Source organism: Schistocerca gregaria, chromosome 8 (genome assembly GCF_023897955.1).
Source record: "Schistocerca gregaria isolate iqSchGreg1 chromosome 8, iqSchGreg1.2, whole genome shotgun sequence".
NCBI classification, from domain to species: Eukaryota; Metazoa; Arthropoda; class Insecta; order Orthoptera; family Acrididae; genus Schistocerca; species Schistocerca gregaria.
In genome coordinates, this window is record NC_064927.1 from 235076668 (window position 1) to 235148756 (window position 72089).

Here is a 72089-nt window from a genome sequence, read left to right on the forward strand (position 1 = left end):
CACCTGTGCGATGCAATGCAGATTCTGTCTTGTAATATATTTGCCGTTGACAAGAAGATACCACGTCACGGTGGTGATGGTGGTGTTGTATGGTTGGTGGATAGTTTTCCAAACTGTAGGCCATGAACCTGGGGATGACGTGCTTCGACGGGATTTTGTGGTGTGTACATTCAGAGAAGGTGGTCATCTTCCTGGTACTGGGGAGCTCGGTGCATATGTAGCTGTATTCCAAAAAGAAACAGCCAATCTGCGAAATCGGAGGTGGGATGTGTGCCAAAGATATCGGTGGGCGTCTCTGAACAGGTGTGAGCTCAGTGGTCAACATTCCAGTAAACCTACCATTTTCGATTTTCCATGACCGGAGGATATTAGTGTTATAAAGTGCAGTGGTCCTGGATCTCACATTAACCAGATCGAGACCACCATCCCGCTTCAGTAAGGTGAGGGCATCATATGGACTTTAAAGCTGTGTCCAGAACATATAGAATACCCAAAAGCCGCCTGTAGTCTGGCTGCCATTGTTGCAGTGATGGGCAGAATTTGTGATGTGGGGTATCAGGGCTGCCAGGTGGGTACAGATGAAGGTGACTCTCTGGCAAATATTCAATGGGCGTAGTAGGTGATTTTGTATGTTTGCCTGGATGCGTTGCAGTAGCACCCGAAAATTGATCGCCGAGGTGTGGCAGATGTGTGTACACCAGTCTGAGAGAGCGAAGTGTGTCCACCAGTTGAAAGGTGACTACTCTGTCTGTGGGAAGGCTGCGGCTGACTTCATGGCGCATGGTTTTGCGACGTTCATAGCGCTCCCTGGCCCTGCACTGCAACAGGTAATCCACTGCAATGCAGCTTGTATGTCGGCCGCTGAACAAGACCAAGTCGTCTGCTTAGGCTCGGCATAATCTCGGAGTGGATGGCCGGTTTGGCGCACAGTAACCACCATTGCAGGGTGGTTTCGTAACGCATGATGCATTTAATGCAAGCGTCCCATGTGTTGGTCACCTGTTGTCAGCATTCATGGTCCTGCAGTAGTATGACGTAAAGTTTCCAAGGTCCTGCCACGTGCTATGTAGGTTGCCTATGTAGGTTCATTGTATAGGTGTAGATGTCATGATCCGAAAAGGCAGACAGCCAACGTTCCGTGTCGAGGAGAATGGGTTTGAGAGCGTCTGAAATCTACATTCTATCGAGCTGTCTGACGGAGTGGCTCATGATGTGTGTATGCCCTGGACGGTCGCTATGTACCACTCTCCAAGTATTGATGAAACAAAGGCAGTGGAATTTCTGGACATGTGGTGAAATGAGGGTATTGGTCTGTATACTCGAGAAAACAGTTGAAATCTCTACCTACAATGAGATGATTGTATCTGTCGAAGAACAGAGGCGTGATATGTTCTGCGTAGAACTGAGAGCGATCCCTCCATTTATCAGTACTCAATGGGGCATAGAGATTTATTATTTTGATTCCTTCAACTTTTATGGCCACCCCTCGCGCTGTTGGGAGATATGCAACATCGGAAACTGCAATCCCTTCTTGGAGGAAAATGGCTGCGCCCGTGTGTCCCATAGCCACTGGGGCGGCGTATGTCTCGTATCCATAACACCCGGACCAAGTTGCTGTCCTCAGTTCTTGTAGCAGGGCAGTGCCGATGTCCACTGCTCTTATGGTGCCGCAGAGCAGTTGAAGTTTAATGTGGGAGTCAATATTATTGAAGCTGATGGTAGCTGTTCGGTATGCCTGGCGGGGGATTCATGCTGTCGATGGGTCAGTGGCTGATGAAGATTGTCATGGTGGATTTTGCAAGTCCATGGTTGTTGCAGGAGTCGTCGTAGAAACATCCCCCAGTTTAGTGTTGATCTATTGGAGGAACGGATCTCATTTTCACGTCAGATGGAGGTGGTAAATCCGCATCATCCGCCCATGAAAAATGTCCGTCAGTTTCAACAGTGGTGAGAGGTGCCTGCGTTGGCCGAGTCGGCTCAGTTGCATCAGTGACAATGGGCGTGCTACTTCCATACCTTCTGGGCGCGGGGCTTGCTCAAGATCTTTGTTGGACAGCTCACTGTCTTGTGGATGACGCGACTCCGTGGCAGAGGAAAAAGAGTTATCATGTACTCCATCAGATATAAGCTCCATCTCTTCGTGCTGTGGACAGGGCTCAGTGGTCGATTCTGACGTCTTGCGGCGTTTTTTTCGTCGTTTGGGCGACTTTTGCTTCCGACAATGTGTTTCGGTGTCTGAGGAAGGAAGAGATTCGCGTCGTTCCAGTACAAAAGCCACAGGTGCTATGATGCGGTCTTCAGTCTCCATAAAACTTTCGCTGGTAACCTTGTGATCTACTTCAGGTGTGTCTGGCTGTAAGTCATGTTCGCGGGCGACACTGCTGGTGGCAAGGTGCTGTGATGCCTCTGAGTGTATCGGTCCAGAGAGACACATGAACTGCGTCTTGTGAGGGCTGGATGTGTAGTATCGCCGCATAGGTGATTGGGAGAGCAGTTGTGGTTCGGTTGGTGTTCATATCGTCATGCTGTAGTTGTGTGGTGTGGCCTCGCAGGCATTAAGGGCATACCCTTCTTTGCTTCAGCTGGAACCTGTTTGAGGTTGACCGTCGTAAATGACTACTGCATGGCAGCCGCTGACAGAAATGTATGATGGGACGTGACGTTTGAGAACTAGTCGGACTTGTCTCACACCATTAACCACCGGATACGTCGTAAACTGTACCCAAGTCTCGGCTACATGACTCTGGACTTTTCCGTATGGGCTTAGCGCTGTGATAACCTCATCTTCATTTACCTCGAAAGACAGTTCGGATACACGGATTGTTCGAACGTCAGGTCCTGCATGGTCGACGTCCACAGGCCCGATGTTGCCGTCAGAGTGTCTGAAGTTTAGTCCATGTCGCTTCCGTTGAATAATCTCGTTGCAGTTAACATAAACGACGGTGCTAATGATCGACAGATATCGCTGATGAAATCGTCATGGGGGATATTCACATCTTCGCGTAGGAAGTGCCCAATGGCCAGTGCTTTGGGTCATGCATATTCATTTGAAAAGGTGAACTTGAGAGTGTTCTTCCTGTAAGAGTTGGCCATTATAGCATGTTCGACTGAGAAGCACGGTGATGGAGAAGAAAACAAGCACTCCGCGCATGCAGCAGTGTGGATGGCCAAGTGCGATCCACACTGCTGCCTTGCCAAAGGCAGACTGTATCATCTGATCTACCCAAGTACGACTCACGACCTACCCTCACAGCCACTATTCTGCCAGTACCTCGTCTACTACCTTAAAAACTTCACAGAAGCTCTTCTGGAAACCTTGCAGAACTAGCACTCCTGAAGCAAAGAATATTGCACAGACATGGCCTAGCCATAGCCTGGGGGATTTTTCCATAGTAGAGCATTTGCCTGCGAGAGGCAAATGTTCTGAGTTCGAGTCTCGGTCTGACACATAGTTTTAATCTGCCAGGAAGTTTCATATCAGCACACACTGCGCTGCAGAGTGAAAATCTCATTCTGTAAACACCCCCCACGCTGTGGCTAAGCCAGGTCGCTGCAATATCCTTTCTTTCAGGAGTACTAGTTCTGTAAGGTTTGCAGAAGAGCTTCTGTGAAGTTTGGACGGTAGGAGACAAGTTACTGGCAGAACTGAAGCTCTGAGGGCGGGTCATGGGCAGTACTTAGGTAGCTCAGATGGTGGAGCACTTGCCCACGAAAGGCAAAGGTCCCGAGTTCGAGACTCTGTGCGGCAGACAGTTTTAATCTGCCAGAAAGTTTCATATCAGTGCAGAGTGAAAATCTCATTCTGGAGCTTGCAGATGTGCAGAACAGGTTTTTGTTGTCAACATACGTTGCCATCATGGTCATTTACCCTAGAAACATACGTTTGTCCATAATTCTCCCTTTTAATTCTGTATGTCTCGTTACATCGCTAGTAGAGGCAGATTCCCTTCTTACATGCTGTGGATTTCGTGTTATCGTTTAGTAGAAGCGATAAAAAAATTGCATTTGATAACTTGTATAATATGGTCTCTTAGCTTTGAAGAGGAACGTGAAGGGGAAATTCGCTTCCTTGCGACAAGTGTCGCAGTTCATATGTATCTGTTGTTTTGTTTTAGGACAGTCACAGCTATCTTTTGGTTTTATAAGCACTTTATCGTATTATAGAGTCTGTTCTAACGTAGATTTTTCCAACAATGAAGCTGATTTTGTACTAAAGTATTTACAGTGAGTTTGTGTGTCTGAGTTTTGTTGCTGTTCTTTCTATTTTTTCTTAATTATGACACACATTCAGCCTGTTGATTTCCTACTGACTTATCTGAAAAGCAGAATTTACAATCTAGGTTTGTGGATGTCTGTGTTACAACAAGAATAAACAAATGAAATGATATGTACCAGGATACTGCAGAAAATGCATTTCAGATAAATACTGAAATTCTGTCCAATACATTTCACATTTTCTATCTTACATTTACATCATAGACCTTTATTTCACATTACTATTAGCACACACTTAACTTATAATTTACTTTTAAATGTGCTGTAAAGAACACACACAGACACACACACACACACACACACACACACACACACACACACACACACACACACACACACACATATATATATATATATATATATATATATATATATATATATATATATATATATATATAAACTGGTACAGCTGCCTAATACCGTAATCGTATAGGACCCCCGCAAGCACACATAAGTGCCACAACACGATGTGGAATGGACTTTACAAAGGTCTGAAATAGTGCTGCAGGGTTGGTTGGTTGGTTTTGGGAAGAAGACCGGACAGCGTGATCATCGGTCTCATCGGATTAGGGAAGGATGGGGAAGGAAGTCGGCCATGCCCTTTCAGAGAAACCACCCCGACATTTGCAGTGCTGGAGGGAATTGACACCACGAATCCCAAGGGCTGTCCATAAATACGTAAGAGGGGGTAAAGATCTCTTCTGAACAGCACGTTGCAACACATGTATGGGGAGTCTGGTGGCCAGCGGAAGTGTTTAAATTCAGAAGAATGTTCCTGGAGCCACTCTGTAACAATTCTGGACTTGTGGGGTATCGCATTGTCCTGCTGGAATTGCACAAGTCCGCCGGATTTCACAATGGACATGAATGGATGCAGGTGATCAGACAGGATGCTTATGTAAGTGTCAACTGGCAGAGTAGTTTCTAGATGTATCAGGAGTCCCATATCACTCCGACTGCACATGTCCCACACCATTACAGAACCTCTACCAGCTTCAACTGTCCCCTGCTGACATGCAGGGTTCCTCAATAAGATTTGAAACGACAACATGACCAGACAACATGTTTCCATTAACAGTCCAACGTCGGTGTTGATGGGCACAGGCGAGGCATAAAGCTTTGTGTTGAGCAGTCATCAAGGGTACACAAGTTGGCCTTTGGCTCCAAAAGCCCATATCGATTATGTTTTGTTGAATGATTCGTACACTGACATTTGTTGTTGGCTCGGCATTGAAGTCTGCAGCAATTTGCAGAAGGGTTGCATTTCTGTTGCATTGAACGATTCTCTTCAGTCGTGATTGGTCCTGTTCTTGCAGGATTTTTTTTTCCCGGCCACAATGATTTCGGAGATTTACTGTTTTACCAGATTCCTGGTATTCGTGGTACACTCATGAAATGGTCGTATGGGAAAATTCCCACTGGAATGCTACCTCAGAGATGCTGTGTCCCATCGCTTGTGCACCGACTCTAACACCACGTTCAAACTCACTTAAATCTCGATAACCTGCCACTGTAGTGGCAGTAACCAATCTAGCAACAGTGTCACACACTTTTTGTCTTACATAAGCCTTGCCGACCACCCTACTGTATTCTGCCTGTTTACATATCGCTGTATTTGAATATCATGCCTACACCAGTTCCAGGTATTCATATATATTTGTGTGTGTGTGTGTAAATGCTATTTTTCTCCTATATTGTACAAAACATCATATCAGATAAGTGTGAAACACTTCACAAACACTTTGCTTTTGAATAAAACGCAGAACTCTTTCTTCATGTTGCAGAATACCATATGGTATTAGTATTCCAGTTTCAGATATACAAACTGACCATTCATCATGCAGGTCTGTTATCAGAAATGTATCGAGAGAAATAAACTCTAACTGCTGCAGGTCCTTTTGAGATTCATTACTATCACTAAAAATCGACATTTGCCAAACTGTGGATTTCAGTTATGCTATATGTGTTTGAATTCGGTATTAGAAATGACTGCAACAGATGGCCAAAGACTTTGCTCAGCAATCCAATACATTTTGCACACATGTTTACAGAATGAAAACGTTTATTCATAATGAAACCAAAACAGCATGGTACTTTAGTGATCCTACAAATCAGACTTTTCTCCTTTCATGTATTTCTCTCTGGGCCTGTAGTAACAGCAGCAGTTCGCCATTGCTATTACGAATAAACAAGTGGTAAGAAGGCAATAAGAGCAAGTCCTGAGGTCACATTACAGTGCTATTTTAACACTAATATCAAGCACAGAATGCACTGCTCAGTCCAGAGATATGTCTGCTGTATGGTGGCAGGCGACAAGTGTCCAACTGCTCCTATATCCATACGCTAGGGTATCCACAGAGCCACCAATTGGCTCACTTCTGGCAGACATGAGTAATGGTAAGTTTCGATATGTAGGAACTGTACTAACATCTGTACCTTTATGTCCTGCATATTTTTTATTCAGTCTTTTTGCACAAAAGAGTGCAGATGAAAATAACAAATTAATTCATAATACCTGGACAAAGAATAATGTTAATAGTATAAATAAGAACACGAATTGATAAAATAATTTTTATTAAATACTGTAATCTATTCCAATAGTGAAAAGGTCATCTCTAATGAAGAAGAGAAAACACTAATTTTTTACATTATTTTGTAGCATGATTATAAAGAAAATACTCAGCAGATAATTTGTTCCTTAATCTTTATTTATTTTAATTCAGCTTTGACAATACATACAATGGAATATATAAATTTGATATATAGCAAGTATATCAAATTTCCTGAACTGACATTGACTTTTTTGATCTTCGTTATGTTGCTTACATAATTATATAGAGTGCCCCTATACCAGCAGTCCATAAGAAATTTGAGACTGGAACAGTCCAACATATATCTTCCTTAAATATTCTAAAGTGACTTAATTTCTCACTCTCCACATTAGGTATGTTACCCTTGATATTCTTTTGCAGTTATGACTGATGTGTTTCTTTCCAGATGAATTTGGAGTCATTTTGAAATTCTAAATGTTTAACCATTCTGCTCTCTATATTGTTACTTAGAATTAATAGAAGATGATAGGTCTTGTTAGGGTTACATAGAAATTTGTTAGGGTCAGCATCTAGTGATTCCAGTGAAATTGTAGTAATGCTGATGTGTCTTGATTAGTTACAATTATTGTTGTGCCATCTGCGTATCACATCTCAGATTGGGGAACATGTTGTGGGAAATCGTTAACTGCAGTTATATGAAAAGAATGCTCAAAGAACTGATCTCTGTGGAAGGGGAACTCTTTTTATTCTCTTCTACACATCACATAATGTGTTTATACGTATGTATTTTCTTTGTCATATGAATATGAATATCAATGTTTCGAAATGTTTGGATGACACTTCTCCTCTTGTTTCAGAAATTTACCATGCAAATATTGTCAACAACACCATTTATGGATTTTGATATGGCCATAAATAACTTCTATCAACAGTAGTTCACTGAATGAGGTGGCACATTGGTTGGTTCGGGAGGATGACGGTTGAGTCACGTGTCCGGCCAACCTTTGTTGCTCTGCTTCTTATGACCGCCAATTTGCGGTTTTTTCCACATTCCACAGCACTATGCACTGAACGCTTAATGTGTAAGAAATTGTCCACGCAACCTGCAACTGATGATGCCTTGCAGAAAATAAAGGCGAAACGCGTATGACACTAAAATTGTGTTTTATTCAGTTGCTGTCTGACGGTCCATAAGTAAAAATTATCAATATACCGTAATAATTAAATCTGTATGGAACTCTCAGTGCGCGAATCCTACTTGCATTTATCCAGATTTCTGAAAATATTTTCTCCATACCTGCTGCTCTGTTCACGTCCAGAGTGTATCGACATGTTTTTAAACTGTATGAAAAGTTGCTAGATATCGATATTTTTATTGTGATTGCAGTTAGTTTTACCTTTGTGCAGGAACAGCTTTGGGAACAAGAAGTAAACAAAGTGATGAAGTGTTTGTGTTTACATTATGTGGCTGTGTACCATGTAGTATGAACATTGGATTTACGGCTCCTGTAAGATGTCACAGTCAACTAGCTTTCAGAAAAAAGGGAAGCCGAAGGTGCCCCCAATCCAGGGAACTAAACCATCTATACACAACGCACAGTTGCTAATATCCACTGGTGTTCCCTCTTTGGACCATGTGTTAGGTAGGGTGATGCATATGTATCGTCTTACAGGGTGACACAATGTTGAAGCTATAATTTTGGATGATTTATGCGAATTCGTTAGAAGTAGTGTAATTGAATTTATTACTAATATTATTTAATTTTTTTCTCTCATACGTCTGACAGAGAGTGCTAAACGTGAAAACTACTGTATTGCCTGTGTTTGAGATTTATATAATTGAATGGTTAATCTGGTTCAAGGGTCGGAGGCAATCAAAGCCATATATCCGTCAGCAGGACCATGGCTAATAAAGCACTGCGTTACTTGGTCTTTCAGTGCTCAAAGCAGACTTACGTTGTTCCCATTGATTGAAATTAGAAACCATGCCATGAAACCGTACATCAATGATCGACGTAATTTGGGACGTAGATTTACAGTTGTCTCAATGACAGGCATAAAATATTATGGCTCAGAATTAGTCTTTCGTAAACCAGACGTCTGTTGGATAAGTAGTTTACTTTTATTCAGAAAGAGCGCGAATCACAAATATACCTTTGCGTGTCAGAGATTCGAAGGATACCATTTTGTGCAGCTCATATGAAATGACAAAAGTTACAGTGTTACAAATAATACTGTCAGCCAGCAGTAATGATTACTTTTGTGTTTATTTTTAAATAGGATACAGTATCACTTAGCAAGAGAAATTTTAGATTTTGTTGTAATCATAGCAAATAAACTGCCTGTTCTTGCAGTCTTTTTGCAAATCCATAAGAAGTCATCAATAGTGATATCATAAATGTTACAATATGATGAGCTTAGGAAAACCTTTGTGAAGTGTCCAGTCCTCTGTGTATTGTATGGCCTGTAAATAAATATTGATTGTGCTAGGTAAGGTAATAATATGTATTTAAGAAATTGGCCTTAAATTTCATATTCAGTTATCTGCCAGGCCGTCAACATTTGCCCTTTCTTACGACTCAGGCAAATGCTGGGGTTGTACCTTTGAGGTTTCAGTTGAATCCTTCTCTTTCAGTGTCAGGTGAAGTAATTCTTTAGGGTGATAGGGGAGGGAGTGCTAGAGATGAAAAGTAAGAGTGTGATAGTGGCCTTCCAATCTCCTACAGTCTTGGCTGTAATGTGGACTTAGGTCTAAGTTAGGTTGGAAAGTGACATTTTCATTGAGAGTTGATGAAGTCAGTGGATATAGAGGTGAAATAAAAGTTGTGGTAACAGATTGCTACATCTTGTAGCATGATATGTATGTTCATGTCATATTTATAGCCCTTTTTGTTATAGTAACTAAAACGGTGAAGTACATTTAGAAAACCTGTATTTGATAATGACAAGTCTCCAGTGAGTTTGTTAATGCATGTTATGTACATACATAGTAGTATGTAAATAACAAAAAATGCATAATGGCTGGAGAGGGGAATAAAAAGTGGTAAATGTATACCTCTTGTAAAGATGATGATGCATTAGATTTGATTATCTTGAATAGCTGTACTGTTTTTAGTGAGTAAAGAGTATAACTCTGGTTGCATTAATGTTAATTAGTAAATTTAATGTTGCATTCTAAGAAGACATTTTTTTCATTTATAGGTGGAGGTATACCTGTTGGCACAGTGATGTTGGTTGGTAAGTGCTTTAATATTGTCAGGATCGTATGTTGTCCATCACTCATAGTGCTTAAATTGTATTTCTTTAGTTCTTGAGTTATTGAGGAGATTGTAAGCTACATCCCATCTTTTCTAATAACTTGATGAAAAGTTTTCCTTTGCTCAGTTCAGTTTTATTTTTCATGACTCTTTCAGAAGAGGACAAATATGGGACATTTTCAAAATTCATTATGAAGTACTTCTTAGCTGAAGGAGTTGTGTGTGGCCACTCTGTTGTTGCAGCTTCACAAGACGTTGATCCAGAAGCAGTGGTTAGTATTGATTACAACAGTACATAATTTTTCTACTGTCATTTTCCATATAATTATCTACCTCATGTTGTGCAATAAAACTTGGCCATTTTCTATGCGTACAATAACCAGATGACTACCTGGTACAGAATGTTTTCTTCTAACAACAATTTTATCTACTAAACAATACAATATGCCACAGCATTATAGAAATACTGCATAACCACTGTTGAGTCTAGTGTGCTCCCTGCCCTGCAAGGAAGAGATGGGCTTGTTCCTACCCCCCACCCCCCTCCTGTTCACTCTGCAACAACTTTATACATATTCTCCCAGCATCTGCAAAAGGACCAAGTTACATTGTTCATATAGTATAGAAATTGGTTTTTTATTACTTCAAGCTCAGAAAAGGAAAGGCCTGTTATTCACCAGTTATTCTGTCTTTGTGTACGAGGCATTCAAATTAAAGTAAAATAACTGAAAGAATTATTAAGCTTTTGGAAGGGAGGTGCCCCTACTGCATTTAACTGTGAGAATTATCACACGCTGCATGGGATTAGCTGAGTGGTCTAGGGTGCTCAGTCATGGACTGTGCGCCTAGTCCTGGCGGAGGTTTGAGTCCTCCCTCGGGCATGGGTGTGTGTATTTGTCCATAGGATAATTTAGGTTAAGTAGTGTGTAAGCTTAGGGACTGATGACCTTAGCAGTTAAGTCCCATAAGATTTTACAGACACAGTTATCACACATTCATAGTTACAGCTTTATTATTTACTCTGTGCATATGGAATAGGGAGATGAATGGGAGAAAAAAAAAAGAATGGGAAACTGTACATTAATTTACCCATTTTACTGGTTGCTGAGCTCTATGCCTATGGACCATATAATTTTGAGAAATTGTTTCTCGAAATACTGTAATTGGATTTGATTATTGTCTGTATTTGTCACTTATGGTAGCTATGCAATTAATGTTTGCCACAAAAGAAATTCTCTTTGGGAAAGAATCTCTAAGTTTATTAATCATTGACAGGTCAGACGTACGGCAAACGATGGTACCCCTTAAGAAAATATCAGCAAGGGACAGGAAAGGACACAGGGAGTGCTCAATGTGTATGCCTGGGGGCCTCATTCAACTTGTTGAAGAATCTATTACAGCAGCCATTGAGGGAACAGTGTGCAACCAGCTGCAGCTTGTGACACATGTTGGAACAAATTATGCCTGTTGTCCTGCCTCCAAGGTCAAGCTTTGGTCATTCCACTGACTGGCAGAGAAGATGAGAAGACAGCCTTGTGCATTGAGTTTCAACGAGCTCACAATTTGCAGCATTATCCCCATAACCGATCATGGCCTTTGGTTTTGAGTAGAGTGGAAGGACTGAATCAGAGACTTTAAACATTTTGTGATAACCTGGGCTACGACTTCCTGGACTTTTGTAATAGGATTGAGAACTGTAGGTCCCTTTGAATGGGTCAGGTGTGCATTCCATGTCAGAGGCTGCTACTCAGATAGCTAAATCTGTGTGGGGTGCACACAAGTTTTTTTTTTTTTTTTTTTTTTTTATAGATTAGGCCACTCTCCATCCAATCTACAAAATGATAATGGCAGAAAACTCAGAAGTGTAAGAGTAAGATTGAAAGAAGTGCCTCTGACATGTGACCATATTAAAATTCTAATTGTTAACTGCTGAAGCATTTGCAACAAAATGCCAGATTCTGAAGTGCTTCTGAAAAGCAGTGAAACTCTCATAACACTAGATACTGAAAAATGGTTGAACAATAGTAACTGTAAACTTTTTGTGGCTTATGCAGTTATCTACACACACCAAAAAACGTTTTGCATCACCCCAGTTCGCAGAACCCCTGAAGATAGACTTTCACTGTGGATATTGTATCACAGAAACAGTCCCTTTGATTGTTCAGAGATGTCATTAAACCCGCCCAAAGGTGTAAACAACCATGCATGAGCAGCACCTATTAGACGGAGGGGGTCCAACAGCCTATCAGTTACAGTCATTCTGCCAGTAAGTAGGTACATGGCTCTTGTTGTCTGTAGTTCAACCATGCCTATGCGGTCAATAAAATGGTTTGATTGCGTCCGCATTGTTACTTTGCCCCAGGAAGGGCTCTCGACATGGGCATCTTGGAGTGAACCAAAGCATTGTTTGGATATGGAGATGATACAGAGAGAGACAGGAACTGTCGATGACATGCCTCGCTCAGGCCGCCCAAGGGCTACTGCTGCAGTGGATTATGGCTCGGAGGAACTCTGATGTCAATGCCACCAGGTTGAATAATGCTTTTCGTGCAGTTACAGGACATTGTGCTATGACTCAATCTGTGTGCAATAGGCTGCATGACGTGCAACTTCACTCCCGACTTCCTTACAGGTGGGCCCAACAACATGCCGAATGGGCCGCTCAGGATTGGCATCACATTCTTTTCACCGAAGAGTGTTGCATCCGCCTTCAACCAGACTCGGAGACCTGTTTGGATGCAACCCGGTCAGGCTGAACACCTTACATACGCTGTCCAGCGAGTGCAGCAAGGTGGAGGTTCCCTGCTGTTTTGGGATTGCATTATGTGGGGCCAATGTACACCGCTGGTGATCATGGAAGTCTCCATAACAGCTGTACAATACGTGAATGCCATCCTCCGACCGATAGTGCAAGCATATTGACGAGGCACTTGTCTTCATGGACGACAATTCACACTCCTATCGTGCACACCTCCTTCAGGTTAAAAACATCACTCCACTAGAGTGGCCAGCAGTTCTCCAGACACAAACCCTATTGAAGATGCCTGGCATAGATTGAAAAGGGCTGTTTATGGAAGACGTGACCCACCAGCCATTGAGGAGTGGCACAATCAGGACCAACAGTGGCTTGATGAACTTGTAGATAGTAGTCCACGAAGATTATGGCCATGGATCAGTGCAAGGTTACGTGCTGCTGGGTATTAGAGGTACCGATGTGTACAGCAGTCTGGACCGCCACCTCTGAAGGTCTCGCGGTATGGTGGTACAACATGCAATGTGTGGTTTTCATGAGCAATAGAAAGGGTGGAGATGATGTTTATGTTGATCTTTCTTCCAATTTTCTGTGCAGGTTCCGGAACCGAGGTGATGCAAAAATTTTTTTGATATGTGTGTAATGGGAGAAGCTGCATAAATATTCATTCAGAGCTTGATAAAGTTTCAAAGTGTACAAAAATGGGCAACTTGTTTTATATGTTCAGAAATGTAAAACTGTGCAGTTCACAGAATGAAAGAAACATAGTATCCTTTGACTATGATATCAATAAGTCACCATTGGAAATGGCCAAGTCAGAGAAATACTTGGGTGTAACACTTTGTAGGAATATGACATATAGTGATCACATAGGCTCAGTCATGGGTAAAGTAGATGGTCGGTTTCAGTTTGTTGGTAGAATACTGGGGAAGTGTAATCAGTCTACAAAGGAGATTCCTTACAAATCACTCATGTGATTGGTTTTAGAACATAACTCAAGTGTATGGGACTCATACCAATAAGCCTAACGGGGGATATTGGACATACACAGAAAAGGGCAGCACAAATGTTCACAATGATATTGAAGAAACGGAACTGGTATACCCCTGAAAATAGACATAAAACTGAAGAAACTGAACTGGTATAGTCTTGAAAACAGACATAAACTATCCCAAGAAATGACTCTAGGAATACACTACAACCCCTACATATCAATCATATAGGGGCCACGAGGATAGGACAGAATAATTACAGCACACACAGAGGCATATGTGAGTGTAACGGGAAGACGCCCTATTAAGTGGTACAATGAGACGTGCTCTCTGGCATGCACTTCATGGTGGTTTGCAGAGTATATATGTAGATGTAGATTTGAAATCAAACATCCAAAAAATACTGTTTAGTGTGTCTAATACTTTACAAGGTACATGCAGCATAAAGCTTATAAATTATGACTTAATACTGTAAATATAAAGTTCTCAGAATTTTCACAAGAAATCCAATAGCTGAAAGTATTGTAGCCTATTACATAAATGGGTTAGCAGTCCACACATATTCATTGTTGGTGACAGCAGTACAGGAATCTTTCTTACGGATAAACCATGTGAATACAATAAAATGAGAGTCCTCGATGGAATAAAAGCCATCCCACAAACTATTCTGAATTTAATTAGAAGATCCACTATCAATCCACCTCTTTTCTTTGCCAAACAAACTGCTACCTGTAATGTTTTTGTTTTGTGTTATTTCTTGCTGACATAGAGACTCTTGTAGAGCATTACTATTTCATTTGGACTTTTATGTCATGAAAAAAGTCAGAATTTTGCTACAGTAATTATCCCTAATTCATGTGAAGTTATTTAGGATCCCATGAAAAAAAAAATGAATTTAAATGATAATACCTGGATTCAGATTGCACAATCTCATGTGTCATTGTAATTCTGAACCTTTCAATTCTATTCTCGCTTCATATTACAAACAGTTTGAATTAAGTGAGAAATCGTATTTTCTAACAACTTTGACTAATATAATGCTAAGATTTCATTGTGAAGCTGAACCAGTGACCTTTCGAAACAGCAGGTATCAGTGAAATTAACCAATGGGAAGGAAGTTGGCTTTGCATCATTTCAATGTCAGTAATGTTAGAGACACAGCATTTTTGTATTGGGCAAAGATAAGTTATAACCTGGTTTAAGGGAGTAACCTGATATTTGCCTCAATTGTGTTTGGTGAAACCACAAACTATCTAAATAAGGAAGACTGAATGGGTACATATCAGAGAAATGAATGATTCAATATTCGGTCAAGTATTCATTGTGTAAAATGCAGGCCCACTGCAAATGGTAAGTTGTGGGACATTCTCATTTTGTTCAGAAGTGTTATGATTACTCCAGTACTGCTGGGTCATTCCATCTCAAATCAACTAACAGTCTGAACCTTATATCTCAGATTTGGATGAATTTTTTTTTTTCAGGTAATGTACCCACCAACACTAGTTCAAATTTGAAATTTCAAATTTTTCTGACCTTTGGTTTTTGAGTTTCAAGGGTTTAAAAATGCTGCAGCTCAAAAACTATACAATGTAGAGAGCTCAAACTTGCACCATTGTTTTCCTCTATAAATTCCCTTCAATTTGATATGTAACATGACTATGCTACCTAAATCTGAAAATTTTAAACTATTCCAAACAATTTTTGAAATTTCCAAAATACGTACGCTTGGATTTCTTTATAAAAATTGTATGTGTTGTCCAGTCTAACTGACTACATGCATGCAAAATTTCAAGATGGAATCTCAATGGTTTCTTGTATAAAATAATATTTTACTACTGCAATACACACTAGTGAGGTGACAAGCAGACTATTTCTAGGCTATGAATACTAAGGTATGCCTATGTAATTCTAACAGACTTAAATTATTATGTTATCCTTTTTATGCAACATTACCCTCTTATTGTTTGTTAATTCATTAAATGATATTTTAATGTGAGAATAAAATATATAAAAATATAATAACTTAAGAATCTTACGATTTTGTATGACATTCACTTTTTATTATAAAACAATGTGAGATTTTCATATAGGGCCAAGGCCCTAGTTTTGGCCACTACCTCACTTATGGCCACCTTGATGTAACGGGGAAGCTACACTGCATCCTTTCATCATATATTATAAATGGGAGGGAAAACTAAAACATCTACAGTATGTCTTTATAACAGATTGCCTGAAACAATGCAGTCGCTTTCTATGTATTCCAGAAAAACTGCTAGAAATCATAAAGCAAAACTTGCCTTTTGCACTTAAAACGATTACTTACTTTCTGATGGCAGCGCTGCACAATATAAAAATAAGAAAAACTTCCTTATTTTGTGTTTGCATGAAACTGATTTTGAAGTGGAGGCAGAGTGGGAGTTCTTTGCAACATCCCATGGCAAGAGCGCATGCGATGGCCTTGGCGGTACTGTTAAGCAGCTAGCTGCTAAAGCAAGCTTACAAAGGCCATATAACCAACAAATCTTAACACCCAAATCACTTTATGTATTTGCCATGGAAAACAAAAAGACATTGACTTTGAATATTGCACAACAGAGGACTATGAACTGACCAAAAGATACTTACTTCCTCGGTTTAGTGGCTCAAAAGTGATTGTGGGAACACAAAAGTTTCACTGGTTTTGTGACAGTAGCATATGATGACTCTTGGTGGCTAGGATGCATTGAAGTAAAATACAATGACATGTACTGAATAAATTTTTTACACCCAAAGCATCCAGCCCAGTCTTTTTACAATCCACAGCCAAGTGATATATTAGATGTACCAGGAAATACTCTTTTACAAACAGTGAATCCAACAACAGCTACGGAAAGAACCTACACTTTAAGTGCTAAAGAAATGAAGTTATCTTCTCTTGCTTTGGAAAAATATCAAAAAAGGTCATAAAGGAAGCACGTTTGAATTATGTTACACCTACCCTCACTAAACACTAAGTTATATAAATACCATGTGTATTAACTTTGTAAATACCAATTGGTATTAGAAATACAGTTCTATCCAAGCAGATATCAACAAGTTAATCTTTTTCCCAAGTGAAATTACTTATATGCCAATTTCTGACATGAGGAACGTGTTGTAAATTATTACAGATAACACTGAAAAACCAGGAAAAAGATAATATCTGCCAGATTAGATTAGATTAATACTTGTTCCATAGATCATGAATACGACACTTCGTAATGATGTGGAACGTGTCAGGTTAATGAAAGATGTCTGTACACGATATTACGTTACACAGAATATTGCATGACTCTAACTTAAACATTAGTGTCATGCAATATTTTGTGTAATGTAATATCGTGTACAGACATCTTTCATTAACGTGACACGTTCCACATCATTACGAAGTGTCGTATTCATGATCTAAGGAACAAGTATTAATCTAATCTGATCTGGCAGATATTATCTTTTTCTTGGTTTTTCAGTGTTAGTTTACAAGTAAGGATGAAGGTGAGTGGCTTTATTCAAAATTTTAACTTGTAGCATGTATATTACCAATTAAAATTTGTTCACTTCCTTATGATGCATAGTTAAAAGAATCATGAACATTAAATTAAAACAACACAATATCATTTAATGAATTAACAAACAATAAGAGGGTAATGTTGCATAAAAAGGCAAACATAATAATTTAAGTCTGTTAGAATTACATAGGCGTACCTTAGTATTCATAGCCTAGAAATAGTCTGCTTTTCATCTCACTAGTGTGTATTGCGGTAGTAAAATATTATTTTATGCAAGAACCCATTGAGATCCCATCTTGAAATTTTGCATGCATGTAGTCAGTTAGACTGGACAACATATACAATTTTTATAAAGAAATACAAGGGTACGTACTTTGGAAATTTCAAAAAAAGTTTTTTTGGAAAAGTTTAAATTTTCAAATTTAGGTGGCATAGTCATGTTACATATCAAACTGAAGGGAATTTTTAGAGGAGAACAATGGTGCAAGTTTGAGCTCTCTAAGTTGTATAGTTTTTGAGCTATAGCATTTTAAAACAATCATTGATTGATCAAAAACAGAGGTTTTTTATTTTTAAACCCTTGAAACTCAAAAACCAAGAATCAGAAAAATTGGTAATCTCTAATTTAAACTAGTGTTAGTGGGTACATTACCTGAAAAAAAAAATCATCCAAATCTGAGAGGTCGTGGTTCAAATCATGAAGTACAATTGGTTGATTTGACATGGAATGACCCTGCTTTCAGAAGACCCTATCATGCTGAAATATGATCTGAACACTTAGTGTAATCAGTGCCATCAGTAATGTGTGTCATACATCAGGCTTTGTGATATGCAGCATTGCTAACATATACCACCAATTTGCCCTTCCTCCTATTACAGTTTCAGTAAACCTTTTTCTCCAAATATCCTTGTTTGAACCCCCTTCTCTCTCCCTCTCTCGTAAATATTCTGTGTGTTCTTCCAGCTTTTTACATGCCTCAGCAATACCGTATATGTAACAGTTCCATTTTCTGTTTTTCATACACTTTTGTAGCCAATGTTTTGCTCTGTGCAGCCAGTGGAAGGAACTTAGATACTCACCGTGTAGTTGAAGTGCATATGTGTGTGTTGTCATTAATCTTTTAGCTCTGAATTGCCTGAAAGCATAGCTATGAGTTGTTTACATACCTCTTTTTTTCTTTATTGCTTGATTTTTCATTTTTATACATCTTTGCCCCCTTCCCCAGTTGAGAAAAGTGGCAAATAGTTTAAACAATAGATTGTACATGGTGGGAACCAGCTCAGTTGTTCTGTCCTCATTGGTATACCTTTTGTTTGATTCTGTCAATGATGCAGATGCACATTGTTGTGGGTTTGCAACAATGTCACAGATTTTTTTCTTCTACTAACTACACAATAAATGATATCATTCCTTATCTCAGGATAAACAAAGCTTTTAAAAGTGATTAGTCAGAAATATTGAAGATCTCTGTTGTATTTTGGCTCTTAAACTCTATATTTATCCTCAAGTATTTCGTATAAACTATGATGCTAAGGTTTGATTTCTGCAGTTTCTGTTCATGTTTGATTACCCTACCAAGTAATTTTGTTTTGGATTTAAAAATTTGCTACAGAAAGTTAAATATAAAATACTAAAGATGTAACTGTTAGACTCTGTAAAAAGCATTCTTGCTGACTGATTCAGGTACACATCTCCTTTGTGTTTTGAACTTTTCCTCTGAGTTTGTTTGTTTTTCAGGTAGCCGAATTACCAGCAACAGTACAGGAAGATGACAGCGAACCTCCAAATTGTTCCACTGCAGATGAGAAAATGAAAATTGCATGGCGTTATCAGAACATAAAACCGGGTGTACCATCACAGTCAAGAACAAGTTTTGGTCACTATTACGACTTGACCCGAACAATGGATTTGGAAACAATTAAAATGGCTAATATTTTTTATTGGCATGGGAGTCAATGTCCGCCTACAGAATCCAGTGGTGAGTTTTTCACAGTGGAATAAAATTTTTCAGTTTTATTTGTAGCTAGAACAGAGAAAAGGTAACTTTTCTTGTATGCTTGTTGGATGATTGGTACAGTAATTTTATTGTATTATGGCTGAACTTAGTTAACAGATTGGAACACAGATGCACTCTTATCAAATGCGGTTAGTATTAAGGTAAACAAACTATTTCAATCTCTAAAATGTTAATGGAAAGTTGTGGAATGAGTATACACTATGATATGCAAAAACACAGTTCAGCTCATTGATAAAGTTCTGAGGGGTTCAACATCACTTGCAAACACACGTGCATGCGTGAACATGTGTTTTCCTGTTATGTTAGTTTAGAATTGAGTTAAGTCTGTGATAATTTAATCGTGGAAGTGCTTGCATGTCTGTGTACTGGATTTACAACATTTTGATATGTTTCACGTGTGAATTACTGTACATGTGATCCATAAAACAAGCAGGAAAGTAAAATACTACAAGTACAGATGTTATCCATTACTCTGCATGTGTCACTTTTCACATTTCTTTCAGTGATTCATTCAAACTGTTCTCATCTTTTATTAATACTGTACTTTCAGATTTTTATCAAACATCAGAATTCATTTTGCTTATTTGTATCACTGAATGAATTTTTTATTTTATATTATTTGATGATCATCCTATACTTTCCTTTTAGCTTGATGTATTGTGTTTTGGAATATGAAACTCCTGATCTACAGGTCACTTTGCTGAAGCTGGCTATGGGCAACTGCTTGAATTCATCCGTGGCCATGTTGAAGGAGGAGGGTTTTCTGTACATGTAAATCCTGAACATCGAAATATTTTAAGGGTGGGTGTGACTAGCATAGGTTCTCCGCTGTGGGGGCCTGTGGAAGATATCAAAGACTTGTGCCACTTTCTGTATTGCCTTCGTTCACTTATCCGTTCTGCATTTGGTGTCTGCTTATTGACACTGCCGTGGCATCTGTTTGAGGTACGTTCTACTCACTGGATTTTAGAAAGAAAGTTAGAATATGTTAGAAGACTTTCTGTTTTAGTTTGTGGATGTAGTATCATAAGCAGCCTAACTAATATTTATTATAGTCATAGAATTGTCCTTTTACAACCAAATAAAATTATTTCAGCAGATCTGTTGAATATCTCCGCTATATGTGAAATGGAAAGCAGAAAGGAGCACTTTGTCCACAATATTGGTTTTTGAGCTGTTATAATTTTTACATCCAGCATTAAATTCTGAACAGTTTATAAAAGAAGTAGGTCTCTATCTCTATAATTGAGTGAGTTATAACAGGTTGAGTATTGGTGATAGAAAATAGGTGCTTTGAGGTAAAGCATTTTAAAGTTTCACTTTATTACCATTATTTAATTTGGCATATTTAAGACACAAATTCTGCATATATATTACCCTTAAAAAGTCCTTCGTGAAATGTTACAAACTTTTTCAAGTCAACATTACACATCAAGTGGTTAATGTCTTCACACCAATATCACATTGTAGTGCGCAAGAATTAAAAACCAAATAAACTGGCCCCAAAATGAGAAAAATTAGCATACCCTGCACAGCCTCCCCCCCCCCCCCCTGCTCCCTTCTTCTTCTTCTTCTTCTTTTTTTTTTTTCCTCCCCCCTCAAAAGATTGCTAATTTTACACTTTGCTAAGGTATCTTCTAAGTGAGATTTCAATTTTGAACCCATTAATGGGCCTGAAATTTTGAATTCAAACAGCCCTCAAAAATAGATGATTGAGATCCAATATTTTATAGTGGCCAAAAAATTTGATTTTGTGCTTCTAAAATAAGTGTATCCAAAGGAATACAAGATTGTTCATAAACAGCTGTTTCAACTCTTCTTCTTTGTTTCTGGAATATTTGGCTATTAAGGGGGTTCTTCAGGATCGTCGTTATCACTGACTTGAGGTTCTGGTTCATGTTCTAGTCCTACTTGAAGACACAGAACGTCTTTTCGTTCCTTTTCGCAGTTGGTCCTCATATTTGGAAATTGTAGTCTGTTTGTTGTTTTGTCATCCATGCTGAATCTGTTTTCTGTGGGAAAGATGTGGTGCGCATATTTATTTCCATCAATGTCTCATTTTGCAACGTACACCAACTTTGCAGTTAACGTTGAGCTCAAGGTGGGTATTGTTAGTTATGTGGTACTTTATTAGCAGTACTATTCTTCAATACATTTATTCAGTCATATGTACTGACAGAAACTTCATCTTTTTCATTTATAGAGTTAACATGTGTTTACTGTTTTATCCATCTTCAACGACCGTAGTTTTATACATTGAAATAATCAGCAACCAGTTGCATGGAAGAAAAAATAAATAAATAAATATAAAATAGAAAGAAACTTCCATATGGGAAAAATATATTAAAAACAAAGATTTCAAGACTTACCAAGCGGGAAAGCGCCGGCAGACAGGCACAATGAACAAAACACACACAGAATTACTAGCTTTCGCAACCGATGGTTGCTTCTTCAGGAAGGAGAGGGAAAGACGAAAGGAAGTGGGTTTTAAGAGAGAGGGTAAGGAGTCAAGGAGTCATTCCAATCCCGGGAGCAGAAAGACTTCCCTTGGGGGGGAAAAAAGGACAGGTGTACACTCGTACACACACACACACACACACACACACACATATATCCATCCGCACATACACAAACACAAGCAGACATATTTAAAGGCCAAATAAATAAATTATTTCGTTAACTGGTTTCAGGCACATAGTGCCCTTCTTCAGGTAGGCTTTTATTGCTGCAGTAACGCCAGATGTCAACTGGCAATTTAGGGCTGCCAACTGTAAATTGGTAACATCTGTAGCAATTTATAGCTCTCATAGAAAAAAGAGATGTCTTGTCTTATTCTGCATTATTGTATTCACAAAATTCTCCTCTGTCATACAAAGCTTATGAGCTCCTTAAAATGTGTATAAAATTTAGGAGGTACTATGCATCTTGAGCGAGATAATCACCATAAGGTGTTTAGCATACAGGCAGGATCCTGACACAGCTGCTGTCCACAACTGATCCTGTTCCATGCTAACTGCTTAGCAGTCCACTTCATCGAGCATTTTCATTCTTTTTCTTCCTATTTCCTTCTGTCCTTCAACTCTTATGTTTGATAGCTGTTCGATTTCCTTTTTCTTGTGAGTATGTGTCCCACTCAGCTTGATTTTCATTTCTTAAGGGTTTAAGAGGATTCTGTGTTCCTTTACCCTTTCTGTTTCTTCACTGTTCTCCACCCATTTTTATTTCTCCATTCTCCTCCAAATAAACATGTCAAATGCTACAATTTTTTACTCTTTCTCTCTTCTTCAATTTCGAGCTTTCATAGTCATAGCAAAAAACACTCCACATGAAGTGTTTACTATTCTTTTCCGTAACTCCAACCACATTTTTCTGCATAATAAGTGTTCCTCTTTCTGGAAACCTTGCTTTGCCATTAAAATTGATTTCTTATATCATTTTTCAGGGTGTATACGGCCCGGGAGATCCGGGAAAAACCCGGGAATGTTTTCATCCGGGACAGATCCAGGAAAAACTCGGGAATTTTTTAGAATTCCGGGATTTTTCACTCTTTTAGATTTCAGTTACATTTTTGTAGGTTTGACGTGTAAGATCTGGTACGCTGACAAAGAACTTTAGCCCACTGCTGCTGAATAATACTGCAGCAATGAAACATTAATCAGAGAATAACACCAAAATAAAAGTTTAGTTGCGTAGAAAATGAGTAATTTACACAATGCACAGAGTAGTTTGCCGACACCGAAAAGTGTCAAAAGGCTTTAGGTCAAAGATTATGAAGTACGTCCGTAACAACTAATGTGCATTCGATGTGCTTGCGTCGCAATTGTTTACATTTCTAACAGATCACTGGAAAATGTTACGAATAGTGACTTGAGAAGCGTTACTTTCAAAGTAAATTTCCACGCAAGATGATGTGTATTACGTGTGAGAATGTGCAGTGAATTTCTTAAATCACAGGGCTTTATAACTCTCATTCAAAATGTACCAGTAACACTTGATCAGCCATTTGAAAAATTTCGGGCCCAGAAGATAAGTCATTTATGCCACTATTTAAAATTTTACCGCACATTTGTATTTGATATGACTTAACGTGTAACACACATTAAAAAAAGACCGAGCTTCAAGTTAGTTTTCATATTTAATGTTATTCTTTCATAGATAAAAAATTATGCAATCGATGCCAAAAAGTATAACTGACCTTCAAAAAAAAGTGAATAACGTGTTACTGAGCAATGTCACAAGTCTCTTCATGCCAGAGCACTTCGACTTTTCTGTAGTATAGAAAAGACGAAGTGTTCAGGCATGCAGAGCAATACCAGTTCGCTTCTTTTCTACTGTTTTGCCGGTGAATTGGATCTTCGTCTCCGAACACCTCTAACGTTCACTACTACTTCTTTCTAACTTATCCTATAAATGGACAACAGAAGGCAGCACCAGTCACGCGACAGGTAGCGCGACTTCTGTATCTTGCTCTCGTACGAAATTAGTCAAGTTTTAGAGCAAAAACCTGTGACAAGTGCAGCTACTATATTCCCGCTCTAAAATTTGCTGTCAGTAAGGACAAGTATGTCTTTTACCTCTTCCATACCTCATTTTTTCAGATTTTATTATTTTTTATTTAAATACAAAAGCTTGCGGTTTAATCGTTGTTAAAGACCTTTAATTACTGTCTTTCGTTGTAGAATGATAAGAGATTTTTCCGTAAAATATTTTTTTGCATTTTTACAGTCCTTTCTTTTCGGTTTTTCGTGTTGCTAAATTTTAATACTTAATTTCTTAAATTAGGTTTATTTTTCAAATATTTTTTAATCACGATAGTTATTGTTTGAAATGTATATTTAAACATCTGTGGGAGTTAGCAGTTTAAAATAAATAACGCTATCATATTCATTTGTTTTAAAAAGCATTTTATTAAAGACACATTTTAATTACTATTAGACAATGCAACAAATAAAACAAATAATTTAGAAGGAAGTACCATGTTTAATAACAAATACTGTAATTTAGGAATTGATCTCGGAGAATAACTCACTTGGAGCTGTGTGCGAGAGCATTGATTCGTTCTGTAATAGATTCTCCCTCTATCTGAGCGTTTTGAATGGTCCCCTCAAGTTTTGCCTTGTTCTCTTTAAGCTGTCTTATTTCTGCGTCAACAATCTTCCTTTTAGTCAGATGATCCTTTTTCCTGGATGACTCGTCATTTCGATTTTTGAGGTCTTCAGCATATCGATCTCGTGAGTTTCTTGCAGACTGCATAAGGGACTCTGTTATAGGCATTCCTTGAACTCCACTTGTGTCTTGACGGCGTCGTACACCAGTGTTCTGCTCACTACAGATTGTTCCCTCATATTCTCGAAGAGGCACCTTTTGTTCACCAAGAATCCTCGCTCCGCAGCTGCTTGACCGTGCAACAAAGTGAGCGCGATTTCCATTGCCTTCTGCAGCTCGTGGCACGTTGCATTCTGGTTCTTGAGACATTTCATCCAGAACTCATCCAGCCGTTGCTCCATTTTGTTGAATGTTTCCAATTTTGTTTTGCAATTCTTCTTTACAACAGAAGCGTATTGCGTTTCTGCTTTATCGGCACATACACCGTTCATCCCATTGCTCTCCACCAAAATCTGTATAAAGGAATGAAATCTTTTGGGACCAGCCTCCCTGCACGCTATTGTGGGATCAAAACAGCTTACAGCTTTTGTCAACCTAAAGTGTAAGGGAGATTTCTCCATCAATTTTGACACAAGCTTGATCATTCCGCTTCTGCATTCTCTCCGGAACTTAGCGATTTCAAGGGCTGTGAGAGACCTGCACTTTCTGAAGTCATTCACGACGGTGAACCCAATCTCTACGTGGTTCACACCCAAAAGATTGGATTCTTTGTCCAAATTAACTGACGGCGAGATCTTCGTCGGCTGGACAAATCGTGTCATCGTTGTCTCCATTATCTCTGTCAAAGCAGAGTGGAGGAATGGTGCTAGTGGCCAATCGGATTGGAAATCCTTTAGGAAAGGTGTCAAGTCTCCAGCAAGAGTCTTGAAAAAGGCAATTTTCGTACCAAGTAGCTTGTCCTTGAGGTGATCCTCCACTACTATGTAGCTTGCACTTTTTTTTTTTTCCTTCCAGTTTTCCAACAAATATTCGCAGAAACAGAAGCATTACTAGAGCTCGCTCAGCAAGTTACAAATTCTCCAGCCATCGGATCGCGCAAAACATTAAGGGAAATAGTTCCGATTCCGTTGTCGAAATATACAGAGTTCTTCTGGCAGGGACATCCTTAAAAAGATTGTACAAGGCACGTGAAAACTGAATTATCATCCACTGTGTTTCTTGAATTGCGGACTTGAAGGCGCCGTGAACAACGTGAAGCCCACACGTTCCAATTTCCAGTAAAACGGTGTCTACTCCTTCAATTTCTTTCAAAAAATTTTTAAGTTCCCTTAAGAACGTTAGGGCCATCCATCGATACTTGTAAAAGTTTTTTCATTGCTTCGCCGGAAATTTTTTTCTTGAAGGACTCGAGTAGCTTAGCTGCCATCGAACTGCCTAGAAAAGCCAATGCGTAGTAACAGGTGCACACTAAATTTTTTTTAATGTCCCAATAACGCACTAAAATGTCCATCTGGATTCTTTTGCATACCTTGTTTAAGGATTCGTCAAAACAAACAAGAATCCTTGATGCGTTTACGAGGTCAGATTTAATTTCAGACCCAAAGAAGGGAGCTAGTCCATATTGCACGATATAATCGATTTTGTCCTTTTGTAAACGCATGCTCTTGGCCACTTCACTGTCGGGGAGAAAAGCAACACGTCGTTCGCAGAACTACGCAGTGACTTGTGTGAAACGATGCACTCCAAACACCACAGTATTTACGCCTTTGTTACTTCGTCCTTTATTGTCATCCGATCAATTCCTCTCAGTTTATCGACAGGTTTTGACATTGCAGTGACATCCTTCTGCAGAGACGCAACAATTCCAGCGGCCAGCGCCACTGTTGTTGACTCAGCTGAATCCGCAGATGTGGTAGTGGAAGTAAAATCTGTCTGCTGGGTTGAAGTGGTCGTCGCCAGTCGGGTGTAGACATACAAACTTGCTGTGCTGCTCATGGCAGCTGCTTTCGCGACGTGCTTCTTGGATTTTGCCATGTGACTTGTAAGAGCCGATATTCCCATAGTACGGATGTTAATGAGGGTCCCTGGACATAATCCACATTTAGCACTATAAAGGTCTGTAGGTACTTTCACCAACCAGTCCTCGAATGCTGGATCTGAAAGCCAGCTATTTTGAAACCCAATCGACATGGCGCAGTCGCAGTGGTTGTTGGTGGGCAACCTTTATTGGAGAAAGAAGAACAATGGGTGTAAATAAGGCTGCACCTCGTTATTAAGCATAATGAAATATGACACAATGAGTGTTACCTACCTTGTCAGTTTATAAAATTTTGGCCCGCAAGTGCCTTGGACTGAATTCAACAGGTGAGCCAAGCACACTGATTACTGACAGACTATGTGATTTGAAAATCTAACGAGGCACGTTTGACAACAGTGCCTCTACCAAGCAACAATCGGCGTTAATTACGATATTATTAGTAGCACTGCGTATGTTGACCCTTTAAGAAACTATGAATGACAAGACATATCAACAAGTCTTACTCCAGTAACCTGTTGCAAGTTTCTAGCTAATTTTACATGTACAGTACAGCACCTCAATTATAAAGATATTAAGGTCACCGCGCTCATCGACCAAAGTTCTGAAGGCTTCGCCACCTTTTCGTTCTAGCTCAGTCCTTACCATGAGGCTCCTCCTCCTCCTCCTCCTCCTCTTCCTCTCCTCTCCTCTCCTCTCCTCTCCTCTCCTCTCCTCTCCTCTCTCTCTCTCTCTCTCTCTCTCTCTCTCTCTCTCTCTCTCTCTCTCTTTCTCTTTCTATCAGCTGCTATTGGTTGCTTACTCTCGTATCCCATCCACGATTACTAAGTTATGAAGTCTGCCGGTTATGAATGACTTGGCCTCCCAGTTACTTTACAGCTGAGGCGCTCTACTGTGTGTAAAATTTCCGAAGTGCTTTAGGACTTGGTAGACCTTCTGTTGTACATATACCGATTTTAATTTAAAGTCTAGATTTTGTAGCAGCGTACATGTTGATTTACTTGTAGGGGAATGGTTTACCCACTTAATTTTAAAATATGGTTTTACTTGACATCCAGTACATTGATAATATCGCTTTTCATGTATCCCTCCGTACCTAGAAACGTAATAAACCCTGTTCAGCTGTTATTGTTTTCTTCACGTTATGTTTTCTTGCTGTTCTTTGACATACTTGCAAGCCCCCTCTACTTATTTTTCTGCTAATCAAGTCCGCAGTAAAGGAAACACTCTGGATGATAATTCAGTTTGTACATGCCATGTAAAACGTATTTAAGGATTTCCATTCCAGACTAGCTCTGTATATTTGGACTGAATCGGAACGTTTGCCCTTGAAGATTTACGTGATCCGATGGCTGGAGAACTTTGATGTTGCGGAGTGCGCTCTAGTAACTGCTTCTGTATTTGCTGATGTTTGTTGCAAAGATAGAGCACAAAAAACCCGAAACGTGCTAGCTACACGGTAGTCTATGATCATCTGAAGAACATGCTACTCGGCTCAATAAACTCGTATTTCAAGACTCTTTCTCCAGACTTTTCTTCTTTAATTATTGACCAACGTACGTAATGTTTTCTTTACCACTTATTTGCCAGATAGTGTTTTCCTGTAATACTGTCTCGACGTTTTTTCTCTCTTTACATATACCAAGTTATAGTTTTTAGCATTGAATGTATAAACAGCAATTGTTTTATTTGTATATAATCATGGTAACAGCGGCTGTATTATTACGGCGTTTCTCGGTATTGGGATTTTGAACAGGCATGTAACGATGTTAGCTGTTGAAAGCGATGGCTCGTCTTTCGTGTGATAGATTGCTGGCTTGGTCATCTCACCTCGCCTCCTCAGCTCGCAGCGATGTCTCTTCCCACTTCATCCAGTCACTGGTTCGCTTTGCATTGACCAGCTGACGCCATGGTGACTCCTATTCTGTCCCATCCTTCATTGCCACTCCAATCCCAGTCAGGCAGAACGCAGAATGCTCTCAAAGATCCCTAGACCTTGTTGTGAGTGCTCGCAGCCATACGTCAGCCGGTGTTTAAATGTTGTACAGTATATTCAGAGTTTCGAATAAAAACAATGTAAAAGTTGATGCACCACTCGTCGAGAAAACATGACACCGACTACAACTAAGTATAAACCTAACTTTTTAATGGTTCTCCTAAATCGGTACAGCTATGATCACGAAATAAAAACTAAATAGTGTTATTGGAAAACGGCTTATGGAAAGTTTAGGGGTTCTATACTTCCGAGCACTTTAGGAAACGAAATCCAGCAAAAAACAACGCATTTTGGAAAGATCTTTGATTCGCATCGGCATTTGGACTGCATGTTTGAGTAATACGGAAGTATATGTATGAAATACATCAAATACAGCAGTTTAGTTTCCGAAGCATTCTTAGGTTCCTGCCTAACCACGCCCTTCGAGAAACAGCAGCAAAACATTGTTAATGCCCAATATTATATGTGAAAGTTCAGCTTTTCGTGAAGATATAGTGTACTTACATTACTTTAACCCATTAACCTTTCGTCTTTGTATGGTCGTGCTACTTAACAATGATGTTGGTAGTGGTTGAGTACATAACATGTATTATGCACTGATCGAGCCCCCGAGAAAGACAGGTCGCGGCGCGTACGTCACGAAGAACGGCCTCAGCTCGCTCGTTCCCGTAACTCAGTGAGCAAAATGCGTATTTAAATCTGTTAACTCGCAACCGGGTGCGTGCATACTAATGAGAATTTCATCTTGTACTGGAATCCGTCATTAGCAAGTCTTACTGATTACTGTTCGTACAGTAAAATTTAAAATCAATTCTCGATAGAAATGGTATAACCGCTCGTTTACAGCATTTAGTCTCTTCTTCGTAACAGTTCTCCTTTCATAGAAGATGTGGTGCCTTACACAACTGATAGTCATTTTGGTATGATTTTAATTGCCAAATTAGAGTCTGTTAGTAGGTTTACGGACTTCCTATCATTGTAGGACTAATAATAGTGGATTCCAATAGTCGATGCAATTCTCGTTCGTACATACACATTTAGTTATGTTAACCGGTGTAGAAACAAACTTTGCTGAGTTAAGCGATTTCGGCCCACGTTCGTAACGTACGCGCCGTGGCCTGTCTTTCTCGCAGGCCTCGTGCTCTGAATAACTGCCATCATTCGCTAGCGATCTCTATTTTAAGGCTTCGGAAGCTACCATGCTGTAACTTATGGAATTTGTGTATATACTTTCCTAATACGAAAATAAAATCTGTCTATATTGTCTCGCACCAAACATCTTTCCAAAAGCATTGTTTTTCCTGTTTCCTTAAGTGCTGGGACATCCTCAGCCGGTATAAGACCTTCACTATTCAAAGGACTGGTAGGTTTTACAGCCCGAGGGAAAGTATACTGTTGCTTAACACGGATGTATTTTCACCCACTTTATATGTAATTTCATCTGGGAGAAATTGTGTTTTTAACCGGGAAATCCAGGAAAAATCCAGGAATTTTTTTTTCTTGTCCACGTAGACACCCTGTTTTTTCAACACATTGTTGAATTTATCAAAGCTAATGTATCATAGCTTTTCAAGTTAAATTACTGCTTGCTGAGTGAAATACCTATATCGCCAACTTTATAGTTTATTATTTCATTATTCTTTATCCGCATTTTTTCCTGTCTGCCTTTGCTTTGTGTGTCCCTTACTGGAGTTTGAGTCTTTCTCAACTGTACTTGAGATGCAAAAAATTCCCTTTCCTTCTCCGTTCTGAAGAATGTGTGCTTCTGAACCCCCAAGAGTGTGTCAGTGCGTCAAATGAGAAAGCTGTGTGCAACATTTTTCAATTAATTTTATGTACATAAAAACAATTACACTTGTTGCTGGTTTCTGGGCAGACTAGCTTGTATTTTGGGATTAGATTACATTAACCTTTGTTCTCTGTGCTGCAAGATTTTATTTAAATGTGATAAAGTAAATAATTAATTAAATCGATGTGCTGCAGATATAATTTTGGTTGTGTACATAAACCAGCAGTGCCTCTTTACAGGTCGGAGGTAGAGAAATAGTGGTCTAGAAATGCCCTGCTCCCATTTCTTACTCCTTGCTTGGTCTGTGGCACTTTTGTGACAAATAGTGCATTTTTTTACTTGCATGGTGATGTCTTCAACATTATTTAACAAATACTCTGTTTATTTACAACTGAAACAGAGTACAGTAAGTAAAGTAAATCGTAACCTGTCTTTGCTGAATCAAAGTCCACTGGAGCCAAAACAGAACATCGTAGTTTAACTAGAAAGTCATTCTTCTAAGTCATTGTACACAATTAACAAAGGCTTCCAAAGCAGCAGTCTGGTAGAAGCCAACTTCAATAGGAGGTCTTTGTGAGGTGAAGTAATAGTGCTGCTAGATGATGTGAAGTGGAATGGCTGATGTGGCCCCCTAAGTATGGGGCACATCGTATAATTACACACTCTTGTGTATATGTTGTGAGTGGCTTCTACCACATGCCGCGTAGTCTTGTGAGAACTGCCTAGTGCTCACCTCACCTTAGGCCGCCAATTGTGGGATCATCTCATCGGAGTTGGAGGACCCTGGGTGACCATTAGGCAAGGACACAAAACATGATGTGTGTCTCTTTGCGTGATGCATGATGCTCAGACTGGAATCTAGAAGTAAGCTGTGTAGTATGTTTTGCAAACTTATACAGAATAATGAAAGCGGTAGCTTCAATAATGTAGAAGTGACCACCTAAAATCTTAACTCTTTTTGGCACGTAGCACATTTCATATTTGTGTTGTGCTGTCTGAGTAGAAATTTATGAACTGTAGTATTAAGAATTAAGTTACTTATGTCACTTGATCCCTCCTATCCCACCCCATCTTTTTCCCAAACCCAAATTTAACATTTAACACTGTTAATAAGCAATCATAGTAGGATCACTTTATTGTCTTATGGGGAAGTTTCTTCAAGTTTATCAGAAAAAAAATCTGCAGTGAAAGACAAATAAGGGTAGACCGCCATCTAACATAATAAATTACAGCTGAATTACTTGCAGTTAAATTATCAGTACTTTAGGATTAAACAAGAAATAGGGAAAATAATCAGTTTTGGAATATATAATATAAGTAGATACATAAAAAATGTACTCACTAAATGGCGTCAGGGGAAAACACAAACATTGACATGGGGGGGAAAAAAAATCACAGGACCGAGGAGGAGTTGTGCAACATAAACGAAAATTGGTAGGCATGTTTCTACAACCAAAATATGATATCTGTCCAAATTTTACTGGCATTAGTTGTACGACTATGAGGATGCAAATCAGGTTTATTTTAAATACAAGCTGTAATACCTGTGAACTTAAGTTACCTTTGAGATTGGATAGGGTGATCTGATTTTAGTCATGGATGTCATTATGAACCCTTTATCAATACTTCATTGAATTTGTATTAGGTCATGTCATAGGGCTACAAGAAGCTGGATGTTCCATCTGCAAGACTGCTGAAAGAGTTAGCAGGAATTTAGCCACTATACAAGATTGCTGGCAGTGGTGGTCACAAGTATATATGGTTGCACGAAGGAGGTCTCTAAATGGCCACGTGTCACTGTTGAGGGGGAAGACCTTTGTGTTCAGCGAATGACTTTGGCTCATTGTACTGCAACTGCAGCAGCAATTTCAGCAGCAGTCTGCACCACAGTGACACAATGTTTGAAATCGGTTACGCAAGGACAGCTCTGAGCCAGGTGCCCTGTAGCATGCATTCCACTGACCCCAAACCACCACCATTTGCGAGAGCTCATTGGAGGGCGTGGTGGAGGTCTGTTCTATTGTTTGAAGAAAGCTGGTTTTGTCTCACTGCCAGGGATGGCCATGTGTTATTTAGAAAGAGGCCTGCAGAGGGCCTGCAACCAAACTATCCGTGTGCTAGACAAACCGAACCAACACCTGGAGCTATGGTCAGGGGTACAATTTTATATGACAGCAGGGGCACTCTTGTTGTTATCCCACACACCCTTACTGCAAATTTGAATGTCAATCTGATTATTCACGTTGTTGTGCTGCCATTCATGAACAGCATTTCAAGGGGTGTTTTCCAACATTATAACTCTCATTGATATACTACAGCTGTTGTAGCTCAACATGCTCTACAGTGTGTCGACATGTTCCCTTGGCCTGCTTGATCACAAGAACTGTCTGCAATCGAGCACACATGTGACACCATTGGTTGAGAACAGCAGTGTCATCCACAACCAGCATTAACCATCTCCTTATCGAACAACCAAGTGCAACAGTTGTGGAACTCCACAAACTGACATCTGACACCTGTACAATATGATGCTGGCATTCACACCAGTTGTTAATGTACCAGCATCTCACATTTGCAATGACTTATCTCTCTTACATTAACTTGCTGTCTCTCATTGTTAATCACTTAAATATATTACTTAGACAATGTGAAAGCAGCCATGTCATGTGCCAGCTCTGCTGCAATCATTGCACACCTTTTTATGTTGGTATAACTGCCAACCAGATATCCACTAGGATGAATGGTCACTGCCAAGCTGTGGTCAAAAGCAACCTGTGGCATGACGTGCAGGTAAACATAACAGGCTTGATTTCAATGTCTGCTTCACTACCCAAGACATCTAGATCCTTCCCTTTAACACCAGTTTTTTTGAACTGCATAGATGGGAATTATCCTTACATCACATTCTCCACTCCCATAATTACATACTGTCCCCACACCCTCCACTCGACAGTTTCCCCCTCCTATGTCCTATCATCTCCTCCCCATTCTTGTCTCCCACCCTGTTCATTTGCAGTCCTCCACCAATGCATCTACCATTCTTTCCCCACTCCTCTCATTGTTTGTTCCTCTCTCTCTCTCTCTCTCTCTCTCTCTCCCTCCCCCCCTCCCGTACACTACTATCCCTATCCCTCTCCCTTCCACACCCCATCTAGATTGCTGCTTGCATTCCGGCCCAAGATGCTGGAGTTGGCGGTCACTTGTGCCATTTTTTGATTACTTAGACAAATGTAATCCCGAAATATCATTACTCTTATATTAATTGTTTTTTGATATTGTGATTTTTTCCATCAGTAAACAAAAGTTGAAGAAGTGTGCAAGCTTTTGAAGCCAGTTGCACCTCCTCCTGATAGCATAATTGAAGGTGGAGGAATAGGGATAAAGAAAAGAATTGATTAAGTGTAGGAAATGGCGAGAGTAATGGAAAAGTTGCCCAGAAACTCGGGTCAGGGGAGAGTTACCAGATGGGATGAGAAGTGAAGATTGATTTTTGGGAACTGAAAACCTGTGACCATATAAGTGGAAGATGGGTAAAACGCATGTTAGAGGTTACTGACAAAACATAATGCTATAGTTAATAAGATTAGAAAGCAACTGCATTATACATGGTAGAAATGGGGAGGAGATAGACAGGTTAGAAAATAAAAGATACAGAACACTAAAAGGGAGTGAAGAAAGGAATTGTTACTGGGAAGAAATGATGAGGCCGAAAAAATCAACATTAACTAAAGCCATGTGAGGTGTGAGAACAGAGGACATGTTGTAACGCCCGTTCCCACCTGTGGAGTTCTGAGGAACTGGTGTGAGGGAAGAATCCAGATGGCACATGTGGTGAAACAGCCACTGAGGTCACAACTGTCACATTGTAGAGCACACTTTACAACAGGATATTGTGTGTTTCTGGTCTGTGCCCATTCATCCTAATTGATAACATGGTGGTAGTCACACCAAGTTTATTGTAAACATGTTTGTCACACTGATAGTTTATGTGCAACTGCTGTTTGTTTTTTCAGCCAGTGTCTGGTGCAGTGGAGAGATTTGAACATTTGGTGGACTATGTAGTTAGACTGGAGGCATGGGAAGGTGATGTTCTACCTGCTCTACGTGATTACAATGGCTTACTTCACCTTCGTAAGCTTCCAGCCATCAACACACTTGCTCCACATATACCTGAAAGCCTGGACCTTGCCTTCCGTTTACGGCGTAAGAAGTTTGTGATACAGGTAACTCTCAAAATTTCTGACACTTTTCAGTTTAGTCATTCTTAGGTTTCTATCCTTTCTGCCCTCCCTGGAAAGTGAGTGGGGGCAATTTTGTAGTGGCTAGAAAAGACTGAGAGGCAGTAGCTAGTTGTGAATTGCTGTCAGTTTATAATGCATCCTCAGATGATGCAGACTAAAGTGCGCCACATGGTAAAGACACAGGTAGGGGTTCAAACAGTAGTAGCACAAATTTCTTAAATCCTAGTGAATATCTGACCCAGCACATAAATAAGAGATTGTATTCTCTGCATGTATTTCTATCTGCTTTTCATTCTGCAATAAACTTGAGAGCTTCAAGGCAACAAAATCATGTATGACTCATATCAACAGGTGAGGTATTTAATATCCTGTATTTGGCAGTAATATGACATCTAGATTCATGACAATAAAATATTATTCATTCTGTGAGGTAAAGGGCTGAACTTATATTGAAGTAGAGAAAAGTGATTAATTTTGGGCACACAGAGTATGAATCACAATTATTTTATGTTGTGACAGGTGTTTCATACAAGGTATCAAGTGAAATTTGTGACTGGATTGAGGAATTTTTGGTAGGGTGGGCATAGCATGTTATCTTGGATGGAGAGTCATCTTCAGACAGAGAAGAAATTTCACATGTGCCCCAGAGAAGTGATTCAGGGCTGGTGCTGTTCATATTGTATATCAAGGACCCTGCAGACAGTATTAATAGTAAGCTCAGGCTTTTTGTAGATGTTGCAGTTGTCTTTTGTGAAGTATTGTCTCAAAGAAGCTGCATAGATATTCAGTCAGACCCTGATAAGATTTCCAAATGGTGCAAAGATTGGCAACTTGCTTTAAATGTTCAGAAATGTGATATAGTGCATTTCACAAAATGAAAAAATGTAATATCCTATGACTATAATGTCAATGAGTCACTATTGGAATTGGCCAGCTCATACAAATACATGGATGTAAAGCATTGTAGAGGTATGAAGTAGAATGATCACATGGCTCAGTTGTGGGTCAAGCAGGTTGCATACTTCGGTTTATAGGCAGAATACTGGGGAAGTGCAATCAGTCCTACAAAGGAGGTCGCATACTTATCAGTCATGTGAGTGGTTCCAACAGGGAATAGGGGATATTGAACATACACACAGAAGGGCAGCACAAATGTTAACAGGTCTATTTGATCCATGGCAAAGTGTCACACAGAGATTGAAGAAACTGAACTGGACGACTCTTGAAGATAAACATAAAGTATCCCAAGAAAGTCTGTTAACAGTGTTTCAAGAATTGGCTTTAAATGATGACTCTAGGAATATATTACAACCCCCTATGTATCATTCATACAGGGATTTTGAGGACAAGATTTTCAGTCACTCATTCTACCCACACTCCATATTTGAAGAGAAGAGGAAGAAACCCTAATAACTGGTACAGTGGGCTATACCATCTATCATGCATGTCACAGTGATTTGCAGAGTACAGATGTTGATGTAGATGTGTAAGATACAACACAGTAAACGATAGAAATTTTGTCATCCATTGTATTACCACAATAATAACAATTTTAACATTACACACATTATTATATTATTGCTATCATTGTAATACCTTCGTTTATGTAACCACCTATAACAACATTTTTGTTTTGGTTAATTTATCACCAATTGAAATTCATTCAAAGATGATGATATTTTTAAGGAATCACATTCTCCATTTTGATTTGTTGAAGTATAGACACCTAAACACAAACATATTTGAACTTACCCTGAAGATGGTACCAGTGAAAGACATGTTGAAACTGCTACCACAGTGTAAACATTGGGAAAGTAATGAATATTCTTCTGAATGATTGGCGACTAAGTATAAAATAGCTGATGTCATAGATACATAAACAAAAGATTCCGTTACATTATACGTGAAAAATTTATCTTAAGAAAATATTGTGCCAGAAGGATGCTGAAGTTCTTGAGTGTAAACTTAAGGCAAATGCAAATATGACTTTCTTAGTAATGTTTGGACCATAAAAAAAAGAACCTGTTTTGTGTTCGGCTTGTTGCTGTGGATGAACTTATCAATCATTTCACACTATAAATGAAACAGGAATAAAATCAAATAAATGGGTGGAAACTTGGGGGGGGGGGGGGGGGGTCAGCAAGAAGAAAGGCAAAGTTGATTTCATCTGCCAGAAATATGATGGCGAATATTTTTTGGTATGAAAATTGTATTCATCTTATTGAAACTCATTAATATGTTTAATGCTATACAAGGCATATGAATCGGTTTGAAGAAAAAATACATTAGATGATCTCTAATTGAACAAAGGAAGAAACAATATTTCACTTTTATTTGTCCTCATACAGTGTTGAAAGTAAAACATAACTGACTTACAGCTGAAAGAAGGAAGCAAAATGTGAGCGCAAAAAAGTAAATAAAGTGAACATGAGGTGTTCCAGCAAAATTGAAAATTGTGTTAATACTCCACATGCTATCAAATATTCAACAGTAACAGATATGTGCAAGGGATCTGAATATGTGTTGTGTGGTAGTTTGTGATAGGCATACAACAAGTGTCTTTGAGGTTTTGCTTCTGTGTTCAGCAATTTCCACAAGGGATTATTGCAGGTTATTCCCAGGTTCCAGCAAGACAAAGCCACAGTGAATCTCTAATGTTTGTATAAACCTTAAGTTATATGTCAATTTTACTTTTTTTTTTAATTGAAATGTTCTAGTTTGATTTATCATCTTACTTTTTGTTTATATTCCATAAACATAGCATTTAAAAATTTGACTGATAGGGAATTAGACCAGTCATAATACTATATATTGTGTTCCCATGCATTTGATGCAATAAGAGCAGTAAATCAGAGAAAATTAGGGATACATTTGGGGAAGTGGTGAGAGAGACTAAGTGAAATAGTGACAACTGCTTCTGTATCTTGTTGTTTGAGGATTTCCCAATATGACAACTGCTTGAAAAATTATTGGATGTAATGTCAGGTTGTATTATCTTAGTTGTGCAATGTAGCTGTCCTGCCTTTGGACCAAGTGAGGAGGTGCAGTGGTTAGCATACTGCACTTGCGCATTCGGTAGGAGGATGGTTGAAACCCACATCGGACCATCCTGATTTAGATTTTCCGTTATTTCCCTAAATCACTTCATTCAAATTTTGGGATGGTTCCTTTGAAAGGGCATGGAAAACTTACTTTGCCATCCTTTCCTAATTCGATGGAACCAGTGTTATCTAACAGAATTTGTTTGCCTGCAGCCAACGATTTTTAAGTACTGCCAGTGCTGGTTTCCATGTTTCAATGAACTGAACACTTGTGTCATTGTTAATTACATTGTTAGCTGTATACATTTCAGCTGCTTCTGAAATGAAGGACTCCCAGTACATTGAGATGGACATGTGGATTTTGGTCTCTGTAGTTCATACCATGTTCCATATCTAGACTGTTTTAGTAACAGAAAATTTTTCTGGCTGAACTAGTCTTGTGTGATATCTGTTTTCATCACATCTTTCTTTAACAGTGCGACACTTCTGGCCCATGTATGATTTTCAACACAGATACAAGATCTCTTAAATTCCTGGTCTCTTTAGACCTTGGTTATCTTTTGCAGAATCCAGCATTGTTTGCACTTGAGACATATTAGAGAAGACACATTTCATGGAGAGTCTGCTGATCTTGAAGATAAGACATTGAGAGCAGCCCAAATAAACAGAGAATTCAACTATGAAGGTTTTCCTGCCTTTTCTGGGCATTGTGTCCTTCAAGATCAGCAGGCTCATCAGGAAACTCTAAATAAAATGCATTTTCTGTCATCCAACTTGAATATAATGATGCTAGTTTCGGTAAAATAGTACCTAGGTCTAACAAGGGGAACCTGTCATACACTTAGGCAGTACAATTGAAACTTGGCAGGGTGAAAGTAAAGAGATGCTTATTTTTGCTTACGTGCCAAAACTCAATAGTTTCTGAGCAAATTATGGTCCAAGTTTTGATGCTACTTCATTAGTCACGTACCATGTATGCACATGAATTGGTTGTACGCCAATTGGGCAAACCTTCGGTTTAGAGGTAGCGTCCTTCAGTAGATATCAAGGGGTCTTAGGTTCGAAACCAGCCAATAATTTTGGGAGTTGGAGGCCCTTAAAAAAGCATTAGATAGGCTTGGGACACAGGGCACAAAAATTTAAATATATGGTTCTAGCTACTGTACTAACAACACACTTGGAGAGCACTGATGAAGATGCATCAAAACTTTGGCCATCATTTTCTCAAAAAATGATGAGTGTTGGCATCTAAGCCAACATTGGTGTTGAATCAGTATACAGGGTGTTACAAAAAGGTATGGCCAAACTGTCAGGAAACATTCATCACACTAAAATAAAGAAAAGATGTTATGTGGACATGTGTCCGGAAACGCTTAATTTCCGTGTTAGAGCTCATTTTAGTTTGATCAGTATGTACTGTACTTCCTCGAGTCACCGCCAGTTGGCCCAATTGAAGAAAGGTAATGTAGACTTCGGTGCTTGTGTTGACATGCGACTCATTGCTCTACAGTACTAGCATCAAGCACATCAGTACGTAGCATCAACAGGTTAGTGTTCATCATGAACGTGGTTTTGCAGTCAGTGCAATGTTTACAGATGCGGAGTTGGCAGATGCCCATTTGATGTATGGATTAGCACGAGGCAATAGCCGTGGCGCGTTATGTTTGTATCGAGACAGATTTCCAGAACGAAGGTGTCCTGACAGGAAGACGTTTGAAACAATTGATCGGCATATTAGTAAGCACAGAACATTCCAGCCCATGACTTGCGACTGGGGAAGACCTAGAACGACGAGGACACCTGTGGACAAGGCATTTCTTCGTGCAGTTGATGATAACCCTAATGTCAGCGTCAGAGAAGTTTCTGCTGTACAAGGTAATGTTGACCACGTCACTGTATGGAGAGTGCTACAGGAGAACCAATTGTTTCTGTACCATGTACAGCATGTGCAGGCACTATCAGCAGCTGATTGGCCTCCATGGGTACACATCTGTGAATGGTTAATCCAACAATGTGTCAATCCTCATTTCAGTGCAAATGTTCTCTTTACAGATGAGGCTTCATTCCAACGTGATCAAATTGTAAATTTTCACAATCAACATGTGTTGGCTGACGAGAATCCACACGTAATTGTGCAATCATGTTGTCAACACAGATTGTCTGTGAACGTTTGGGCAGGCATTGTTGGTGATGTCTTGATTGGGCCTCATGTTCTTCCACCTACGCTCAATGGAGCACGTTATCATGATTTCATACGGAATACTCTACCTGTGCTGCTAGAACATGTGCCTTTACAAGTACGACACAACATGTGGTTCATGCACGATGGAGCTCCTGCACATTTCAGTCAAAGTGTTCGTACGCTTCTCAACAACAGATTCGGTGACCAATGGATTGGTAGAGGCGGACCGATTCCATGGCCTCCACGTTCTCCTGACCTCAACCCTCTTGACTTTCACTTATGGGGGCATTTGAAAGCTCTTGTCTGCGCAACCCCGGTACCAAATGTAGAGACTCTTCATGCTCGTATTGTGGATGGCTGTGATACAATACGCCATTCTCCAGGACTGCATCAGCACATCAGGGATTCCATGCGACGGAGGGTGGCTGCATGTATCCTCGCTAACAGAGGAGATTTTGAACATTTCCTGTAACAAAGTGTTTGAAGTCACACTGGTACGTTCTGTTGCTGTGTGTTTCCATTCCATCATTAATATGATTTGAAGAGAAGTAATAAAATGAGCTCTTAACATGGAAAGGAAGCGTTTCCAGACACATGTCCACATAACATATTTTCTCTCTTTGTGTGTGAGGAATGTTTCTTGAAAGTTTGGCCATACCTTTTTGTAACGCCCTGTATGACCTAAGGGGGATCCTCTTGTAAGAAGACCAAGAATATAAGAGATCCTGTGTTATTGTGGAAAATCATACATTGCCCAGACATGTTACACTGTTAACGACAGATACGATGAACCCAGACGTCTCACAGAACTAGCTCAACCACAAAAATTTCCTGTTGTTGAACACTGTCCTGATACAGAACGTGATATGAATAGACCATGATTGGCCTCCATGTTCTGGGACTTTGTCATTAAAGAACCAGTTGAAATACCTATAGCTAATAATTTAATTATCAGGGACAGATGTTTTCAACTCGGAAAAATATGGGAACAGCATTGGTGGCACTAAGGAATCATTGGCCGTAGGGAAATGAACTCTTGAAGGAAGGACATCTAGGCCACATACATGTGGTGGGGCGCATGGATTGCTGCAGAATTTTTCCAAGCCACACATGTAGAGTTTGCAGCTTGCTTCTCTGACAGGAGGCTTTGAATGAAAATGTCCTCTTCCGTGAAGTTGTACCCTCATCTCTCGGCACATCTGCATTCTGGGCAACCAGTGTATAAATAGATGAACCACAACAGCTGGCCAGAGTTACAACTGCAGATGAGTAACTGCTTTCTGGAAATATTGTGGAATTGTAGACAGTACAATCCGATGCTTTCCTGACGACATTTCATGTACTTCAATGTTATTTACAGTGCACTTACAAAGATATTACTATAGTACAATGAAACGGTAATGGAGTCCTACTTCCCTTTGCAGAAACTACACCTTCCACCAGAACTCCAAGAGTCAACTGAGAGAGAGCAAGATGAACTAATAGATCCTTCAGGGAGCAGGTTGCCATGTGGGAAAGCCTTAGACTTCTGATGTGGTGAGTAATTTTTCCATTTCATAAGATGTTGTCAGGGCAGATAAATTGCTTTTAAAGTGATATTTATTTGTCTGCGTTTAACAAGAGTTTATTGGTGCTTTGTGGGTAAGTGTCAGATTACAAATCGAAAGATTTGTAGTTCAAACACAGTTAATCACATAATTTTCAGTTGTCTTCACCTTTAATAAAGATATATATTTGTGAAAGGTACCAAACTGCATTCTGATTTTCATTCCATGTTAAACTGTCAGTCCTCATATAATATCAATCCAAAAGCTGAAGCAAGTCAAGAACATACTAACTTCTTCCAATATGATCACACATTTAAAAGCACTGTGGTGTTAAAATCAACTTCTGATCACACTAGCCAACAGTGAAAATGTAACTGGGATGAAATAAATGTTGTTTACTATATTGGCCACACTGGTAATGAAAATGCCAATGAAAACTCGAATTAGCTCTTGTTTCCAAGTCTCGAATTAGCTCTTGTTTCCATGTTAAAGGGGGGTGCATTTAACCATAATCACATTGATTCGTTGTCAATCCCTTCGAAATCTCTCTTATGGTAGACAGAGTGATGAAGTTTCAGACAGCAGTAGATGTGTGTATTTTGTTGCTATTTATAAAGTGAACATGACAGTAGAGCAAAAGAGAGACAAAATACGTGAGAGATTCTTAGTGTTTTGGAAACAAGCCATTTTTGCAGAACAAAAAGAGAAAATGTGGAAGATAAAAGAAGCAGGTTGTAATAAGGAAGGTGCTCTTATCCATGTGGTAAAGAAGGAGAACATAAACAAATTCAATCAAAATTAATAGAGGGGTACAATGAGAGATTGTCATTCTCCATGGCAGCTACTAGAGTGCTGTGACAACGAAGGGATGCTGAAAGAGAAATACTGGATGAGGTAACAAAGTTACTTTTATCCATTTTTAGTTTTTAATGTAATATGGACAACCCTAAGACACTATGAATGCTTTAATTTATTGACAGAACATTTTCAAACAAGTTTGTACTGGTGACTGATCTGTATACATTTATTACTTAAATCATTTTAGTTGCTGACACATTGAAGCAACTTTTTTTACTCAATTAATGTACTTGAAATGGGGAATCTAGTGATATAATGAGTGTCAAGTTTGTAGTGAAACATGTTACAAAATACAAGGGAGATCTGCTGGATGTGAAGGCCAAGGCTGGCATCAATGTAAATTTTCACCTAATGGGGCTGAAAATGCTGGCATCCAGACATCTTGTGAGGCATAACAAGATTCGTTGAGGAATGTTATGTATCACACAAATCAGCTGTACGTCTCTTTCAATATTGCTGAACAAATTCCCTTCATTGAGTTTTTATGGTTTATTTGACTAGTAGTCTTTTGGTGCACTGGAATGGTGAGAGACAATCAATTGGGCTTTACACACGTGCACTCAATACTGATCACGGACATCTATCACTGATTGAGCTCTGCAGTTCTTTTTTTTCTGAGGAAGGCTTTGGGCTGATGCCTGCATGTGTATCATTCTTTTTGTTACACCTGTCTGCAACTCAGCAGGTCATATTTACAGTGAGTAGCAATCTATCTTATTCCTATATTGTTGTTATTCCAACCTGGAGTTTCCGTTATTTGATTGTGGAAAGTTAGATGTTTGTGTTAAATGATGAGCAAATGTTATTGAATCTGAAGGTATGAATAAAGACATTGTGCTAATGTGGAAGTTTACTTAGAGAAAATGCATGTCTCTTGATATCAGACTAATGGAAGCTGTTACACTTTTGATAAGAGCCATTTGTCAGATGGGGTACGTGGTTCGGTAGTCTGGTTCTATTCAAGTGGAATAAGTCATGTACTAGCACTGGGTTCCAAATGTATCCCACATCTCTCTCACAGTCAACATCAACACAAAAACAATACTACATTGTATGCGCATTCATTAAAGTCATTTGCATGAGACTATTACTTACTGCTATGACTAAACATTCTTACTTTGTAAATGAAAGGTGCCCAGTCACTCTACATAGGAGTGAAAATATTAATAACGCAAAAAAAAAGTCTTTTGAAATGGGTAGCTGTATATGTTAAGTTCTCCCAGTGCACTGCAGAAAATTTGTGGATGATGCTATCTTTTATTCTCTATTCTCTTTCCACAAGTTGTTAAATACCAGTCTCTTTGTTGCAGTGTAAGATACCATGGTGGAACTTACTGAAAGAGCATTAAATGCAGGTGGCCCATGATTATTTTGCCTTGAATTTCTCCAGAAAATACAAAACTCACTACTTGCCTCATGGGAGAAACATGCTGTGAATATGTACGTTGAAGGTAAATAAATCCCAAATGACATTCATGTAGACTTTTGAAATGACATTGCATGTGCCATGGAGGGAGGAGCAATGTATGTTTAGTATAATTTTCAGAAGCTCATCAATAATATTTAATAACACAATTACAGTTTTTGGGAAATACTCATTTATTTAAAATTATCTGGTTTAGCAATGTGGAAAGTAAATATGACAAAGTCAGTAAAAGATTTTAGTCATAAGCTATACTTATATCTCATGACTACTTCAAGTACAACTTGCATAGTGTCTTGGAAGTTTATATCTTTGCTGTTAGAGATGTAAGAAGGTCACACCAAAACCATGGTCTAACACAGATTTTTTTTTTTTTAAAGATCCTGTACATAAAAGGAAATAAAAGTGGTGTTTATCGAATAAACAATATTTTCCTTTCATCACTTTTTGCATAGAGGCCTCCATTTTTTATATACTTGTTATTGGTGCATTATGTCACAAAATTTACAAAGAGCACTTCTTTAAATTCCCAAAACATTACATACACTACGCTTCAGTTCATGTTCCGTGTGATGACTTGGTGTCTGTACCCAGTTTACTAGCATTTGATTTGAGGGAGTTAGTGCCAAACTCATGTGTTATATGTAGTGACATTATAGCTCAAGAACTAATCATCTTGTGTATTGAACTGATTTGTGGCCTCCATCTTGTGAAACTCAGCTTGCTCTGTTTGTCCGTGAAATCCAGAGTGTCGTAGACAAAGATTCTCTGGTTGATGCCATGTTCCTTGATTTCTGGAAGTTATTTGATACAGTTCTATACTGCCATGTAGTGAACAAAATAAGTATATAGTGAGTACTGGACCAGATTTATCATGGACACAGAACTTCCTTGCATGTAGAACTCAGAACTTTGCTCTTAACTAAACAGAATCAACAAATGTAAAGGTAATTTCAGGAGTACACCAAGTGGGTTTATAGAGCTGCAGCTATTTACAGATCACATTGAAATTGCAGTGGATTATGTTGGAGGCTCCATGAGGCTATTTGGGGACAATACTACCGTCCATAGGAAGGTTGCAAGACCAGACAACTGTAGCAAAATGGAGGAAGACCCGCAGGGGATCAACGATTGGTGCAGAAACTGGCCTCAGTGTAAATAAATGTAATGTATTGCACATAAATAGGCAAAGAGATCCACAGCTGTTTTAGTGCAAAATGACCAACTAATCATTGGAAACAGTAACTACTGTAAAATATGTTGGAGTAACTATCTGGAGTAGCTCGCTCGGCTAGCTGCGTAGTCTAATGCGCTGCTTCCCGAACAGGAAGGCATGCTGGTCCCCAGCACAAATCTGCCCAGCAGATTAGTGTTGATGTTTGGTGTGCCACACAGCCTGTGGATGGTTTTTAAGGTGGTTTTCTATCTGCCTCGGCAAATGCGGGCTGGTTCCCCTTATTGCGCCTTAGTTACACTGTTGGCGATTGCTACGGAAACACTGTCTTCATGTTCAGGTACATCATAATTACTCTACCACGCAAACATTTTGGGTTACGCTCGTCTGGTATGAGACATTCCTGGGGAGGGGGGGGGGGGGGTCTTATGGGAGCCGAACCATGCAATAACCCTGGGTTTGGTGTGGGGCGGTGGTGGTGTGAGTAGACTGCTGTAGCTTGTTGTGGGTTTATGAACTTCTGAGGGCTATGGTGGGACGAAGCCTCTCTGTCATTTCTAGGTCCCCAGTTCGATACACAATACACACACACAACTATCCGGAGTGACTTGAAGTGGAATGACCACATAAAACAGGTAGTAGCGAAATCAGATGCTAGTTTGAGATTCATTGGGAGGATCTCATGGAAATGAGCCCCATCCTGAAAGAAGTGACTTACAAAACACTTGTTTTATTGATTCTTGAGTGTTGTTCATAAGGCTGGAACCCTCACTATGCAGGATTAATAGAAGAGAAATAGAAGATCCAGTGAAGAGTAATGTGTTTCACCAAGGTATTGTTTACTTGGTGGCAGAGATGCTGAACAAATTCTGGTGACAGATGCTACAAGAAAGATATTGTGCAGCACAGACAGATATGATGATGAACTTTCAAGACCCTACTTACAAAGAAGAATCTGGCAAAATATTACTTCCACCTACATGTATCTTGTGAAATGATCACGACAAGAAAATTAGAGAAACTAGATCGTTTACGGAGCTTTACTGACAGTTTTTGTTGTTGCCCATGCCATATATGAATGGAGCAGAAAAGGGGGTAAGCGTCTGGTACCAGAAGTACCCTCCACCACACACTGTGTTGAGACTTGTGGAGAATAGATGTCGATGACACGCTGGTGCTGTTGTGAGGGTGGCGTGCTCTCAGAGTTGAATAGTGGTCTGTCCTCTGCCTTCATCCTGCTCAGTGTTCTGCCTCCACTGCATTCGCAGCAGCTTCAGTGTTGGATTACATGCTTGAATAAGTTGAAACCCATTGCCTTGTGAATTAGGTTAATTTGTTGCTAGATTTCTGTGTTTTTCAAAATTTTTGTGTCTTCATTCCTCAATCATTTATGTGGTTTGTCTAGCCAAGAGTTCAGCAATAGCTGATTTCATTGGCTACCAGAGAGTGGTGCACTGTTTATGTTCAGAGCACCTATCTTTAAATTTGTCAGTCCTAAGCTTAGATTCTGTGAATGTAAATTTAATATTGGTTGATTCTTACCTTGAAAAAAAGTTATGTGGTTCACCAAAGCTTAAGGAAATGTTTAAAGAGAATATTATTTATCTTATTAATGAAAACATGGTCCACTGTAGGCTGTATATTAATGTTCTTTATTAATTTATGATGTACCCTCACTCATGACACAAACATTTCAGAAATCACACATCCATACAGTTCACAGGCCCATTTATAGAGGCCACTTGGGTTCTCCCCCTGGCGCACAGTGGTGAGCTACCAAAGAAACAGTGTTATTTAAGCGATCGCAATTGAGTGCTCGGTCTATTCTGTAACTTGTATTAGTGTAGTCCAGTCAATGTGTTCAGTGCACGTGTTCAGTGCTATGCACAACCTGTACTTCGTTGTGTCTTACGTCTTCCTCTATAAAGTACTTCGTTCCATAAATCACTTTTGTTCTTGCTAGAGCAGTTTATGCTATTAGCTAACTTCGAGTTTGCGTCATTTTCAGACACAGGCGTGACATGAACGGGTAGAGCATTGTGATCTGGATTCTGTCCACATGTATTTTCATATGTGTGATGTGTGGCACCCAATACTTAAAACACAATGTAAAATATGATGTACGTAAGTTGATGTCACACATGTCCTTGAAAACAATGCTAGGTCGAAATAAGCTAATCACACAAATTAAATAAAGAACATTAATATACACCATACAGTGTTTTCAGTTGTAAAATATTTAATGGCTGTGGAACCACACACATTTTTTTTTAATACTGTTTATGTTAGAAAAAGTTGAAATATGTGTGATACCAGAAAACTCAACGGTAAACATCTAAAAATTGTGAAAATATTGCCATTGGAATGTGAAAGTATAGGTTGGTGCCAAATGAAGACCCATTGCTACATAAAAAAATAATTTAGTATTATTGTGATGAAATAAACAGTCACTTATTCAGTGTCTAGGGATGGCAGTCCCAGCTCGCATACTCACCTGAGAGCAGCCAGGGAGCAACGGGCACTGAGTGGGTGCGGGTGGGCAACCATGCAGCCGCCCCATAGTGTATGAGATTGTAGTCCACTCGCTGATCTCAGTCAGCCAGGACATGACCAAGCTGGTATTGCATGCACAGATTGCATTTCAATCTGGCGGATTGCCTACACCATGTGCACCTGCCCGCAGGCAAGCTGAAAAGCACTCGCAGGTGCCTGTGCCCAATGGGGCAGTGTTGGAACAGCTAGCTGTAGGATATGTTGTCTTTTTATGGCATATTCTTAACACATTATAGTCCAGAATTAATAAAAACAAACAAAGCGGGAAAAGGCATATTGCTACTTTCTGTAAAGAAGACATTTTAAGTTACAGACAGGCACAATTAAAAGACACTTACATAAAGGTTTCAGCCACAGTTTTCATCAGTAAAAGAGAGACACACACCATTCATGCACACCTCATGCACACATGACTGCCAACTCCAGCATTTTGGGCCAGAGTGCAACTGTCACATGGGATGCAAGCAGCAACCTGGAGGGGGCAGGGAAGGGGAAGGGTAAGTAGTGTATGGGTGGGGAGAGAGACGAACGTTGTCTAGTGGAATGTACAGAGACTAGCATTCCAACAGGTGCCGCATCAGGAGGTTGTGGGGAGAAAAGGAGCAAAAAAAGGGGAGGCGCAGGGAAAGACAGGCGGTTTCATTTTCAGAGGGCGGGAAATAAACAGGGTGGGAGATGAGAATTTGGTGGAGATGATAGGACAGAGGGCATGGAACGTTTTGTGTGGAGACTTTGGGGATAGTGTTTTACTGTAGGTTGAGGCCGGGGTAATTACGAGGGTCACTCCAAAAGAAATGCACACTATATTTGTAAAAATACAGTTTTCCTTTTGCATATGTGAAAGTTTTACAGTGTGTAGATTCATCCTTCTCACTTAGTTCAACCTGTTCCCATGAGTGGCGCCATCACAGCATGTCTTCAAATTGCCTGCTACACTTGATGTTTGTCAGAAGCAACGTGCCGTCATAGAATTCCTGTGCTGTGAAAACGAGTCAGTGGGAAACATCCACAAGAGGTTGAAAAAGGTGTATGGAGATGCTGCTGTTGATCGCAGTACAGTTAGTCGGTGGGCAAGCAGATTGCGTGATGAAAGCAGGTACGGCAACATTGAGGACTGTCCTCGCAGTAGCAGGCCTTGTACTGCACACACTCCAGTAAATGTGCAGAGAGTTAACGAATTGGTGACTGCTGACAGATGCATCACAGTGAAAGAATTGTCACCCTATGTTGGGATAGGGGAAGGAAGTGTTTGCAGAATACTGAAAGTGTTGTCTTTAAAAAAGGTTTGTGCCAGGTGGGTTCCCAGGATGTTGGCAGTGGCTCACAAAGAAACAAGAAAAACGGTACGCAGCGAACTTTTGGAACAACAAGAGAGCGGTGGAGATGAATTTCTTGGAAGAATTGTGACAGGTGATGAAACATGGCTCCATCATTTCTCACCAGAGATGAAGAGGCAATCAGTGGAGTGGCATCATGCAAATTCACCCAAGGAAAAAAAAAATTGAAACCACACCTTCTGCTGGAAAAGTTATGGCTACGGTGTTTTTCATTCCAAAGGACTCTTGCTTGTGGACATCACGCCAAGTGGAACCACTGTAAATAACCACCAGAAATTCTGATGCATATGTGATGACACTGAAGAAACTTTAAGCTCGACTGAATCGTGTTCGACCACATCGGCAAAAGCCGGATGTTTTGCTGTTGCATGACAATGCATGGCTGCATATCAGTCAAAAAACCATGGAAGCGATCACAAAACTTGGATGGACAACACTGAAACACCCACTTTACAGTCCTGACCTGGCTCCATGTGATTATCATCTCTTTGGGAAACTGAAAGACTTTCTTCGTGGAACAAGGTTTGAAGATGATGACTCCCTTGCGCATGCAGCCAAACAGTGGCTTCAACAGGTTGGTCCAGAATTTTACTGTGCAGGTATACAAGTGCTGGTTCCAAGATGGTGTAAGGCAGTTGGGAGGGATGGAAATTATGTGGAGAAATGAAAATATTGTTCCTAAAGGATGTATCTACACACTTAAAACTTTCAAACATGTAGAATAAAAGATAGATTAAAAAAAAGTGTGCATTTCTTTTGGAGTGACCCTCGTACGGAGCAGGAAATGTGGTATAAGGATAACTGTATGTTTTATACAAAAAGTCGAGGACTACTAGCAAACACATTGTTGTATTTATTATTGAATTGGCAGAGGCAATGTTGAACAGAGGAAGCCTCCTTGAATCACCTTCCACTCAAATTAAGTTCAGTCGTGAACAAATCCAGTGAAAGAAATTTTCATAAAGTGACCTTGGCTATGGAAATGTCGAAACGATTTTAGAGGATTGTGATAATGATATACCAGTTACTCTGCTCTTTCTATAAGTTTTATTGCGTAAATCACAATGAGCTCTTTTTATAAGGTGTTCTGTAAGTACATTATCACCTATTATTCTTAATATTGAATACTATAACTATGATCATAAAGATATTATACATTTGATTGGTGTTTTTTTTACCTTGTATTTAAATGTTACTTGGACGTTCTTTGTAGACATACTGTTATATCTGATGCTAGATATAGATTGATCAGTTTTTGTGTGTAATTTTCTCTCTGTACAGCCTGGGTGACAGTGGATCCGTGATATTACATGTTTATATAGTTACCAAAGGAATAGGTGGTGATGTGTGGAAATTTGGTTTTTTCGATCTGAAATTCTGTATGGTTTGTGTTGAGATTATTATGTTTCATTTTTATTTAATAATTTTGTTATGGGTTATGTTTTGTGAGGCTTCCTTGGTGTTGTTGTATATCTTTGTTTACAGTGCTTATGCTGTTAACTATGTTCTGTATCTGCATAAGCAGAGACAAAATGCGAATGGTATTTCTATATCTGTTTTTATTGGGGAAAACCAATAAACAAGAACATTGCTGTTGCCAGCAAAGTAGTTGAAAACAAAGTACAATTTAAGCAAGAAACAAAGTATGGATCCCACTTTATATCTTATAGCAGAAGAATAACAAAACAGAATGTTTCCCTTACAAGCCTCTCGCTCAAGAAAGTCCACCAAAGAAAAAAACGGAAACGGAGAGTGGTCAGCACAGCATTGCCACAAAGCTGTCCATGGAGGCTAGACCACTGTTGTGTAACACTCTTGAGTCACAGTCCGAAGCTACCACTCCTGATATTCTGGAACTACCAGCAGATGAGACGTGTGGATGTTGCGGCTAGGATGGCAGATACCTACAGGACCCGGTGGCATGTCAAACTGCCTTCTGGCTGGTGGTGCTCCATCTTATAAGCCTGGGTGATGGATGGGTCTTCTGGGATTATTTTTGATCACATGTGTGGCGCAAGAATATAGTTCGCTTCTGGATTGCGACCTCTGGCACTGCTGTTGATTGGCAGTGCTCAGTTAGCAGGTCCTGGTGGCCATTGGCTGAGCATGAGGCTATGTTTTTGTCTCTTGACAGCAGCCCCAGTTGTACAGTAACGTCTGCTTTGGTTTCACTCGCTGTGATGATAGCATCTCGCATCTCTGTTCTGTCATGTGGGATACCAATGTCACAGGTGGACGGGACGATCGTTGTGCTGTGAATGTGTGTTACTTAGTATATCTGGTTTATTTATTGTACCCGTTTTTCTGCTTTATACTATCAGTAAAGTTTTCAATGCATTGTTTGTGCTTGAGACTGGTTTATAATGTTGAATTTTCTTTTGAATTGTCCTATGTAGATTTTGTGGCACATGTTACATGCAAACAATAACTCTCCAAATTTACAGAATGAACAAACTGACCTCAAGCACAAAAAATACATTGAAAACCTTACTGATATTATAAAGCAGGAAAATGGGTAAAATAAGCAAACCTGTGATACTGAGTACCACATGTCCATAGTAACAGGATAAACACCGTACAACAAAGATATACATTAGCACCAAGGAAAGATCACAAACATAAACCATAACAGAATTATTAAATAATAATAAAAATAACATATGATAATCTCCATGCAAACAACACGAATTTCAGGTGAAAAACATAATTAGAAAAAACCCTAAGAAAATATACAAAACATAACTGAATTTCCACATTACACCTACTTCTGTTGACAACTGTTAAACATGTAATATCCAATAACCCACTGTCATCGAAGCTGTCAAGAGGTAAAATAATGCTCGAAAATGTGACTGATCTATACCTAAAAATCAGATATAACAGTACGTCTGCAGCAAATGTCCAACAAGTTATGTCTAAATACAGATTCCAACAAAGACAGCATATGGCAGCATCGATATTTCATGTAAGGTAAAAACACTAATTGAGTATATAATCACTTTACAATCATAGTTGCAGTGTACAGTATCAAGATTATCACCTATAAATGTATTTACAAAACACATGATGATGGATGTGCTGAAATGAGTTAATTGTGATTTACACAATAAAACTCATATAAAGTGCATGTAACTGGTATATCATTATTGTAATCATGTCACTACAAGATATATTTTGCGCTGTGGGCCACTAAGGGAAAAGGAAAAAAATCAGAGTAGATAAAACTGTGACTCAAAATTGGAAAAAAAAGGAAGTGAAAAAGCATAGTATCAGGCACTTGCTCATCACCCTAGGTGCCCAGGCCTAAAGGTGTTAACCATGTGAATGGTTTCTCTGACATGTTTTTGTGCACTTGCATAGTGTGCACTACTGTTTCGAAGTCCCAGATCACTTTTTCTGTCTCTAGAAAGGATTTAGCCCTAGCAGGTAAGAGGCATAAGTGTAATGCTTTCTTGTTGAAGTACTCCAAGTAAATATTGGCAGGTGCCAGAGGACAACCCACAGACATAGTTTTTCTGTTCATAGTAGCACCCATTGAAAATTCTGTCCAGTGACCAGTCCGTACAACTGTGTGCCTGAGAGACTTTTAAGCAACTTTCGTGAAATTTTGAAAGTAGAATAGAGGTACTGGCAGAACTAGAGCTGTGAGGATGAGTCACACCTGAATAGTTTATTTGGTATGAGTATTACCAGTGAAGTGAAAGTTTCCACATTCAAGTCCCAATGTGCCTGACAGTTAACCATCCATTACACTGTGGTTAAGCCTATTTCTCTGCAATATCCTTTCTTTCAGGAATGTTAGTCCCACTAAGTATGCTGGAGAAATTAGTTTGGAAAGTAGGAGAGATATACTGGTAGAAATAACACTGCAAGGGCCGATTATGAGGAGTCAATAAGAATACTACTCGTAGAAAGCAAAATTCCGAATTTGAATTCCAGTCCTGCAAATGGTTTTTAGTGTGTCAGAAAGTTTCATAACACTGTGCATTCCATTGCAGAGTGAAAGCCCATTGACAAAAGCAGATAGAAAACAGAAATATTAGATTCTATATTTGAACACATCAATTTACCTGTATGAGGATCCTGCCATACCAGTGTTTGACTGTTACACTCACAGTATTGACAAACAGTTAAGTCTGCTCAAAGCAAATAAGGTATTAGACGCTGATGGAACAACAGTTGGATTTTTACACTGAATACACTTTAGAATTAGCCCCTACCACTGTTCATATTTATCATGAATTTCTTGCTTAGTGAATAAGTCTGCATGACTAGAAAAGAATGAAGATTATGTCCGGAAGCAAAAAAACTTCCTTCAAAAATTCTGCAATGATTCAGGAAAATCACAGGTGCGAAACACAACTGCTTTATCCATACATAATATCTTGCAAGCAACAGGTACAGGTGAAAAGGTGGATTTCATCTCCCTAGATTTTTGAAAAGTGCTCAACACTGCATCACTTCATTGACTAATAACCAAGATACAATCATACAGAGCATAATAACAGATAAGTATTTCTGACTAATAGAAACTTGTATGTTATACCTATACCTGATTGCGACGGAAACAAATATAATATCAGGCATGGTCGCAATGAAGTGCAATGGACCTTGTAATATGCTCAAGATATACTTCAGCAATTAATTAGAAATGATCAGCAGCAGCATCAGATTGTTTATTGGTGATGGTGTTTTGTACCATAAAGTACCAGTCTTGAATTAGCATAAGGAAATGCAGAAATATCTGGCTGACAGCTCTGTTTAAATGAGGGTAAAAGCAAGTTAATACTTATGACAAGGAGAAAGAACCTAATGGTATGTGATTACTAAATTAATTTGTATGTCTGGAGCATGTCACAGCACGTAAAAATTGAGGCAGATACTAAGAAGCAATGTTGAATAAAATGAACAACGTTAGGGAAGGTGTGTGGAAGACTTAAATTTATGGAAAAGCATCTGGGAAAGTGTAGTCCATTAGCAAATTAATTTTCATGCAAGATACTAATGTGACCAGTGCTAGGGTACTATTTCAGTGTTTGCAGTTTGGAGTCTTTATCAAGTGGGCATGACAGCAGAAATCCGTTGATTCCTGAAATACATGGCTATGATTTTAACAGAGATTCTCATGTAATTTAAACTGAAACATTTGGAAAAAAGACAACTTTATTCTTGCTTAATGCTGTTGGGTGGATTTAAAGATGCATGTGCAAAAATTTGCTCTCACCAATGCATGCTGTGTATTGGAATTATGCCATATAAGGTACGAAAGATTAGGTTGTGTACAGCCATTTTTCTCTCATTATGTATGAGAATGACACTATACACTGGCTTGCAAATTTTTTGTGTGTAAATGTAAATCAGAGGAAAGAATAATTTGGGAGATATTTATAAATCCTAAAAATGACAACATTATGAAAAGGAGAGATTGCTACTCATCATATTGTGGAGATGTTGAGACACAGACAAGCTCAAGAAAAAGAAAGCTAAGCAAGTAAGCATTTGGCCAAAAGGTGTTCTTCAGAATTAGACAAAACACACACACACACACACACACACACACACACACAAATGCAACTCACAAACACATGGCCAATGTCTATGCCTGTCAAGGCCAATGCTAAAAATGTTGAATGATTAGCACAATGTGTTCTAGATATAACCTCTGTCTTTTTATAGGCTGCTTGTCATACCAATGGCTCACCACTTGGTAAGCTCATAATTTGTGGAGGATATTTCTGTAAAAAATGACAGTTCTTTCCAAATTTAAACTCTACACGCACCAGACAGCTGCACATCTTTCACACACAATTTACAATTGTGAGTGTGTTTCAAATATGTGAGTGTGTTCTAAATATAAATCCTATAAAACTGTCTGGTCTAAATTTTTATGTGTTTCTTGCTTCTCTGCTTTTATATTTTTCTTGTCTCAGTTTATGTGCATCTGCTTTTTCTTTGCTACTGCTATCTACTACAGGGTGTTCAGCAAAGGAGTCCCTGACTTCAAAATTAAATATCTTGAAAACCAAGATTGGAAGACGACTGCAACAAATGGCATGTTTATTTTGAAAGCTGTAAGAATTTTATAGAGAAGTTTAGAAATAGTTTAAAATGTTGCTAAGAGGTGCTGTAATTGCAACATGTAATGCCTGTAAATAGTATACTACAGCTCGGAGTAATCAGTTCCACTGTTAAACTGTGATAGGAGGTTATCATACCAAAGGAAGAGGTTGACATTACGTATTCCATTGAAATGTCCATTTCCGGTATTGGAATACCACAGGTTAGAAAATAGCTCTACAGCAATAAGGCACAGTTTTCAAACATGATTTAATATTCCAAATAGACCCGATGTATAAAGTGTTCGCAAGCACTATGCCAACTTGATTTGATGCTGCCTCCATCTGTTTCCCAGAGGATGCATACTTCCATCTGAGTGGAATCACAAATAAACAAAACTGGGGTGTTTGGGGTTCCAAACATCCCCATTTATGTGCAGCGAAACCACTGTATTCTCCCAAAGCTACTGTTCAAGCTGTGGCATGCAATAGAGGCATTATTGGCCCTTTTTTCATGTGAGAAATGATCACCAATGAATGTTACTTTACAATTCTGAAACAAATTTGTCGGCAGACAGCTAGCGTTGGAGGATCAACCAGACTATGAGTGGTTCAAGCAAGATGAGACCAGACAACATTGCACTTCTTTTGGAATACATCTACATCTACATGACTACTCTGCAATTCACATTTAAGTGCTTGGCAGAGGGTTCATCAAACCACAATCATACTATCTCTCTACTATTCCACTCCCGAACAGCGAGCGGGAAAAACGAACACCTAAACCTTTCTGTTCGAGCTCTGATTTCTCTTATTTTATTTTGATGATCATTCCTACCTATGTAGGTTGGGCTCAACAAAATATTTTCGCATTTGGAAGAGAAAGTTGGTGACTGAAATTTCGTAAAAAGGTCTCGCCCCGACGAAAAACGTCTATGCTGTAATGACTTCCATCCCAACTCGTGTATCATATCTGCCACACTCTCTCCCCTATAACGCGATAATACAAAACGAGCTGCCCTTTTTTGCACCCTTTCGATGTCCTCCGTCAATCCCACCTGGTAAGGATCCCACACCGCGCAGCAATATTCTAACAGAGGACGAACAAGTGTAGTGTAAGCTGTCTCTTTAGTGGACTTGTTGCATCTTCTAAGTGTCCTGCCAATGAAACGCAACCTTTGGCTCGCCTTCCCGAAAATATTATCTATGTGGTCCTTCCAACTGATGTTGTTCGTAATTTTAACACCCAGGTACTTAGTTGAATTGACAGCCTTGAGAATTGTACTATTTATCGAGTAATCAAATTCCAACGGATTTCTTTTGGAACTCATGTGGATCATCTCACACTTTTCGTTATTTAGCGTCAACTGCCACCTGACACACCATACAGCAATCTTTTCTAAATCGCTTTGCAGCTGATACTGGTCTTCGGATGACCTTACTAGACGGTAAATTACAGCATCATCTGCGAACAGTCTAAGAGAACTGCTCAGATTGTCACCCAGGTCATTTATAAAGATCAGGAACAGTAGAGGTCCCAGGACGCTTCCCTGGGAACACCTGATATCACTTCAGTTTTACTCGATGATTTGCCGTCTATTACTACGAACTGCGACCTTCCTGACAGGAAATCACGAATCCAGTCGCACAACTGGGACGATACCCCATAGCTCCGCAGCTTGATTAGAAGTCTCTTGTGAGGAACGGTGTCAAAAGCTTTCCGGAAATCTAGAAATACGGAATCAACTTGAGATCCCCTGTCGATAGCGGCCATTACTTCGTGCGAATAAAGAGCTAGCTGCGTTGCACAAGAGCGATGTTTTCTGAAGCCATGCTGATTACGTGTCAATAGATCGTTCCCTTCGAGGTGATTCATAATGTTTGAATACAGTATATGCTCCAAAACCCTACTGCAAACCGACGTCAATATATAGGTCTGTAGTTAAATGGATTACTCCTACTACCCTTCTTGAACACTGGTGCGACCTGCGCAATTTTCCAATCTGTAGGTACAGATCTATCGGTGAGCAAGCGGTTGTATATGAGTGCTAAGTAGGGAGCTATAGTATCAGCGTAATCTGAAAGGAACCTAATCGGTATACAATCTGGACCTGAAGACTTGACCGTATCAAGCGATTTGAGTTGCTCCGCAACCCCTAAGGTATCTACTTCTAAGAAACTCATGCTAGCAGATGTTCGTGTTTCAAATTCTGGAATATTCCATTCGTCTTCCCTGGTGAAGGAATTTCGGAAAACTGCGTTCAATAACTCCGCTTTAGCGGCACAGTCGTCGATAACAGTACCATCGGCACTGCGCAGCGAAGGTATTGACTGCGTCTTGCCGCTTGTGTACTTTACATACGACCAGAATTTCTTCGGATTTTCTAGCAAATTTCGAGACAATGTTTCGTTGTGGAACCTATTAAAGGCATCTCGCATCGAAGTACGTGCCAAATTTCGCGCGTCTGTAAATTTTAGCCCATCTTCGGGATTTCGCGTTCTTCGCATGCTTTTTCCGTTGCCTCTGCAACAGCGTTCGGACCTTTTTTGTGTACCACGGGGGATCCGTTCCATCTCTTACCAATTTATGAGGTATGAATCTCTCAATTGCTGTTGCTACTATATCTTTGAATTTGAGCCACATCTCGTCTACATTCGCATAGTCAGTTCGGAAGGAATGGAAATTGTCTTTTAGGAAGGCTTCTAGTGGCACTTTATCCGCTTTTTAAATAAAATTATTTTGCGTTTGTTTCTGACGGATATGGAAGAAATGGTATTGAGCCTAGCTACAATGACCTTGTGATCACTAATCCCTGTATCAGTCATGATGCTCTCTATCAGCTCTGGATTGTTTGTGGCCAAGAGGTCAAGTGTGTTTTCGCAACCATTTACAATTCGCGTGGGTTCGTGGACTAACTGCTCGAAATAATTTTCGGAGAATGCATTTAGGACAATCTCAGAAGACGTTTTCTGCCTACCACCGGTTTTGAACAAGTATTTTTGCCAACATACCGAGGATAGGTTGAAGTCCCCACCAACTATAACTGTATGAGTGGGGTATTTATTTGTTACGAGACTCAAACTTTCTCTGAACTGTTCCGCAACTGTATCATCGGAGTCTGGGGTCGGTAGAAGGAGCCAATTATTAACTTAATTCGGCTGTTAAGTATAACCTCCACCCACACCAATTCGCACAGAGTATCTGCTTCGACTTCGCTACAAGATAAACCACTACTGACAGAGTCAGAGTCATGGTGTTGGATTATTACAAATTTGCTGGTGCAGGGATGGATTGGCCTCCATATTTGGCCAGTCTGACTCCTTGTGAGACATTGTACACTGGAACCATCTCACCACACGGGATGAACTTGAATCGGTGAGCTGTTTGGCATCTGAATCCATTTCTGTTGAGACAGTTCAGGGTGTGATGGCAAATTTGATTGTTGTTTGTACCACCTCCATACTGCGAGTGGTGGAAATTTTGGAAAGATTGTGGTGTGATTACAAAGACTGCTTGCATAGGATGAGTTTAATTATCCACACTGATACTCTATGTGGCACACAGCATACAGTGCCATCTGTTACCAGCTTTTTCAAAGTACTTTGAAAATTCTATATAACTTATGTATAAAATTCTTGCAGGTCTCACAATAAACATAAATTATGTTGCACTCATCTATCGAGCTTAGCTTCTGAGGCATTTAATTTTGAAATCAGGGACTCCTTCTCTTGATGCCCTGTATCTCCATATTCTTATAATTTTCATTAGACCATTAAACATCTTTTTTAAAAGAAAAAAAGTAATAGTTTTTAGTGTCACAGAAGAACTTTGAAAATGTTTTCATATGTATGATTGTTGTTCATACTGAATTAAGTGACTTTAAATGCAAATAAGAAGCTTCACAGTGAAACTAGTTGGCTTCTTTCATAGAGTGTTAGTCATTTTCCTAATTCTACTTTGGATGACATTTCTGTCTCAATGGTTGTAAAAAAGACTTTGTATGTCAAACATAATAATGCAGTATAATACTTACAGCATTTGTTTTTATTGCAGGCAAACAGAGAAGACATCAGATTGAAGAAATTGCATTTGGTTAGCTCTCACTTGTAAGAAAGGAAGTGGCTGTTGAAATGGTTTCCTTGTTGTAAAATTTAAGGATATTGAAAGCTACAGGCTCTGTGCTCAAAGGAAATACGAAAAAAGTGGTGCTGTTGTAGTTGTGTGGACTCTGTATTCATTGGAATATTGAAAAGTGATGTTGTATAATGTGGTTCATAACTGTGTTATGTGTATGTGTTTCTAATGAAACAAGTAAAAAGTGTGACTGAAGAATCTCATAGACTGTAGAAGAGATGAGAAATACTACCATTGTAAAAAAAATGATTTTGAGCTAAAATATGTTTTTCTTAGAAGATTGTCTCTTCTTCGTTATTGAACCCTTGTGTCCCTAGTTTTACATGTTGAGGGCTACAAGTGGCTTAAACTTGTAGACATGAAAACATATGTTTATGCAAGATTATTTGGAGATACCTGTAACACACACTCCACGGTTAATTGCAGACACATGCTAACAGTAAACTAGAATACAAAATTACATCAACAATATCCAGATAGTCTTTCTGGTAAAAACTTTTAATAGTTTCACCTAAAAATTGAAGTTAATTTGATTCAGTTACACAAATAGCGGGCAGTTATAATTAATGTGGAGCTATTCACGGAAGTCCACTGTGGTCTGTAATTGTCACATGGCAATGAAACCTGCTCAATATGCTGCCATTCGACAAGACATAATGTGAGCGACCAGTATGGTTATCGAGAAGCGAGACCATGTGCTGCATGGAGAGAATATCACTGACTGAAAGGTATGAGGAGAGGCCCAAATTCATTAAATGGTTAAAAGAAGATGATAAGGAAATTCCAAAATGTGGGTGAGCTTGATTTGACATTTGAAAGAGGAAGACATCCTATACTGGTGGAAGTTATTGATGAGGTTACTGTTGCTATACCTGATCATGTAACACATTCCCCGGGTAGTACCAGTGCTTGTGCAGTATCACGAGAAATGCCCATCCTATGGTCAACAGTACAGAAAGTTTTGCAGTCTATATTACACTCATACTTGCAACAATTCAGATGGTGCTGCTACTGAAACCTAATGATCCACAGAAACATTCTGAATTTCCTCTTTGGTTTCTGGGATGGATTGAAGTTGATGACATGTGGCCGGGCAATATTCTGTGGAGTGACACTACAGGGTGGGGTGTATATGCTGAACTGCCAAATTTGAAATACTGTTAAACTGCGTGTTGCACACAAAGGATCATTTTCTCGTCTTATGTGACTTTGTGGTGCGGATTTGCAAGCACCTTCATTCTCATTCCATTTGTCCTTGAGGAGAGCAGGTGTATGCTGATGTCTGCACGTTATTGAGACCACCTTGTCCAGCATGTAATTCCTGCTGTGGAAAACGTAACTGTGTGAAGCACTGTTTTCATGCTAGATGGGGCCTCACCTGACGTCACTTGCCCAGTGAAAAATCCGCTTAAAGCAATCTTCCATGAACAAAACCAGAAATTTTGCAGAGGCCTGGCCTGCAAGATCACCAGGTCTGAAAAGATGTGACTCTTATCCCTGGAGATATATAAAAGAATGTATTTACCACTGACACATTTGGTCTCTACCTGATTTGAAAGCCAGTATACAGGAAAACACTGTCAAGAGTCCACTATAACTGGTTTGACAATAACCTACACGTTTTTGTATGAGCAACATCTTTACACCTGCTATGTCTAAGATCTTTTACCATAGCCCACATGTTTGTATGTAAATAAAGTGTATTTCATGAGTGCACATCTTAATAGTGAAATATGCAGCTAAACTTTATAAAACTGAAATATGGATGTAAATATGATAACAAGTGTGCAACTAAGTGGAAAAACTATCACACAGTGTTAACTATAATAATGATGCTTTATCTTTATTTAAATACAGCTATATTTTCAACAAATGCTGCCTCACCACTTACAGTTGTCCCACTTGTATCTGTTTAGTCACCACCAAATAATTTTTCTGGATTTATACAGTGACCTCCACCAATATAAACATACACATGAATGTATAAACACCTGAGGATGAGGATGGGCACAAGCACGAAACTGGTCGTGTGACAAATAAATAACTTATTGTGACTGTTAGCAAAATTTTTTTTACTCCCTTGTAAACTTGTTCTTGTACCAAATACTGAGCCCAATCATTCATCTGATAGAAAGGTTGGTCAGATTAACGTCTTTATTCAGGCTTACTAGAATACTTCAATCAATCATAAGAATCCATAAGAACATCTCATGCTTGCAATGAAATGTATTTTTTTGTTATAACATCAACATTTTTTCTGTTCGTGTTTTATGGGTATTTTGTTGACTAGAAATTACTAAAATATCTTACATCAGATAGTACTTAAATGAATCAAAATATTTTTTCCTAAGAACCAAGAATACCATCTGCAAGCTGTGTCATTTCTGCTGGCAATATTTTTTAAAAAATACATTCAAAGTGATGATCTTTTTAACACAGCACTTTCATGAGTGTTGCACAATTTTTTTTTTAAAGAACGTTTTGTTCTATATTGTTTGTTGAATTCGTTGAGGGCGGACATCCGATGACAGCCGTTTTGTCTGCTGTTGTTTGATGAGCTCTTCGCTCACTCTTTTTATTATCAAGGGTAGCTAATGCTCTGACCAAAGACGTTGAGCTACAGTGTCGGCACCATTCGGTTATAGACGCTTCATGGTTAAAATGGCCAAGCGCAGATATATATTTGACGACCGAAATTATCTTGTGATTTTCTCAGTAACACTTGAGAAGTACGCGCTACTGCTTACACATTTTGTTGTCCTCATGGAGTACTACGAGTGTACAAAGTTTACAGTAAATCCGCATTCCAAAAGTCGTGGCCTCCCCTTGTAAGACTCTCTCTTGTCACCCATAATTTGCAAGTAAGTGATTTACTGCATCTCTTACTACTAATTCACAGGGCATTCATCATGATGAAATGGCACGGCATTACATAACATGACGTATTTAAACATTAATCTTACTCCGATGATGAACTATGCTAAACCTTTAGCCTGAATCTGGTTCAGTTGTGATGTTTTCCTGGCCTTGAAAGAGTTTGTTCTCTTCATGTCACAGACTTTAAATCTTATCTACTCATCATTTCATGTGGTCTTCTTTAGTTCACTGATTCGCGTTGCTGGATATTGACCTTCACCTCTCTGATGGGTTTAAAAAAGCTCTGTCTGTATAGAAAATGCCAATAAGAAACAGTTTCTTCATTTCAACAACTGCTATGCATTTCATATTTAAAAAAATCTCCCTCATTCAGTCTTGATACTGAAGGATGGTACAGTGCTACTGTAGAGTAATACTTTTCTCGATATGCTATAAATATCTTGACAAGTCCTTTCCAGACAATAATCATCTCCCAAAATCTGATTCACAGACAGATGCTCTGTATCTAATACTACTAGTACTCCAGCCACACTGAGTGACCAGCCTTAAAAAAGAGCTACTTTACTACTTAGTATTATCTTGTGAAACTAAGCTAGCTATATTGATTCATGAGATACATAGTGCTGTAGATAACGGCACTTAGGTGGATGTATTTCTTGACTTGAGGAAGAGGTTTGACTCCGTCCTGCTGTTTGGTGAAAAAATATCAGCTTACTGAGTATCAAATCAGATTTGCAAGTGGATTCAAGACTTCCTCGCAGATGGAACTCAATATGTTGCTCTTAATAGAGCATTTCTGTAGTACCTTGAGGAAGTGTGACAGGACCATTACTGTTTACAGTAGTAGGAAATGTTAGAAACACTGTAAGACTGTTTACAGATGATGTTGTTTTCTATAAGAAAGTAACAATGCCTGAAGTCAGTATAGATTTTGCAGAATGACCGGCAGAGAACCAATGTATGGCGCATGCTGTGGAGGTTGACTCTGAACATAAACAAATTTAACATATTGTGCATAGAAAGGAAAAGAAATTAGCTACTGTGTAACTTCACTATTGATGACATATTTATGGAAACAGTACCTACCATAAAATATGTAGGAGTAACTATCCGGAGTGACCTTAAGTGGAATGACTACATAAAACAAATAGTAGGAAAAGCAAATGCCATGCTGATTCATATGAGGAATCTTAAGGAAATGTAACTCGTCCAAGAAGGAAATGGCTTACAAGGCATTTGTTCAACTGATACTAGGGTATGTTCATCAATTTGGGGGCACTTAACAGGTATGACAGTTTGAAGAAATAGAGACGATCCAATGAAAAGTGGTATGTTTTGTAACGGGTTCATTTAGTCGGCGCAAGAGTGTTACAGGGGTTGTTCAACAAACACAAGTGGCTGATATTACAAGGAAGGTGTTGTGCATCATGGAGAGGTTTGGTAATGAAATTTTGAGCGAGTACTTTCTGGGAAGAGTTGGACAACATATTACTTCCTCCCACATTTGTCTCATGAAATGATCATAATGAGAAAATTTGAGCTAATACGGTGGCTTACCAACAACCATTTTTCCCATGCACCATTTGCAAGATGAACAGGGAAGGGGGAATCAGGTAGTGGCACCATCAATATTGTCTGCCATGCATATTTAGGTGGATTGTGGAGTATGATGTAGTTGGTGCATCCTTTGTCAGGCTTTTAACAACCATTCATTATTCCAAGAAATGAGAAATTTTCTAACCCCAAATTATTTCCATCCTTCCCCAGGGTAGTATTTGATTGCTTACTCAGCCTACAAATTATACTGGGCCATCCTTATGCCACTCCTCTATTTAACACCCCCTCGCCCCTGTCACATGGGGCACATCTGTGTGGGAGGCATGGATGTGAAGCCTGTCGCACGTATCAACTAAGTACATCCTATTCCAAACCTGCAGTCAGTTTATCCTGTCACATCAAAGATATGGACAGGGCCACCTATGAAAGCAGCCACATCATGTACCAACTCTGTTGCAGCTAATGCACAACTTATTACATATGCATAACCATTGACTAACCAATGTATGATGAGATGTTGCCAAATAATGTGTCCAAGGGCAGCTTCAAAACCCAGTGGCTGTATATGCTGCTGAGAGAATTTCAACTATAAGAACTGCTTTCCCTTATTTCCCAATCTCTTTTCTCCCTCCCATCTGTTACCAGATTTTCCAGTTGCACGACTGGGAACTGTCTCTCCAACACAACTTTGTCTTGCAACTCTTGTCACTTCAATCTCCGCTAGTCACTGTCCTACACCTCTCAGTACTGAGTGGCATAGTGCAGTGCTTAAGGAACTGGGCTCTGATTTAGGAGTGTGATTCAGGTCTGGACCGAGTTTTTTGGACATTTCCCTGAATTAATTAAGGAAAAATGTTCTGATAGTGATTGTTTTGAAAAAGTCATGTCCAATTTCCTGTGCCACCACCGTCTAGTTGTAGCTAATGTTCCATAATACATTAGTAAATATAATAGAGGGAAACATTCCACGTGGGAAAAATATATCTAAAAACAAAAGCGCTGGCAGGTCAATAGATACACAAACATACACACAAAATTCAAACTTTCGGAACCAACGGTTGCTTCTTCAGGAAAGAGGGAAAGACGAAAGGATGTGGGTTTTAAGGGAGAGGGTAAGGAGTCATTCCAGTCCCGGGAGCGGAAAGACTTACCTTAAGGGAAAAAAAGAACAGGTATACACTCGCGCTCACACACACACACACACACACACACACACACACACACACACACACACACACACACACACACATCCATCCGCACATATACAGACACAAGCAGACATTTGTAAAGGCAAAGAGTTTTGGCAGAGATGTCAGTCGAGGTGGAAGTACACAGGCAAAGATGTTGTTGAAAGACAGGTGAGGTATGAGTGGCGGCAACTTGAAAATAGCGGAGGTTGAGGCCTGGCGGATAACGAGAAGAGAGGATATACTGAAGGGCAAGTTCCCTTCTCCGGAGTTCTGACAGGTTGCTGTTAGTGGGAAGTATCCAGATAACCCAGACGGTGTAACACTGTGCCAAGATGTGTTGGCCGTGCACCAAAGCATGTTTAGCAACAGGGTGATCCTCATTACCAACAAACACTGTCTGCCTGTGTCCATTCATGCGAATGGACAGTTTGTTGCTGGTCATTCCCACATAGAAAGCTTCACAGTGTAGGCAGGTCAGTTGGTAAATCACGTGGGTGCTTTCACACGTGGCTCTGCCTTTGATCGTGTACACCTTCCGGGTTACAGGACTGGAGTAGGTGGCAGTGGGAGGGTGCATGGGACAGGTTTTACACCGGGGGCGTTTACAAGGGTAGAGCCAGAGGGTAGGGGAGGTGGTTTGGGGATTTCATAGGGATGAACTAAGAGGTTACGAAGGTTAGGTGGACAGCGTAAAGACACTTGGTGGAGTGGGGAGGATTTCTTGAAGGATGGATCCCATTTCAGGACAGGATTTGAGGAAGTCGTATCCCTGCTGGAGAGCCACATTCAGAGTCTGATCCAGTCCCGGAATGTATCCTGTCACAAGTGGGGCACTTTTGTGGTTCTTCTGTGGGAGGTTCTGGGTTTGAGGGGATGAGGAAGTGGCTCTGGTTATTTGCTTCTGTACCAGGTCGGGAGGGTAGTTGCGGGATGTGAAAGCTGTTTTCAGGTTGTTGGTGTAATGGTTCAGTGATTCCTGACTGGAGCAGATTCGTTTGCCATGCAGACCTAGGCAGTAGGGAAGGGACCGTTTGATGTGGAATGGGTGGCAGCTGTCATAATGGAGGTACTGTTGCTTGTTGGTGGGTTTGATGTGGGTGGACGAGTGAAGCTGGCCATTGCACAGATGGAGGTCAACGTCAAGGAAAGTGGCATGGGATTTGGAGTAGGACCAGGTGAAACTGATGGAACCAAAGGAGTTGAGGTTGCAGAGGAAATCTGGAGTTGTTCTTCACTGCGAGTCCAGATCATTAAGGTGTCATCAATAAATCTGTACCAAACTTTGGGTTGGCAGGCCTGGGTAACCAAGAAGGCTTCCTCTAAACGACCCATGAATAGGTTGGCGTACGAGGGAGCCATCCTGGTACCCATGGCTGTTCCCTTTAATTGTTGGTATGTCTGGCCTTCAAAAGTGAAGAAGTTGTGGGTCAGGATTAAGCTGGCTAAGGTAATGAGGAAAGAGATTTTAGGTAGGGTGGCAGGTGATTGGCGTGAAAGGAAGTGCTCCAATACAGCAAGGTCCTGCACGTGCGGAATATTTGTGTATAAGGAAGTGGCATCAATGGTTACAAGGATGATTCCCGGGGGTAACAGATTGGGTAAGGATTCCAGGCGTTCAAGAAAGTGGTTGGTGTCTTTGATGAAGGATGGGAGACTGCATGTAATGGGTTGAAGGTGTTGGTCTACGTAGGCAGAGATATATTCTGTGGGGGCTTGGTAACCACCTACAATGGGGCGGCCAGGATGATTGGGTTTGTGAATTTTAGGAAGAAGGTAGAAGGTAGGGGTGCGGGGTGTCGTTGGGGTCAGGAGGTTGATGGAGTCAGGTGAAAGGTTTTGTAGGGGGTCTAAGGTTCTGAGGATTCCTTGAAGCTCCGCCTGGACATCAGGAATGGGATTACCTTGGCAAACTTTGTATGTAGAGTTGTCTGAAAGCTGACGCAGTCCCTCAGCCACATACTCCCGACGATCAAGTACCACGGTCGTGGAATCCTTGTCAGCCGGAAGAATGATGATGGATCGGTCAGCTTTCAGATCACGGATAGCCTGGGCTTCGGCTGTGGTGATGTTGGGAGTAGGATTAAGGTTTTTCAAGAATGATTGAGAGGCAAGGCTGGAAGTGAGAAATTCCTGGAAGGTTTGGAGAGGGTGATTTTGAGGAAGAGGAGGTGGGTCCCGCTGGGATGGAGGACGGAACTGTTGCAGGCAGGGTTCAATTTGGATAGTGTCTTGAGGAGTTGGATCATTAGGAGTGGGATCAGGATTGTTTTTCTTCGTGGCAAAGTGATATTTCCAGCAGAGACTACGAGTGTAGGACAGTAAATCTTTAACAAGGGCAGTTTGGTTGAACCTGGGAGTGGGGCTGAAGGTGAGGCCTTTGGAAAGGACAGAGGTTTCGGATTGGGAGAGAGGTTTGGAGGAAAGGTTAACTACTGAATTAGAGTGATGTGGTTCCAGATTGTGTTGATTGGAATTTTGAGGTTTTGGAGGGAGTGGAGCTGGAAGTGGGAGATTGAGTAGATGGGAGAGACTGGGTTTGTGTGCAATGAGAGGAGGTTGAGGATTGCTGGAAAGGTTGTGAAGGGTGATTGAGTTGCCTTTCTGGAGGTGGGAAACCAGGAGATTGGATAGTTTTTTGAGGTGGAGTGTGGCATGCTGTTCTAATTTGCGGTTGGCCTGTAGGAGGATGCTCTGAACAGCCAGTGTGGATGTGGGAGAGGAAAGATTAAGGACTTTTATTAAGGATAGGAGTTGACGGGTGTGTTCATTGGCTGAGTTGATGTGTAGGTGAAGGATTAGGTGGGTGAGGGCAATGGATTGTTCAGTTTGGAACTGGTATAGGGACTGATGGAAAGAAGGGTTGCAGCCAGAGATGGGAACTTTAAGTGTGAGGCCTGTGGGGGTAATGCCAAATGTCAGACAAGCCTTGTTAATTTGTTGCTAGATTTCTGTGTTTTTCAAAATTTTTGTGTCTTTACTCCTCAATCATTTATGTGGTTTGTGTAGCTAAGAGTTCAGCAATAGCTGATTTCATTGACTGCCAGAGAGTGGTGCGCTGTTTATGTTCAGTGCACCTTTCTTTAAATTTGTCAGTCCTAAGCTTAGATTCTGTGAATGAAAATTTAATATTGGTGGATTCTTACCTTGAAAAAAGTTATGTGGTTCACCAAAGCCCACAGTCTAGATCTTCGTGGCAAATGAATCTGCTCCAGTCAGGAATCACTGAACCATTACACCAACAACCTGAAAACAGCTTTCGCATCCCGCAACTACCCTCCCGACCTGGTACAGAAGCAAATAACCAGAGCCACTTCCTCATCCCCTCAAACCCAGAACCTCCCACAGAAGAATCCCAAAAGTGCCCCACTTGTGACAGGATACATTCCGGGACTAGATCAGACTCTGAATGTGGCTCTCCAGCGGGGATACGACTTCCTCAAATCCTGACCTGTAATGAGATTCATCCTTCACGAAATCCTCCCCACTCCACCAAGAGTGTCTTTACGCCATCCTCCTAACCTTCGTAACCTCTTAGTCCATCCCTATGAAATCCCCAAACCACCTTCCCTACCCTCTGGCTCCTACCCTTGTAACTGCTCCCAGTGTAAAACCTGTCCTATGCACCCTCCCACCACCACCTACTCCAGTCCTGTTACCCGGAAGGTGTACACGATCAAAGGCAGAGCCACCTGTGAAAGTACCCACGTGATTTACCAACTGACCTGCCTACACTGTGAAGCTTTCTATGTGGGAATGACCAGCAACAAACTGTCATTTCGCATGAATGGACACAGGCAGACAGTGTTTGTTGGTAATGAGGATCACCCTGTGGCTAAACATGCTTTGGTGCACAGCCAACACATCTTGGCGCAGTGTTACACCGTCTGGGTTATTTGGATACTTCCCACTAACAGCAACCTGTCAGAACTCCGGAGATGGGAACTTGCCCTTCAGTAAATCCTCTCTTCTCGTTATCTGCCAGGCCTCAACCTCCACTATTTTCAAGTTGCCGCCACTCATACCTCACCTGTCTTTCAACAACATCTTTGCCTGTGTACTCCCACCTCGACTGACATCTCTGCCCAAATTCTTTGCCTTTACAAATGTCTGCTTGTGTCTGTGTATGGATATGTGTGTGTGTGTGCGCGAGTGTATACCTGTCCATTTTCCCCCTTAAGGTAAGTCTTTCCGCTCCTGGGATTGGAATGACTCCTTACCCTCTCCCTTAAAACCCACATCCTTTCATCTTTCCCTCTCTTTCCTGAAGAAGCAACTGTTGGTTGCGAAAGCTTGAATTTTGTGTGTATGTTTGTGTTTGTGTATCTATTGACCTGCCAGCACTTTTGTTTGGTAAGTCACATCAACTTTGTTTTTAGATATATAATACATTAGTAAGGTGTACAGACTTCCTACTTCTCAGCAGCAAGTATGAAGCGAGTCAAATGAACATAAATTTCAGTTAGTCTTATTGTGGTATGGACTACACAAAGCAAGTATGAAGTTAACCAAGTATATGTGGACTATGAAATGATGGCTAGTTTTGCTCTTCAAAAAAATTATGAAAATGTGCTATATTTAGAAGATTCAGTAAAGCTGTTGGCAAGGTCACTTCTTCCATAGTTACAGAGTGGTAAGCAGTACAGTTCTGCACATATTTACATGTGGCTCTGACCTCTATTCATTCTGCAGCAAATTGGGTTTGTTTGGTTGTAGTTGAATAGTAAAAAGTACTCAGTCTCACAGCTTTCAAGAATGATTTTTAAACACACAGTAACATGGGCTAAGAAATGAAAGAGGAAGCCGCCTAGTAGAATTTTGCACAGAGCACAACTTAATCATAGCTAACTCTTGGTTTAAGAATCATGAAAGAAGGTTGTATACGTGGAAGAACCCTGGAGATACTAAAAGGTATCAGATAGATTATATAATGGTAAGACAGAGATTTAGGAACCAGGTTTTAAGTTGTAAGACATTTCCAGGGGCAGATGTGGACTCTGACCACAATCTATTGGTTATGACCTGTAGATTAAAACTGAAGAAACTGCAAAAATGTGGGAAATTAAGGAGATGGGACCTGGATAAACTGAAAGAACCAGAGGGTGTACAGTGTTTCAGAGAGAGCATAAGGGAACAATTGACAGGAATAGGGGAAAGAAATACAGTAGAAGAAGAATGGGTAGCTCTGAGGGATGTAGTAGTGAAGGCAGCAGAGGATAAAGTAGGTACAAAGACGAGGGCTGCTAGAAATCCTTGGGTAACAGAAGAAATATTGAATGTAATGGATGAAAGGAGAAAATATAAAAATGCAGTAAATGAAGCAGGCAAAAAGGAATACAAACGTCTCAAAAATGAGATCGATAGGAAGTGCAAAATGGCTGCAAAATACTAACGCGAATTCTTTACAGACAAATGGAAAAACTGGTAGATGCAGACCTCGGGGAGGATCAGTTTGGATTCCGTCGAAATGTTGGAACACGTGAGGCAATACTGACCTTACGACTTATTTTAGAAGAAAGATTAAGAAAAGGCAAACCTACGTTTCTAGCATTTGTAGACTTAGAGAAAGCTTTTGACAATGTTGATTGGAATACTCTTTTTCAAATTCTAAAGGTGGCAGGGGTAAAATACAGGGAGCGAAAGGCTATTTATAATTTGTACAGAAACCAGATGGCAGTAATAAGAGTCGAGGGGCATGAAAGGGAAGCAGTGGTTGGGAAAGGAGTGAGACAGGGTTGTAGCCTCTCCCCGATGTTATTTAATCTGTATATTGAGCAAGCAGTAAAGGAAACAAAAGAAAAATTTGGAGTAGGTATTAAAATTCATGGAGACGAAGTAAAAACTTTGAGGTTCGCCGATGACATTGTAATTCTGTCAGAGACGGCAAAGGACTTGGAAGAGCAGTTGAACGGAATGGACAGTGTCTTGAAAGGAGGATATAAGATGAACATTAACAAAAGCAAAACGAGGATAATGGAATGTAGTCAAACTAAATCGGGTGATGCTGAGGGAATTAGATTAGGAAATGAGACACTTAAAGTAGTAAAAGAGTTTTGCTATTTAGGAAGTAAAATAACTGATGATGGTCGAAGTAGAGAGGATATAAAATGTAGACTGGCAATGGCAAGGAAAGCGTTTCTGAAGAAGAGAAATTTGTTAACATCGAATATAGATTTATGTATCAGGAAGTCGTTTCTGAAAGTATTTGTTTGGAGTGTAGCCATGTATGGAAGTGAAACATGGACGATAACTAGTTGGACAAGAAGAGAATAGAAGCTTTCGAAATGTGGTGCTACAGAAGAATACTGAAGATAAGGTGGATAGATCACGTAACTAATGAGGAGGTATTGAATAGGATTGGGGAGAAGAGAAGTTTGTGGCACAACTTGACTAGAAGAAGGGATCGGTTGGTAGGACATGTTTTGAGGCACCAAGGGATCACAAATTTAGCATTGGAGGGCAGCGTGGAGGGTAAAAATCGTAGAGGGAGACCGAGAGATGAGTACACTAAGCAGATTCAGAAGGATGTAGGTTGCAGTAGGTACTGGGAGATGAAGCAGCTTGCACAGGATAGAGTAGCATGGAGAGCTGCATCAAACCAGTCTCAGGACTGAAGACAACAACAACAACAACAACATGGGAATGGAGTTTCTTATGGCAACACCATGTCAATTGTGGGTAAAATCCCAAGCTTTCAACAGTTACCAAGCTTTCAACAATTACCACCATCATCTTCGTCAGAAGCAACTGACTGTCATGACTGCTACTGTGGTGTCCTTACATAGGCTATGGACAGCTTCTGATTGGACAGCATGCACCATTACATCATCCTAACACAGATTGTGTTTATGTCAGTGTCAGTGGCACCACTGTTCCCATACGAGCATTCTCTGTTTCTTTTCAGTACAGACGTCATTTTGTAGAAGCCACAGACAACCCTTTTTTATCACACAGTATTTTGTGTTTATTTACGAGGCTGATGATTTCTCAAGTTCCTAGACGGAGGAACTTTTTTGGCCTGGATATAGGATGAACTTCTCTCTTGCATCACATTCTGTACTCATTGTAAATTTTATTTGTGCAGTGGGACAGGCAGTTCAGCATTTCTCACAGGTTGCTACTAATGAGGTAAGAGTTACTGCAGGTTGCATTTTAGCCACAGCCAAGGCCACTAAGTCAAACATCAGCAGAGAAGAGAGGGAGAGAGAAAGAGAGACTTCATGCATTATAGAGACATTAAAGTCTATTTGTGTTTCTGGCTGACAATAGAAATGCTATGGGTGTTCTTAATGCTACTGAATGTCATACCAAAGTGTAATAACTGTTGGAAGATAATACAAGTGCCTATAACAGAACCCTACTATGTAATACAGCATTAACATGGCAGTGTTACTGAAGAATTCTGGTCTACCAATGCAAAAATTTTGGAGCTCAAACTCTTAGACATCGCACACTGTACAGATTATCCAAAAATACACAAAGAAGGCATGCCGCTGTGATCCATCATTAGTGCTGCTAGTTCTCCCCCACTACAGGCTAACCAAATACATTGCTGGAAAGAAAAATTGTAACACCAAGAAGGTATTATGTGACATAAATGAAAGTTTAGGCTAATTTCTACATCT

At 39.8% G+C, this 72089-nt stretch overlaps 1 protein-coding gene across 2 annotated transcripts; it reads left to right on the plus strand.

Moving 5' to 3' along the window:
* The first annotated feature begins 8228 nt into the window (after nucleotides 1-8228).
* On the plus strand, nucleotides 8229-59121 carry LOC126284665 (elongator complex protein 4-like). Of its 2 annotated transcripts, XR_007551521.1 has the most exons (9): nucleotides 8229-8470; nucleotides 10029-10064; nucleotides 10241-10356; nucleotides 19091-19331; nucleotides 20062-20315; nucleotides 34310-34519; nucleotides 41185-41296; nucleotides 43476-43616; nucleotides 58763-59121. XR_007551521.1 is itself a non-coding variant. In XM_049983768.1 (8 exons), the coding sequence occupies exons 1-7, from the start codon at nucleotides 8341-8343 to the stop codon at nucleotides 41290-41292; spliced, it is 1095 nt and encodes a 364-aa protein (XP_049839725.1). In that variant the 5' UTR covers nucleotides 8229-8340; the 3' UTR covers nucleotides 41293-41296; nucleotides 58763-59121. The 2 variants fall into 2 exon arrangements, 1 of the variants encoding a protein (XP_049839725.1); XM_049983768.1 differs by lacking the exon at nucleotides 43476-43616.
* Nucleotides 59122-72089: the final 12968 nt, after the last annotated feature.

Excerpts from the sequence above, each read along its gene's own strand:
- LOC126284665 (XM_049983768.1), top strand. The coding sequence starts at position 8,341 with ATGTCACAGTCAACTAGCTTTCAGAAAAAAGGGAAGCCGAAGGTGCCC. Across the intron at positions 8,471-10,028 it reads CTCTTTGGACCATGTGTTAG|GTGGAGGTATACCTGTTGGC; the intron begins GTAGGGTGATGC and ends TTTCATTTATAG. Across the intron at positions 10,065-10,240 it reads TGGCACAGTGATGTTGGTTG|AAGAGGACAAATATGGGACA; the intron begins GTAAGTGCTTTA and ends TGACTCTTTCAG.